General features: G+C 42.8%; 5 protein-coding genes and 1 long non-coding RNA gene across 8 annotated transcripts in view; 2 read left to right on the forward strand and 4 right to left on the reverse strand.

Moving 5' to 3' along the window:
- LOC115395214 (uncharacterized) overlaps nt 1-2,251 on the reverse strand; it is a 2,762-nt gene extending 511 nt beyond the window's left edge. The window contains exons 1-6 of one of the 2 annotated variants that reach the window (XM_030100645.1): nt 2,222-2,251; nt 1,952-2,011; nt 1,394-1,711; nt 428-481; nt 211-342; nt 1-118 (exon numbers count right to left, since the gene is read on the reverse strand). The exon at nt 1-118 is cut by the window's left edge and continues 511 nt beyond it. In XM_030100645.1, the coding sequence (XP_029956505.1) occupies nt 30-118; nt 211-342; nt 428-481; nt 1,394-1,711; nt 1,952-2,011; nt 2,222-2,240 (672 nt within the window). In that variant the 5' untranslated portion in view covers nt 2,241-2,251 and the 3' untranslated portion in view covers nt 1-29. Of the gene's footprint in view, nt 119-210; nt 343-427; nt 485-1,393; nt 1,712-1,951; nt 2,012-2,221 lie in introns of both variants that reach the window. The other variant, XM_030100644.1, reaches the window with a different exon arrangement.
- Nucleotides 2,252-23,273: 21,022 nt separating this feature from the next.
- LOC115395223 (uncharacterized) lies at nt 23,274-23,918 on the reverse strand. Its single transcript, XR_003932257.1, has 3 exons — nt 23,883-23,918; nt 23,611-23,670; nt 23,274-23,374 (listed from the first exon to the last, which is right to left on the reverse strand). It is a non-coding gene; the product is annotated as an uncharacterized LOC115395223 (long non-coding RNA).
- A 2,720-nt stretch (nt 23,919-26,638) lies between these two features.
- LOC115395195 (sodium-dependent phosphate transport protein 2A-like) lies at nt 26,639-35,963 on the reverse strand. Of its 2 annotated transcripts, none has more exons than XM_030100621.1 (11): nt 35,689-35,963; nt 30,589-30,867; nt 30,172-30,367; nt 29,864-29,965; nt 29,606-29,657; nt 29,160-29,327; nt 28,868-28,984; nt 28,480-28,604; nt 28,249-28,361; nt 27,880-28,163; nt 26,639-27,791 (listed from the first exon to the last, which is right to left on the reverse strand). In XM_030100621.1, the coding sequence occupies exons 2-11, from the start codon at nt 30,759-30,761 to the stop codon at nt 27,514-27,516; spliced, it is 1,608 nt and encodes a 535-aa protein (XP_029956481.1). In that variant the 5' UTR covers nt 30,762-30,867; nt 35,689-35,963; the 3' UTR covers nt 26,639-27,513. The 2 variants fall into 2 exon arrangements, with proteins under 2 accessions (XP_029956481.1, XP_029956480.1); XM_030100620.1 differs by lacking the exon at nt 35,689-35,963 and having other exon boundaries at nt 30,589-30,700; nt 30,775-31,987.
- Nucleotides 35,623-45,149, forward strand: LOC115395196 (solute carrier family 22 member 4-like). The gene is made up of 12 exons (XM_030100622.1): nt 35,623-35,994; nt 37,603-37,785; nt 38,995-39,098; nt 39,573-39,727; nt 39,844-40,015; nt 40,220-40,346; nt 41,635-41,735; nt 42,747-42,961; nt 43,442-43,624; nt 43,766-43,904; nt 44,586-44,631; nt 44,899-45,149. Exons 1-12 carry the CDS (start codon nt 35,677-35,679, stop codon nt 44,950-44,952), a joined length of 1,797 nt encoding a protein of 598 aa, XP_029956482.1. The 5' UTR covers nt 35,623-35,676; the 3' UTR covers nt 44,953-45,149.
- A 467-nt stretch (nt 45,150-45,616) lies between these two features.
- Nucleotides 45,617-50,521, forward strand: LOC115395201 (solute carrier family 22 member 5-like). Its single transcript, XM_030100631.1, has 11 exons — nt 45,617-45,823; nt 46,606-46,788; nt 46,875-46,978; nt 47,114-47,268; nt 47,356-47,527; nt 47,653-47,779; nt 48,311-48,411; nt 48,529-48,743; nt 49,297-49,479; nt 49,557-49,692; nt 49,976-50,521. Exons 1-11 carry the CDS (start codon nt 45,617-45,619, stop codon nt 50,043-50,045), a joined length of 1,653 nt encoding a protein of 550 aa, XP_029956491.1. The 3' UTR covers nt 50,046-50,521.
- Nucleotides 50,522-50,737: 216 nt separating this feature from the next.
- LOC115395207 (solute carrier family 22 member 5) lies at nt 50,738-60,487 on the reverse strand. The gene is made up of 10 exons (XM_030100638.1): nt 60,089-60,487; nt 59,710-59,813; nt 58,833-58,987; nt 58,553-58,724; nt 58,126-58,252; nt 56,674-56,771; nt 55,607-55,821; nt 55,301-55,483; nt 51,836-51,971; nt 50,738-50,961 (listed from the first exon to the last, which is right to left on the reverse strand). The coding sequence occupies exons 1-10, from the start codon at nt 60,479-60,481 to the stop codon at nt 50,880-50,882; spliced, it is 1,665 nt and encodes a 554-aa protein (XP_029956498.1). The 5' UTR covers nt 60,482-60,487; the 3' UTR covers nt 50,738-50,879.
- Between the last annotated feature and the right edge of the window lie 3,772 nt (nt 60,488-64,259).

Below are 64,259 nucleotides of genomic sequence, written 5' to 3' on the forward strand. Positions count from 1 at the left end.
TGAGGAAATAGACTTCGGAGGAAATAGAATCAATTCGTCTCTGGTTTGAACTCGGCTTGTTTCCTCTTGCGTTGGTAATCACTGACATTCCTGTAGATTACTTCAGTTTTGGAGTTTCCTGTGAAAGAGAACCAAAAAACTGCTCTTAGCTCCGAGAAGTCGAGGCTCTTTAACATACTTTGTGAAACAGGATTATATACTTATGCTTACTTCTGTTGATTGTAGGATGTCTTGGTTTCATCTGAAGTGTTGAAAGAGTAACTGTGAAAATCATAAGAAGAACGAGACTGACAGCGCTCACTATGATGACCACAGTCTGTCCAGGCAAGGTGGAACTGACATCTGCAGACACAAAGCATGCAATGGTCAGGTTCAAATCAATAATAACAACAAAAAAAGATTGTTATAAAAAATTGATGAAACAGACGTGGAACTGATGATCCGGGGGGTCCAGTAACTGAGGTTGGAGTTGAAGTCATTTCTGCTGTGGAAGGAAAAATACAATTTGAAAAATAAAAGTTTAAAGTCATGCATGTCTCCAATACCATTAATACACTGGTGGACAGAACTCTGTACTTTTTATCTCTTCACCTCGCTGTATTGTTTGTCAGCCTTTGTCACTTTAGAGATTACAGTTTTTTCATCTTTCAGTACATCAGATCATTCTGTGTGGGTATGTGTGTGTGTGTATATATATATATATATATATATATATATATATATATATATTTACACACACACACACACACACACACACACACACACACACACACACACACACACACACACACTGTGTTCTCACCCTTCGTAGGCCGTATCTTCTTCAAGCTCTGGCCCTCTTGAGAGTTTAAAAAATGTGTGGTACCAAACTAATAAAAGTCTGACAGTCTGGCTCAGACTTGCATTTTTAACCAACCTGACATGCATGTTATTGTTAAGGATTTGAAATAAAGCACATTGTTAAATTTTGCACAGAATAAATCAATAGTATATATCGCACACAAGAGAACAATATTTGAAAACTGCAGTGTGTCAATTTCTTAACAATGAAATAATGACTCAAATGAAATTCTCTCTTCTAAATATTATTTCATTAACAGCTTTAAAGGTGAAATGAAAGGTTAGCTTTAATTCCTATTTCAAGTATCCGATCAATTATCACAAAAATTCAGACTGATAAAAATTATTGACTATTTGTTCTATTGTTATTTAGTGCAAAACATGTAATGGAGACAAAATCATGTAATGACAGTTTTCTGTCATATTTTAGTTCTATTGGTAATAACCCTAATGTGTTTCTTTGTGAAATGTATAAAATACTGAGTAATACTATTCAGAATACAAGAAAAAAATGCTGCATTTGTTAGTTCATGGACAAATTAAAGATACATACCAGATATTTCCACTCTCATGGTGGTTTTCTTCAGTAACTTTCCTTCAGAATTGAATTCTTGCATCATGTAATTTCCAGAGTGATTTTTCCTGCTGTTGGTGAGACTGAATGTTCCCATGTCAATGATTTCAAACTCATAACCCTCTTGTGATTTCACTTCTCCAGAGAGCTCCCTTTTCAAGACCTGAAATTTGCCATCCTTTACTAGACGGATCTCAGACTGTGTCACATTTGACAGATGGAATATCAATGGCTGTCCTTCTTCTCCAAGACACAGATGAGATTCATTGGGTTCAGAGAAATTGCATTCAAAGGATCCTGTGAGAAAAAAATTCCAATATTACTGATGGAGCATCATAATAGAGAGAACCAAACAGACTGAAATCCACATCTACAGAAACATTTTCACCAGGTAGTCTCAAATGAATGTTATTAGAACATGTGAGAAAACTGTACATAGAAAGTTCAAACTTATTCAACATTCAAGTATTATTAAAATATACATTTTTTTAGTTTGTAAGTACCTTTTTCATATCCTTTAAAGAAAAAAAGAATTACCTTTTGTCAGAACCATTGTTGCCAGGCCCATCACAACCATACAGAGGGAAATCATTGTTTCTGTAACACATATTAACATGTGATCACATTTTAGAATCAATTCCGTGATTTTCACACAGTGCGTGACCAAATTTTCATGAAGTTACCAAACTGCATTTCATTGATATAAATATAAACTTGTTCAATGTATGGAAAAATCAAGAAGGTTCTAAGAATCTCTGTAAATTATGGGAAAGGTATTTGGCATTGCTCTGTTCAGTTGTCACTCACCACATCCACGGTGCTGCATGTCTGATCTGCTGTCTGACACCAAGCAGACTGATTTAGAGCCTGTTCTCCTTCTGGTGTTTCTGTTTTGAGAATCAAGCCACTGCTGTTCTCACGCCTCGCTGTTTCGTTGTTCATCTCACAGTCAAGTTTCCCAGGCTTCAGACCTTGTTCAGGTGTTTTCTTCATATGGACAATTTTTAAAGTTTATCTTTAATTTTTTTTTTTTTTTGTGGAAGAGCCTCTTCTTATTTTTCTTGGTGACAGTGTCAGTGCATGTTTTATACAATTAACTTAAACCATTTTCAACACTTTTTACAATAAATACCAAAGAGATATGGATATGGATAATCTCTTCATGTGAACAAAAATAGAGAGGTCGGATTGATAACCGTCGAATAACAAGACATGTCATGAGACAAGGCAAGGGAAATTCATTTCTTTAGCACTATTCAGACACAAGACAGTTCACAGTGCTTTACAAGGAAATACAGAAGACACCATAAAACAAAATGATTATATAACTATATGGATGAAAATACTGTATGGGAGACTATTAAAGATGAAGGTCTTGTCCATTGGAGGACAGTGATAAGAACTTATTCTAGCAGTGGTTCATGAGACTGAAAATTACTTTTCTAATAGTTTGAAATCAGCTCCACATGTGACACAATTTGTGTTTCTTGAAGTTTTTGAATTTAAAATTAGTGAATTATTTCCCCCTTCTTCAACTCATAATGACTTCAGAACACGTTTGTCATCTGTGGATGATCCGGGTGAGCAGGATGGATTGAATTTAAAGTCAGCACAGCCAACAATGAATGATTCTTTCAAAATCAGATAAATTAAATGCTGCTTTACAGGAAAGCATTTTTTTTACCGCTATCATGATTGTAAATATTTTTTTCGAGGATAAATGGAAAATATATATTTTCCCAACAAACAGGTGGCAGCTTGTGAAAATGTTGAGTGATCAGTAGCTCTGAGCTCTGCAGATATTAGAACACATATTTTCTGTCACACACTGTTCAATAACTGTGTCTATTTAAATGAACTGCACATTTGAGCGTCGACCACAAGTTGAATATTTTCTGCATCACCTCAGTTTCCCAACAGACAGCAAAACCTCTGCAAATAAAGTGTGTGTAGACTTACCACAGTTTCAGTTCTGTTTTCATTTTTTTTTTTACAGTACTTTATTCTAAAGTGAAGAAAAACATCATCTCATAGCCACTGTGACCAGACGGGAATATATTCTATTACTTCCAGGGAGGTGTCAAAGTATTTTGTGAAACAACCACACAGTGATTTTCATGCGTGGCACATCAGATCAGACGTTACATGACTTTACTTCTGATCTTTCTGCCTCTTGTTGCACCAACAAAGTTCATTGAGTTCATGAAGAGCAGCTTGTGAAAATCATTGTTAGGCCCGGCTTTAGCATTGACAGAGTCCTCTGGGAAGACTTCTGATAAGTCCTCCCTGGTTAATTATCACTCTGAGAAGGATAAAGTCTTTCAATTCTACTTTCCATTCAACTCAGTGACGAGAATTTACACTTGTAATTGTAAAAGTTGTCAGTTGTATGAGACGTGACAGTATCTGGTAACACGTTTGTTTTGAGCTGAAGTGAGCGGAGGGTAAGTTTAGCGTCTGGGAAGATGCGTAAGACGAAGACTTGAGTCACTCTCCCACACCTCACGTCTTCGTTTGCTCTCCGGCTATCTTAAGCTACCTGGTGTCTCCACCCTTGCTCTGAGATCTTGTAGGTTTCACTTCACTTCATCAAAGCTACACTGGGGTTGTTCTTAGTGATTTGGTTGATTCTCAAGTGAGATCAGCAGAAATCTCACAAACAGGAAGTCCTCCTGTGGAACATAATATAGAAAGCATCTTTCTGATGCATAGAGCATTGAGTAATTAACTTTCAGTGACGCTTGACTTTCCTGCACAGCAAAATCGAAAGTGTTATTTCAACTCCCATGGTGTTAAATTTAACACTTTTTCTGTGTTCATATAATTCTCACGGACTCTGAGTTATATTTACTCTTTTGAAAGTGTTAACATTTTAACTCCCTCCTCGTGTTAAATTTTTAGCACCCACAGTGTTATTTTATCACCAATAAAAGTGTCTTTTCTTACACCAAGTTTTGTTGTTTTGTAACACTTGGTGTGTAAATTTCTTAGATTTTCAGTGTAAATTTTTGACACTTCCAGTGTATTATTAACACTAAGAAGTGATGTATCTTTATACTCATGTGATGTATCTTTATACTCATCAAGTAAATCTGTGGTATTTTGTTTAACCTTTTTAAGGTGTGTTTGAATTGTCTAATTCTGTTTCGTTTGCAACATCATCCATCCATTTTCTATACCGCTTGTCCTTCTCAGGGTCGTGGGTGACTGGAGCCAATCCCAGCTGCTGTGGGCGAGGACGGGGTCACCCTGGACAGGTCGCCAGTCTGTTGGACGGCTAACTCATGGAGACGTACAACCATTCACACTCACACCGAGGGGTAATTTAGGGTGACCAATTAACCTGACAGGCATGTTTTTGGACCGTGGGAGGAAGTCAGAGAACCCAGAGGGAACAGACGTACGCAACATGCCAAGCCCACACAGAAAAGGCCCACGCTTCGGTTGGTAGTTGAACCCAGGACCCTCGTACTGTGAGGCAAGAGTGCTAACCACTGCACCACTTGAGCTTCATAGTCACACACTAACACCACACATTGTTATCCGGTAAATTTTTCTGGTGCTCCACTGTTATGGAACCAGGAGGAATCAAACACTTGTGCAATCCTGTCACTTACCTGTCCAATCAGAAAAGGAAAGGGCTAAAATAGCGCAACAACCAATGGAAAAAAGCATTGTTATCACGTGAGTCTGCTTGAGAGTGAGCAGCAGTGGGCAGGACTGTAGACATTTGACACCCTGAAACAGCTCCACCAGCAGAGCTTTATCAGCGCAGCAGGTGTAAAAACAACACCCAATTTAACACCCGGGAACTCGAAATGTTTTACACTGGAGAATTAACACTATAGAATTTGCTGTGTGCATGTGCAGTGCAGCAGGTGGCTCTCTACCTCCGGTGTGGGTGGTCGGATCCCCACGTCTGCCTGGCCATGTGCCAAAGTGTCCTTGAGCAAAACGCTGTACCTCAAGTTGCTCTCAATGAAATCTGAGCTCCATTTGTGGCTGCTCTTGCTCCCTCATGGTTTTTTGCCAGTGCATGGGTGACTTTCACTCTGGAGCTTTTTGAATGTGTTAAAGGAGCTAAAACATGTTTTCTATATTGCACCAGTTAACAAGCAGATGATGAAAATCAGGTGATGAAAGTGAAAAGTGCTTTATGTGAAATCCATTTACCTTTTTTTGAACCATTAAAGAAACGCGTTGCAACTAAACCATGACCGCAATTTTTCTGTTTGAAAGAGCTAATTTTAGTCTCACTCTCACCAAGTAGCGTTCTTGTGGAGCGACAAAACATCAGTCCTCTCATGTTTTTAGCTTCTTCATACAACTAAGAGCTGCAAGGACTGAAGTCAGTTCCATAATGCTCTAAGGCGTGACACAGCCTGCGTGGGTCACCGCTCCATCATCGGGCAAACACACAAAACCACACAGTCACATCCACCCATCTTCACATGGGGAACAGAGTCACAAACATGTTTTTGGATGGCGGGACCAAAACGCAAAATAATCCTGAGACATGAAGCTAATGTGAAGACGCATAAAGGAGTTTACAAAATACCTCAAAACATTTAGAAGTGTTTGTAGTTCCGTGCATGAGTTGCAGGACCTTGCAAACATGGTGCTTCAATTATTCGAAAAAATAAATAAATTTGCTCAACATTTTCCATAAACTTGTGGAAACATTATTGCTCATGTCTGAAAGATGTCGTGAACGCTTCTCAATTCTCCTGCACGACAGCGATGCATCTGCAAATGTCAGAATGTTAGAATTTCATCAGGTGAATGTTATGAATGATCTTGAGCAAGTGCCCTGCGATATACACAGGTCTGAATATTAAACCCAACCTCTGCAGGGAATATTTTTGACATCAATGCAAATTCAGTGTGATTCAAAGTTAAAACTGTAGATAGTTCAAGATATTATCTTGCTGTTAATGAGTCAAGGGCAGCTCTGCTATTATTGAGCAATAAACCCTTATGCAGCTCAATTTGAGCTGAAAATGGAAAATATTGCATTGAGCTTGTCATGTATAAACCTACGCTCTTACAGTCATATCGGTGTCTTAATTGAATTTTCTTATTTTACTTAACAAAACTATTGACCTTGTCCATCTTCATACTGTTGAGTGAAGACACAGGGCCTGTTTTTTGTTCACACTGTGGAAAAAAAATGTAACTGCTGTAGTTTCTGAACATGTATCTGATGTGGGCCTACATCACTGACAGGTGTCTGAAGGAAGGATCATGCATTAGAAAAACAAAACACGTTTCGAGCTTTAAAACAAATCTGCTAAATTGACAATATTATAATATACATGATTTTTTTTGTTAGTATTAAAAACTTTATCAATTTTATCAATGATTGTGAAACCTGAGCACATACATTTAGTGTAAATGGCTACATAGAAATTTGTAAATTTGCATTTAGGCTGAATTATAATTCACATTTATGGTACAATTTTCTATATAATACATGATATGGTACAAAAAGACTTTTTAATTGTGTGCAGACAAATTCTTGCATATGTACACATGACATGCACACATATATACATGTCTACACAACCTTGTTGGCATCTTGATTGAAACATGCTGCTTTTTATGTTGGCCTTTTTTTGGAGGGCTAGTTCAGAGTAGTCTGTGGCACCATCATGTGGTCAGTAATAGTCACTGCAGTTGGAGTTTTTGAAGCTCGATGAACACCCTCCAATTCTAGATTTAATCGAAATAAAATAAATTGGTCCAGTGAAACAGTTTCTTTCTTTTTTTTTTAAATTAACATAAAACTATACCCACATATACATTTACAAATGTTCATGAAGAAACTGTGACTGAAGTAGAGAATATGACTTTCACACTTTTATTGCAATCTGATATGTCATTGAAGGTTACCAGAATATTACAAAAAAACAAATAAACCAGTTTAAAATAGGAGCTCACCCACCTTGAAGGTGCATTAAGGAGTTTTTCAACTTTAAAAATACTTATTTTCCACCATAAATATGTTACAAATTTTTAATGATGTGTACAATGTGCCCTGACATATTCATTACAAGTCCCTCTAACAACGCTAAATTGTCACTTTAAAGTTGCAGTGCCGGTCCGGCACCAGAATTTTTTGGGGGAGAATTTGAGATAACCTTAAGTTTCGTTTTGTCCGCCATTACCCCACCAGATGCTTAGCGAGCAACAACTCAGCAGGATCTTCCAGAAAGTAAGAAAAGACCGGCTTCTAGCACTGCCACAACTCCAGCACAGACCCCACCATGCAAAAGAAACTTAAATTTTACTCCAGCGCTACTTAAAGAGCAAGGAAGGAGTTCCCCTCTTCCATGGATGCCTCTGTCCTGCAGCCTGCAGACAGATACTGTTGCCACAGGCAGTGTTTCACTAAGCTGCAGTTACACCCAAGGCCTGCAGGGGCCGTTGTTTCGCATACAATGTGAAAACTCCTTAATGCACCTTTAAGGTGGATTAAGCCATAATCCGCCGGTGTATTTCTTCCCGACTGAAGGCAGTGCTGAAAGCACTGAACGCTCTCTTCGAGTGTTTGAGTACTGAGTAGTTACTGGATGTAACTCCAGTTCTACGAGTAAATGCGTGCCCGCCTACGGGCACACACACACACGCCGGCCAGGGCAAAGCCACAGCGGCAGGTGGGAAACCCCTGGTCCGCGACCCACACACGGGAAGCGGCAGCCGGGCAAGAATCCAAGACGGCAAGAGGCAGAACTCCTGTTCCCGCTAAGCGCCGTCACAGTCAAAGCATCCGCAGGCGGGAAAGCCCTGATCCGCCACCCCATCTGGGACGCGGCGGACAGGCCAGAAGGACTGAAATGGTTAAACGACTGAACTACTGTTCTCGCTGAAACCCGACATGGCCACAGAGTCTGTGCACATATCCAACAGATATGAACGCACAAAAGTGGACGCAGAGGCCCAAGAGGCAGCCTGGCAGATGTCACCCACCGTGACACCCCTGCACCGGGCCGCAGAGGCAGCTACACGTCGTATGGAATGAGCATGAATCTCTGCTGGTGGCGGGAGATTCTGTGCCTCGTAGGCAGCTGCGATAGCGCCCCCCACCCAGTGGGCGAGACGCTGAGAGGTCAACGGGGCTCCACGCCCCCGGGCTCCAAACCTCACAAACAACTGGTCTGTGGTGCGAAAGCCAGCTGTGCGCTGGACATAAGATAGTAGATAGATAGATAGATAGATAGATAGATAGATAGATAGATAGATAGATAGATAGATAGATCTTTATTATCCTGTGAAGGGAAATTTGTTTCCACAGCCTTTCATGTCAGTTCAAGATGTTAGGGACACCATCACATACACCACAAGTAAGACAATAAGACAATTACAGAAACAGAGAATATACAACAAAGAACAACAAACAGTATTTAACATAGATTGGCAAGTAAGTCAGCGAGGTACCTTGTTCAGTACAGCAATAGCAGATGGAACAAAACTCTTGTTAAAACGGGCCTGTCTATATTTAAACCTACACTAAGGAACTTTTCAACCTTAATAAAACATTTTAATATCTTTTGTGATGATACTTCGACTTACAACTAGTTGAATGACCCCTCTGTCACGGGCTGAGGGCGTCAGTATTGCTTTCACTTGGACTGAGCAGCTGTGAGGAGGGTGGTAGGAACCCTGCACACTAACAAGCTCCAAATGTGCGAACTGCTTTACGGCATGCGTCACATCACGATATAACATTGTTTAGCCACCGTTAGATTCATTTAGATTCATTACCTCGTCGCTATCCGTCCTTCACACAGCCACTGGAAACAAATGTAGGCGAGTTTAGTCCGACAGCATGCCACCGGGAGCAGCAATTTACGACACCACGTGCTAGGCCTCATGGGAACTGTAGTATTCGGTCAGGCAAAACACTACCGCTTTTGTCCACTGGCGCCGCCAAAATCAACGAAAACTGAAAGTTCCTTAGTGTTGCTTTAAGAGTCCGATATCTGCGCCCGGAGGGGAGGAGCTGGAAGAAGCTATGAAGAGGGTGATCTGTGTCTGCAACTATTGATTTGGCAAGCCGGGCTATTGCTCTGTCATTCAGTTCTGAAATGTTTGGTGTGGGAGAGCAGATTATTTTAGATGCTGTGTGAGTGATTTTAAGGAGTTTGTTTCTATTGAAGACTGACAGCATAGTGTAAAAACAGGAAGAACAATACAACAGAATGGACTGAATGATACTCTTATACAGCAGCAGCAGAAGATGAGGAGCAACATGGAGAGCACTGAGTGTACGGAGAACATGAAGTCTTTGTTGTGAGCGTTTATGAATGTCCATGATGTGGTGCTCGAAGGTGAAGTTATTGTCCAGGGTGATTCCAAGATATTTAAATGTGTTCACCTGTTCTATAGCGTTGCCGTTGATGGAGATATGGTTCAGGCTGGGAGTGAGTGGATTAAAGACCATTTCCTTTGTTTTATCAGGGTTAATGTAAAGATGATTGTGCATGCACCATTGTGTGAAGTGGGTGACTGAGCTATGATAGGCAGTGATGGAGTGTTGATTATTGAGGAGAGCCAAGATTGCAGTGTCATCAGAGTATTTGTAGTATGTAGTGATAGGTGTGGGGCTTGTACAGTCATTAGTGTAGAGCGTGTAGAGAAAGGGACTGAGGACACAGCCCTGTGGGGCTCCAGTGTTGGTAATGGTGGTGTCAGATATGGCAGTTCCTATCCTCACAGCCTGTGGTCTGTTGCTCAAAAAACTATGGATCAAGTGGATGATTTGAGATGAGATGTTTAACTGTGTATCATCAGGTGGCGCTGTATGGTGTTAAAGGCTGAACTTAAATCCACAAAAAGAACTGCTGCAAAGTTGCGAGGTGTTTCCAGATGTTGAAGGAGGGAGTGGAGGAGACATGCCACAGCATCCTCCGTACCACGCTTGGCCTTATAAGCAAACTGATGTTTGTCCAGCTGAGTATTGACAGCTGGAAGGATGGTCTGTAGAATCAGTTTCTCATAACATTTACTCACTATAGGTGTGAGTGCAACAGGTCTATAGTGGTTGGGTTCTGAGGGCCGTGGTTTCTTTGTTAATGGAATGATTGTAGATGTTCTCCAGAGTGTGGGCCACCATGCAGTGTGATAAGACTCCTGCATCAAATCAAATCAAATGGAACTTTATTTGTAGCACTTTTCATGATAATAAAAACAACGCAAATTGCTGAACAGTAAAAAACAGTCATAAAAACAAAAGAATAAAAACTGCACCATCAATAAGTATACACCACATGCACACACACACACACACACACACACACACACACACACGCACGCACGCACGCACGCACGCACGCACACAAACAGACATACACCCAATTTTTGCCCATAGCAAGGCAGAGGAGACATGGCTTGGCACTAAGCATCATGAGAAAACACTACTAGTGGGGCCGTCCACGCCAGGAGAAGGCGAAGGTCATTAATACTGAGGCCCCAGCACTCGACCCCCGACCCCGTCAGACCAAGGGGACCCCTCACACCAAGGTGTGGAAACCCCCAGGCCTGCCAGGACCAGAGAACTTGAGCGCAGCGACCCCAGCAGAAGACCGGGACCAACTCCCGGTGTGAAGGACCCCCCTCAGGAAACACTGGAGTTAAGCAGCTAAAAACATAAAAAGACATGATACAAAGCTAATAAAAAAATAAGTGAGATAAGATTATAAAATAGAAAAGTAAAATAAATTAAAAGTACATAGTAAAAATAGAATGAATAAATAGGATATATTACAAATTAAAATGACCAAAAATAAAAATGATGGAGATAAAAACTATAAAAGGTCAATTAAAAGCCAGATTAAAAAGGTGTGTTTTTAACCTCCCTTTAAAACTATCAATGGTCTCTGCGGTCCTGAGTTTCTCCGGCAGGCTGTTCCACAGGCGTGGGCCGTAGTGGCTAAAAGCCGCCTCACCATGGGTTTTGGTTCTGGCTTTAGGAACACACAATAGGCCGCTGCCAGAGGACCTCAGGGCCCGCGAGGGTCGATAGGGTAAAAACAGATCAGCTAAATAAGAAGGCGCAAGGCAATTACGACATTTAAAAACTAATAAGAGAACTTTAAAATCGATCCTGAAGCGGACAGGGAGCCAATGCAGCGACTGTGAAACCGGTGTTTTACAGTCGCTTTACCGGTGCATGATGAAGAACAGAACAGGACACAGTTCCATGGCCTAAAGTCCCAGGGCCCTGACTCGGGACAGCAACCACAGCCGTGGGTCGTCCCCAGACGATCCAGGCAGGGAGCTAAGCGTTCTGATCCGGATCACTCTCGACCGGAAGTCCGAAGTGATCACCTTAGGATGAAAGGCCGGGTTAGGCCAGAGATGCACCAGTCCCCTATCATGGCTGAACACCATGCAGGACGGGTGGACCGATAACTCGCAGAGATCCCCAACTCTTTTGGCGGATGCTAGTGCTAACAAGATGGCAGCCTTGAAGGAGAGAAAGCGGTCCTCCGCTTGCTCCAAAGGCTCGAATGGGGGTCCCTTAAGACCCTCCAACACAACATGGAGGTCCCACGGGGAGACCACATGCCTGGTGGGTAACCGACATGCCCCGCACAGAAACTGCTTCACAAGCGGGTGGCTACGTGCAGAGAAGCGGGCGAAGCTGCCGTGGCCCACTGTGATGGCCGATGCGAACACCGCCAGGGTAGGTGCAGTGCGACCGCTGTCCAGCAGGGCCTGGAGGAACTCCAAAACTCCACCGATAGTGCAGGAGACTGGGTTCAAGCCCCTCTCCGAGCACCACGTCGTGAAAAGCTGCCACAGAGACCTGTATGACTTGACAGTAGAGGGGGCCCTGGCACTCTGGATGGTGGAAACCACCGATGGGGGGAGATCTAGTTCCACTAGTCTGGCCCGGGAGCCTCCGGCCCAGGAAGGGGTGGGATCGGAGGGCGCCCCCTGCCTGCAGCAGCGCGTCGGACCCATCGGGAATCCATCCAGGTGCAAACTACCACACCCTGCACCATGCAGCCTGCGCATGTGAAGAGGACCTAGCCGGACCACTGGGTGGGCCGCAGCCATCAAACCCAGAACGGTCCTGACCAAGCGGACCTCGACCAGAGGTGTGGACATCGCAGACCTCAGGGCCGAGAGAATGGAGGTTCGCCTCTCCTCGGAGAGGCGGGCTGTCATGAAGAGCGTGTCTCGCTCTAACCCCAGATAAGCCATGCGCCGAGCTGGGGTGAGCGCGCTCTTGTGTCGGTTCACCATGAACCTCAAGAGCTCGATGTGGTGCAGGACCTTGGTCGTGTGCAGCACAGCCTCCTGATAAGAGGACGCCAATATGAGCCAGTCGTCGATGTAGGTGAGGATCCTCTGACCGCGACGACGGAGGGGCTCGAACCGAAGGGGAGCTGGGTATATTGAAAATACCTGTCTCCCACGGCAAACCGGAGAAAGGTCCCGTGCCTCCTCAGAATGGGGATGTGGAAGTAGGCGTCAGTCAGGTCGACTGACGTCATCCAGTCCCCAGGTTGAATGCTCTCCAGGAGGTCTTTGACCGTCAGCATGTGGAACCTCCTGGTGGCTATGTGGATGTTGAGGACCTGCAGGTCCAGAATGGGTCTCACGCCTCCGCCATTCTTGGGGACCAAAAAGTAGGGGGAATAAAAACCCGAGTGCCCCTCCTCCACGCTGAGCTCCATAACCACGCCCCGGCGGAGGAGCGAGGACACTTCTGCTTCGAGAACGGCCGCCCCCGTAGGGCATGCCAGCCGTGTACGAAGGATCCCGTTGAAGAGGGGCAGACGACAGGCGAGCTGCAGAGCATAACCGGTTTTCAACGTTCTGAACAGCCAGGGAGAAAGCGGTCCCAACGTTGCACGCCACGTATGAGAACGCAGCGTGAGTGGCTGCAGCATGGCCCGGGGGGATGGCCCACCCGTCCTCCCGGCCTCGGGAGACAGGGGGCCCCCGATGAAAGGGCTGTGGAGGGGGCATCCCATGAATGAGCGCAGGCAGCCACCTCGGGGCCGTGGACAGGCGCTTTGATGGACCCGGATAGAGGCGGCGTGATCCCGGGTTTTCCTGGGACGCCGTCCTCGGAATTGAAGCTGGAGCTGGGGCGCTTAATGGTGGGAGCCCGGGGCGGCACGGCTCCTCCGCTCTGACGCCTCATTGCGCTAACACTAGCGGAGGCCGGCGGGAAAACGCCACTGGGAGCGGTATGAGTGAAGCAGGGAGTGGGGCGCCCTACGCCGGGGACGGGGCCGGTGAAGCCCCGCTGCTGTGGCACTTCACTGTGCTAGCACGAGCAGAAGCTGACCGAGGGAGACAGCGGGCAGCGCTATAGGTGCTGCCGAGGCCGAGGTGCCCCATGGCGGAGACCCGGGTCAGCACGGCTGCGCTGCTCTGACGCTTCGAGGTGCTCACCTGAGCCGAAGCCGGCGGAGAATGCAGTCTGGAGCGTTTGCAGGATGCCGGTAGAGCATAGGCGGCGTACCGCTTGGGAGGCGCACACGGAGGGAAAGCCCCGCATCCACAGCCGCAACTTGCCGGACGTGTGGAGGAAGAGCCGGTAACGGCGCGTGTGTCCGGGTTGGACTGTGCGCTTTCAACTCACCATTCTCAGCCGCTTTATCCCGGAGCGGGAGAAAGGAGGAAGAAAGGCCTCGCCGGGTTTGACACTTTTCAATTATGCAAACATGGGGGGAAGAAGGAACAGCTGCACTCAGGTAGCTGTAACGTGCCCGACGGCCTTTGCTTACACTTTCGACAGCTGAAGCTGGACGAGCGGCACTCCGCGGCTCAGGAACGTTGACCTGTCTCAGCTGGTCAGTGCCCCAGGAGGAGGGTCAATGAGAAGACGGCTGGGTCTGGCCAGACGCCGGAGAACTCCAGGGGGCTGGACGTCAATGCTCCTTGAGCATCATCGCTGTGGTGGCGGATCACGGCGGGGCTGCAGGTGTGGGACGAGCTGCTGGGAGCCTCGCGCCGCCGCCTCCAGGTGCTCGATGATGGCCTGGACATCTGGTCCGAAGAGGGAGGAGGTGGACAGGGGAAGTCCCAGGACTCCCCGCTGGTCTCGCTCTGAGAGTGAAGACAGGCCAAGCCACAGATGCCTCATGGTGAGCTAGCTGCGCATTGGCCATGATGCGGCCCCCATTGATGGTGATGGCTCTGCACAGCAGGAAGGTCATGTTGTTAGCTCGGGCGAACGTCTGGTTGCCGCTAGCATAACCACAATCCAGGAAGCTCGCCATGCACCTGTCTCTCTCAGACAGCAGCATGGGCTTGCCACCTGGCCAGGCAGAGGATTTGGGAAGAAGGCACAGTCTCACTGTTACGGCCCCCCTGGAGCCGTCTTGGGTCTGAGTGCTCTCCTGCTCTGCACCTCACCTCCCTTGTTGGAATCAGCCATGCCAGGTGGAGCCAATCAGCCAATCACCCGCAGCACAAGAAGCTGGAGCTGCTGCCTGTAGAGGGGAGAGTTGACCAGTGGGTCCTGGCCTCCTGCAGCAGCACGTCCTGAGCCAGCGTGTTTGTTCTTTTGCCATTGTGTTCTTTGGTTCTTTTTCCTTTGTTGGACTCCTCACCATTTTTGTTTGTAAATAAACCACTACCTTTTTGAGCACCTCAACACCCAGCTCTGCTGCCTCTCCTTTGCAACCTCCTTACCTGGAACTGACAACAGCCGATCGTGCCCTCGGCACGTAACACTCACAGAGTCCTCTATAACAGGCACTCGGGAGACCAGCGACCAGCCGTCCACGCAGGAATACTCATGGTAGCCTTTCACCAAGCCCTTGGCGGTGAGCGGTGTACTCCAGTCCTTCTGAGCATGTTCTCGAAATGACTTAACACCACAGTCCGGGACCGAGTCTGTGACTGGGTTGCTAGCCCGAGTGCAAAGTCGCGCTTAACCGGCTCCGGAGGCTGCGGTGGCAGCGCGAGGCCGGTGTGCTCGGCGGCAGATGTGAAGAGCCCCGCGAGGTGTTCAACAGGCTCGCGGGGGGGTCTTGGCGGCTGGCGCAGGAAACGGTGGAGGCGGAGTCATCGAGGCGTGCTGAGTTCCGTGACTCCGAAGCGCTGCTGCTGCTCAAGCTGCGGCTCAAGCTGCAGCTCAAGCTACCGCTGACCTCGTCCCACTCGTAGGCAACGGGCACGGTGGTGTCCTCTGCATCATCGGCACTGTCTCTGCGGGCGGGAACTGGAGGGGTGTCGCCCATGAAGGCTGCTCGCTGTTGAACCACTTCGGCCGGCAGAGCGAGGCAGGCCGGGCAGGAGGGCCGCTGGTGGTGATGCTGCTGGCCCAGGCAGATGAAGCAGCGCTCGTGAGAATCTCCCTTGATGAGCGGAGCACCCCAGGAGCAGCAGGTGAACGGCCCGACGCCCGTTGGCGGCTGGTCACGGGCCGGTGAATCCAGCTTGATCCGTAGACGGCGAAAAATCTTGATCCGGAGAGAAGGAATGGCTTCTAATGTCTCGTAGGATACTGAGGAAGAAGAGGGGGTTGTGGGCATCCCTTGGTAATATAGCCTTGGCAAGGGGCGTGGTGCTGCGCCATCACACGGCGGGGATTGGTGCGTCGAGCTTTGATTGTCTCAGTGGATTGGCTAGAAATAGAGGAGTGCCACTAGCGAAGCCCGTAGGCGGGCTTAGCACTTGCGAAGTAGAACAATGTCACTTGTGACACCTGGGCAGGGTTGGTAACGGTGACGGATCACATGTAACGGCTTTATATTATGTAGAGTACAAAATAAGAGTAACTGTCTTCCATTAGTTGCAGTTTCTAAACCTTGTTAAACCTTGCTGGTTCTGCAGCCATGTGTCTGCTGTGTAGATCGTCTGTTAAAGGTTAAAGGTTAAAAGTACTTTGTTAATCCCCAAAAGGGGAAATTCAGGTGTCCAGCAGCACATAGTGTAGCATACACATGATATGCATATGCATTACAAACACATGAGTAATCAGTAAAATGCCCCTTAACACAATTGGTTGGACGTGTAAATAACCTTCTGAACCTCTCTGTCCTTCAGCGCACTGAAAGGAGTCGTGCACTGTTGTGGTTGTTTTGCTGAGCAACCATCCAGCTTGTCCAACCGATTACCCTCTTTGAACGTCATGCAGTTTCCCCAGCACACCACAGTGAAAAACACAGCACCGGCCACAACTGATTGGTAGAAGTGTCCTGCGCCCTTTACCTGGATATTGCTTGGATATTACACTAGCGGGTGCCCTGACCCATCAGAGTCCTCCACCAGGAGGATTGTCATTCCACCTGGAGGTGGGGCACACTATTTGGGATCTCTCAGCAGGGCAGGGATCACCTCAGGAACCGACCCATTGTCCACTTGGCTTTTCCCTGAGGGAATTGCCAACCTATGGGCCAAGATGTGCTGGCGCATCCTTGGCCAGAGGGTCTCTGTGGAAAGAACCTCTTTGCGGTTTCCTCTGATCTGACGGACACCGCCAGAGAATACTTCAAGAGGGCCACATACTAGTCCAAAAAGGTTCATTGGTCTTCTAAGTCATAATCCAAAACAAAGGTTCATTTCAAAAGACCAGGGAGGTATTTTGTTATTTACCTGACAGTTTCGGCAGCTGTCAGCTGTCTTCTTCAGAGAGTCACGTGATGTTGTGGTGACGTATCTTGTCAGCTGATTTATACAGGTTTTGGCGCTATTCTCCCACTGGTGGAAGCGGGAGAACAGCGCCATCTGCAGTCCGACTTCTTGAGTACAGCATCCCAGGTGTGTGAAAGCAAAAAGGCCCCCTCATCCCGGTTCACTGTCTCGGGGGCACGTTTCCGAATTTCAATAGCCTCTTTTATCCATCGTCGGTGTTTGTTCTCTTCTGTCCCGATGACTCTCGCTCCATCCCAATCCATAATGTGATTTTCTCTCTTACAATGATCTGAAATGGCCGACTTGAGTTGTTCCTGTTCAGCTTTTCTTTTTGTTGCTCGTGTTAGTGCTGTTGTGGTTTCTTTTTCACATTCTGTCTTGTGTTCCTTTTTTCGTGTGCTGAAAGCCCTCCCTGTCTCTCCAATGTATGTTTTGTTACATAGCTTACATGGGATTTCGTAGATAATATTGCATTTTTGTTCTGGTTGTATTCTGTCTTTGGGGTGTACAAGTATTTGTCTGAGTTTCCTATATGGTTTTACTGGAGTATTGATGTTGTGTTTTTTCATTGCTCTTTGTACTTTCTCTGTGATGCCCCTGATGTATGGTAGGGTTACCATTGTGGTGTTCTCCGTCCTCTCTCTGTTGTTTTCTTTTGGCTTGGGTCTCTTTTTCTTCTCCTGAACCTGCCTTCTTCCTTTTTGTATTGCCCAGTTGGGGTATCCACATTGTTTGAGCGCTTGGATGATGTGTTGTTCTTCTTTTCTCCTGTCCTCCTCGTCTGTGATTATATTGGCCCGGTCAAACAGTGTTCTTATTACAGAGAGTTTGTGTGCTGTGGGGTGTTCCGATGTCCATAAGAGATATTGATCGGTGTGCGTTGGTTTCCTGTAAATGTTTATTTTAATGCTGCCGTCCTCTTTGTGGGAAATGTTAATATCCAGAAAATTTATTGCATGGTTCTCTTCTTCTTCATGTGTGAACTGTATTTTTCCGGTGGTGTCGATTGTGTTGAGATGTTTTGTTAATTCTTGTGTGTGTCCTTTTTTTATTTTCTCCAAGATGTCGTCCACATACCTCTTCCACATAGTAAGTCCACATTGAGCTGGTGCAGTGTTGATGGCCTTCTCCTCCAGATCTTCCATGAAAAAACCACTCATAATGGCTGAGAGGGGGTCCCCCATGGCGAAACCCTCTTTTTGTCTGTAAATGTTTTGTTTGTACTGGAAATATGTTGACGTGGAGACAAAATGTAAAAGCCGGGTTATGTCCTCTACTGTCAAATTGGTGCGTTTCTTGAGTGTTTTGTCTGTCCTGAGTCTGTTTTCCACTATGTGCAGGGTAACGTGTATGGGGGTCTTTGTGAAGAGGGATATGGCATCATGCGAGATTAGGATTTCATCTGGGTGTACTTGGATGTTCTTAAGTTCTTCTGCCAGTTCTCTTGAGTTTTTGCAATGTTGTTTCGATTGTCCAAGTAATGGTTTAATTAAATCCACCAGTGCTTTTGACAAGTTGTAGGTAACTGATCCTATGCTGTCAACTATGGGCCTCAGGGGGGCATCCTTTTTGTGGATTTTAGGTGTGCCATATATACGTGGAGTGATGTTGGCTGTTGGTATAAGGTGGTTGTATGTGTCTTTGTCTATTTTTTCCTCTGCTAACAGTGGTTTGAGTAGAGCTTTGAGAGCCTTCTTTTTTTCCTCTGTTGGATCCTTTCTCATTATTTCATAAGTATCTGTGTCTTTTAACATGTCCTCCATTTTCTGTTCGTAGCACTTTGTGTCCATGATGACCGTCGCTCTTCCCTTATCCGCTGGTATTACCTGGTAAAACCTGTATAAATCAGCTGACAAGATACGTCACCACAACATCACGTGACTCTCTGAAGAAGACAGCTGACAGCTGCCGAAACTGTCAGGTAAATAACAAAATACCTCCCTGGTCTTTTGAAATGAACCTTTGTTTTGGAGGGCCACATACTGTTGTGAGTCCCGTGATGCTGGGACTCTCTCGCAATGAACCGTGGTCCTGGTCCTCCCCTCAACAGGTGTGATCTACTGTCCCAGTACTTAAATTTAATCAAGAGTGAATTACATTGAGGGAAATGTGCATTCATTTATTAATGTGAATAAACCTGAACTAAATTGTGACAAGATGCACATGTTTTTTTTTATGGCTGTTGTTTTCTATCATCAACCTTTCAGAACAACATAGGACCTGTTAAAACCACAGCTCTTTCCTACTGTGGTGTCTCTGCTTCAGCTTCTGACCACTGTTCATCTCAAAAAAAAAAAAAAAAAAAAAAAAAAAAACCTCAGAGACAAAACAAGAAGACAAGAAGAGACAGTTGATTTTTTTTTTTTTTTTAGAAAGTGCTAAGCACCAGGCGTTATTTGAAATAAATGACCATATCGAACAGTTGAAATATGCTTTATTTCGACATCAGGCACGATATTTAGTTCTATTAATTTACACTATAGAATCACTAGGCTTACCCAAGACATTCATCACTCTCTTATGGTGCGTTCACACACCGCAAGCGTCGTGAGCGGCGCTTTTCTATGCAAAGTCTATGGTGGACGAGCGTCGTGGAGCGGTGGGCGGCGCATCAGGAGCGTCATGAGCGTAGCTTTTCGAGCGTTTCGAGCGTCGACGCCCACGACGCTCGTCCCAGGCGTCAGGAGCATCGTGAGCGTCGCTTTTTGAGAGTTGGGAAAACTGAACTTTCGACGCGCTGCCGCTGAGCGTCAACCAATCAGAGACGATCCCTCCAGTGCTACGTCACTACGAGTGATCCGAGCACCGATGCGGCCGGCCAGTGTTGCTAACTTGACGACTTTCTCGCTAAATCTGGCGACTTTCCAAAGCCTCTTGGCGACGTTTTTTTGTCAAAAGCAACTAGCGACAAATCTAGCAACCTTCTCTGGTGCTCTGGAGACGTGACAGGACGTCTCGTTGATGTCGTCAATGAGCAGCGGGTGCTGCGTGAGCCCCTCCCCCGTCCCAAAGCGCTCACAAGCGGTCAGTCTCAGCAGCGCTCCCTGCTGCAGTCAGAGCAGAGAGGAGCAGACCAGCCAATAGCGACTTTTCCGACGACGACGCGGTATAGCTTTATTTAACAAATAAAGCCAAGCCGCTCTCCTGATGCGATCCGCCATAGCTGGAAACAGAAATCAGCCTCCCGCGCGCCAATTAACTGACGTGCGTGGCGAGCTTTGTGACCACCCGGTGTCAAGCGTCGTGTTTGAAGCGTCACAAGCGTCAGCTTCGAGGCGTCCCAAGCGTCGACGACGCCCGTGATGCGTCCGGTGTGAACGCACCATTAGGGACAGACACAAGACATCCACAAACACATTTTGTGTAAGATCAATTTTTTAAGCAAAAAGACAATGAAAGCTTTCATGTTCTCAAGCAAACAAGAGCAGAACAAATTTTCCAGACGAAAGAGGACAAAATGTTCCATTTGCTTTTTTTTACCCAGCTTAGTTTCTATTAAAAACAGTAATAATGTAAATATTCACAAAAAAAAGTTATTGATCAGACAGTTGACAACCTGTCATAAAAGTCGGATTGTTCTGGAGAAGCAGGTGGAAAAACAGTGATATTTTTGATATTATACTGCATTATAAGCAAAATTATTGTTCTGATAGAAAAACCCATTTAAAGTTACAGTCTTTTCCAAAACTACTCAAACAAAAAAGTAAGTTGTTACTATAAAATTGAAATGGTTTAAACCTGGGAGGGATTTCAATTGTTTTACTTTTCCACAGTTCTTTTCAGAGTTGCATACAAGTCGTCTGTTATTTATTTATTTATTTATTTTTATATAGACTGAATATTTTATGATGCATAAAATGTGTGACGTGAGATTATTCAGCTTTGTTGTTGTTAGAAATGTTTAGAGTAAATCATTGTGCTTCATGTTCATTTAAATTCAAATGCATCAGAATCAAACATTGCTGATACAATTAGCCTACATGAAATACTTAAGTCTTTTTAAAATTACAAAAATAATGCAAATACAATAAACAGGACACAATGTTTCACAATTAAATCACAATTTGCAATTAATCTGTTTTATATCAAACTATGACCTTTATCCACATTTATCTTTCAGAACATGAGTAATTTGATCTGTCACATTTTGTACTGATAATGACTTCGGAGGAAATAGAATCAAGGTTGTTTCTACTCTGAGCTCGGCTTGTTTCCTCTTGCGTTGGAAATCACTCTGACTTCTGTGTAGGTTACTTCATCTTCAGAGTTTCCTATGAAAGAAAACCAAAAAACTGCTCTTAGCTCCTGGAAGCGGAAGCTCTTTAAAATACTTTGTGGAACAGGATTATATACTTATGCTTACTTGTGTTGACTGTAGGTTGTCTTGGTTTCATCTGAAGTCTTGAAAGAGTAAGTGTGAAAATCATAAGAACAACGAGACTGACAGCGCTCATGATGATGACCACAGTCTGGGTAGACAAGGTGGAACTGACATCTGCAGACACAAAGCATTCAATCGTCAGGCTGTTCAGATTTACAAAGATGCCCGTGTATGTGTAATGGATTAAACAGAGGGCCATGATGAATCGTAAAATTGTGTGTCATTTAATTTATTGAATAACTTTGATTGAAAAATGACCAAACTGTACATCAAAGGCTTCCTGTTTTGGAAATTGGCAGCGCAACATCAACTGTTTCTGCTCCACTTGCAGCTGCTAAATAACATAAGAGATTTTGTCACATGCTGTGTGCTCAAATACAGTGAAGGTATTTCAAACCCTATTCCAGTGTGAATGCCAGAGTAACAAATCAATAATAAAAGAAATGTAATAAAAATGGATGAAACAGACCCGGAATTGATGATCCAGGGGGTCCAGTAACTGAGGTTGTAGAGGAATTCATTTCTGTTGTAGAAGGTAAAAGTACAATTTGAAAAATAAAAGTTTAAAGCAAGTCTCCAATAATATCAATACATTGGTGCATTGGTAGACAGAACTTTGTACTTTTTATCTCGTGACCCTGTTGTATTACTGCTTGCCTGTCAGCTTTTGTCACTTTCACAAAATACAGATTTTTCATTTTTCAGCCTATATGAACTGTGTTCTCACCCTTTGTAGGCCATATCTCCGTCAAGGTAAGGGTCCTCTTGAGAGTTTAAAAAATGAGGATGATGTTAATGAAAGATTCAGAAATAATCAAGTTTTTTTGTCAAATTAAATTCCCAAATGTTCAGAAATCTGTACTTTTATCTCTTCACTTGGCTGTATTACATTTATTTGTCAGCTTTTGTCACTTTACAGATTACAGTTTTTTTTCATTCTTGAGTACCGGTACTTCAGATTAATATGTGTGTGTGTGTGTGTGTGTGTGTGTATATATATATACATACATATGTACATAACTGAACTGTGTTCTCACCCTTGGGTCCTCTTCAGAGTTTAAAAAATTAGGACGATGTTAATGAAGCCATTTATTATCAACATCCAAGTATTAGTTTAATTTAATAAAAGTGCTGCCAAACTAATAAAAGTCAGACAGGTTGGCTCAGACTTGAATTTTTAACCAACCTTACATGCATGTTAATTTGAAATATATCAGATTGTTAATTTTGCACTGAATAAATGAACAATATATATTGCACACAAGAGAACAATATTTGAAAACTGCAGTGTGTCAATTTCTCAATAATGAAATAATTATTCAAACCAAATTCTCCATTCAAAATGTTATTTCAATACCAGCTTTAAAGGTGAAATGAAAGGCTAAGTTTTAACTCCTATTTCAAGTGTCCGATCAGTTATTGTAAAAATTCAGACTGATACAAATGATAGAGTATTTGTTCTATTGTTATTTAGTGCAAAATATGTAATGGGGCCAAAATTATGTAATGACAGTTTTCTGTCTTATTTTAGTCCTGTGTTTAATAATCCAAATGTGTTTATTTGTCAAATGTATGAAATACTGAGTGATACCATTTGGAATACAAGAGACAAAATGGTGCTTTAGTTAGTTCATGGACAAATTAAAGATACATACCAGATATTTCTACTCTCATGGTGGTTTCCTTCAGAAACTTTCCTTCAGAGTTGAATTCTTGCATCATGTAATCTCCAGAGTGATTTTTCCTGCTGTTGGTGAGACTGAATGTTCCCATGTCAATGATTTCAAACTCATAATCCTCTTGTGATTCCACTTCTCCAGAGCGCTCCCTTTTCAAGACCCAGTATTTGCCATCCTTTATCAGGTGGATCTCAGACTGTTTCACATTTGACAGATGGAATATCAATGGTTGTCCTTCTTCTCCAAGACACAGATGAGATTCATTGGGTTCAGAGAAATTGCATTCAAAGGATCCTGTGAGTAAAAAATTCCAATATTACTGATGGAGCATCATAATAGAGAGAACCAAACAGATTGAAATCCACATCTACAGAAACATTTTCACCAGGTCGTCTCAAATGAATGTTATTAGAACATGTGAGAAAACTGTACATAGAAAGTTCAAACTTATTCAACTTTCAAGCATTATTAAAATGTACATTTTTTTAGTTTGTGAGTACCTTCTTCATATCTTTTAAAGAAAAAAATACCTTTTGTCAGAACCATTGTTGCCAGGCCCATCACAACCATACAGAGGGAAATCATTGTTTCTGTAACACATATTAACATGTGATCACATTTTAGAATCAATCCAGTGAGTTTCAGACAGCGTGTGACCAAATTTTCATGAAGTTACCAAACTGCATTTCATTGATATAAATATAAACTTGTTCAATGCATGGAAAAATCAAGAAGGTTCTAAGAATCTCTGTAAATTATTGTAAAGGTATTTGGAATTGTTCTCTTTACAGTTGTCACTCACCACATCCACGGTGCTGCATGTCTGATCTGCTGTCTGACACCAAGCAGACTGATTTAGAGCCTGTTCTCCTTCTGGTGTCTCAGTTTTGAGAATCAAGCCACTGCTGTTCTCACGCCTCGCTGTTTCGTTGTTCATCTCACAGTCAAGTTTTCCAGGCTTCAAACCTTGTTCAGGTGTTTTGCACAAGGACAATTTTAAAGTTTATCTTAATTTTTTTTTTTTTTTTTTTTTCATAAAGTTTGTGGAGGAGCCTCTTCTTAATTGTCTTGGTGACAGTGTCAGTGCGTGTTTGATTCAATTAACTTAAACCATTTTCAACACTTTAAACAATAAATACCAAAGAGATATGGATATGGATAATCTCTTCATGTTAACAAAAATAGAGAGGTCGGATCATAACCATCGAATAACAAGACATGTCATAAGACAAGACAAGGGAAATTCATTTCTCTGGCACTATTCAGACACAAGACAGTTCGCAGTGCTTTACAAGGAAATACAGAAGACACATTTAAATAAAATGATTATACACTCAACAAAAATATAAACAGAACACTTTTGTTTTTGCTCCCATTTTTCATGAGATGGACTCAAAGATCTAAAATTCATTCCAGATAAACAATATTACCATTTCTTTCAAATGTTGTTCACAAATCTGTCTAAATGTTTGATCGTGAGCACTTGTACTTTGCTGAGATAATCCATCCCACCTCACAGGTGTGCCACATCAAGATGCTCATCAGACACCATGATTAGTGCACAGGTGTGCCTTAGACTGTCCACAATAAAAGGCCACCCTGAAATGTGCTTTTTTTTTTTTTCTTTATTGGGGGTCTGGGGACTCAGAACCAGTCAGTATCTGGTGTGACCATCGTTTGCCTTATGCAGTGCAACACATCTTCTTCGCATAGAGTTTATCAGATTGTCAATTGTGGCCTGTGGAATTTTGGTCCACTCCTCTTCCAAGGCTGTGCGAAGTTGCTGGATATTAGTGGGAACTGGTACACGCTGTCGTATACGCCGGACAAGCACATCCCAAACACGCTCAAAGGGTGACATGTCCGGTGAGAAGACATGTCCATGCAAGAACTGGAACATTTTCAGCTTCCAAGAATTGTGTACAGGTCCTTGCAACATGGGACCGTGCATTAGCTTGCTGAAACATGAGGTGATGTGCGAAGATGTGTTGCACTGCATGAGGCAAATGGTGGTCACACCAGATACTGACTGGTTCTGAGTGCCCAGACCCCCAATAAAGCAAAAAAAAAAAAAAAGCACCTTTTATTGTGGACAGTCTGGGCACACCTGTGCACTAATCATGGTGTCTGATGAGCATCTTGATGTGGCATACCTGTGAGGTGGGATGGATTATGTCAGCAAAGTAGAAGTGCTCACTATCAAACATTTAGACAGATTTGTGAACAACATTTGAAAGAAATGGTAATATTGTTTATCTGGAATGAATTTTAGATCTTTGAGTCCATCTCATGAAAAATGGGAGCAAAAACAAAAGTGTTCTGTTTATATTTTTGTTGAGTGTATAACTATATGGACGGAAATACTGTATGGGAGACTATTAAAGACGGAGGTCTTGTCCATCGGAGGACAGTGACAAGAACTTATAGCAGTGGTTCATGAGACTGAAAATTATTTTGGTAACAGTTTGAAATCAGCTCCACATGTGACACAATTTGAGTTTGTTGAAGTTTTTGAATTTAAAATTAGTGAATTATTCCCCCCTTCTTCAACTCATAAACTTCAGAACACATTTCTCATCTGTAGATGATGCAGATGAACAGGATGGATTGAAATTAAAGTCAGCAAATGTTGCTTTATAGGAAAAAAAAAAAATTCTTTCGCTATCATGATTGGAAATATTGTTTTGAGGATAAATGGCAACTTTATATATTCCTTGTAAAAAGGTGGCAGCTTGTAAAAATGTTGAGTGATCAGTAGCTCTGATCTCTGCAGATATTATATAACATATTTTCTGTCACATACTGTTCAATTACTGTCTATTTTAAAGGTGCTGTAGGCAGGATTCCGCATCTCCGCCATCTTGCTTAGGGTTACCTTAGGGTTACCTAAGCAAGATGGCGATTTGACCCATCTAAGATGGCCATTTGAAACCCAGCACAGCCAATCCTGTCCTATTTTCTCTGACATCACGCCCTTACGCAAGTTAAGCCCCTCCCACAAGAACGTGCGACGAACGCCCCTCGACCAATCACGGTGAGAGCCTCATGAGCTCTTCTGATTGGTCAAAGATACCTGGAGCTGTCGAGATTCCTTTTCAGCTCAGAACAGAGACAGATGGAAACGCTGCGCCCTTGCGGTAGTGCAATTATGCTACACTCCTAAAGGATTATTAATGGATACTCTAACTTTTTTTTTTTTTTTTTTTTTTTTTTATTATTTGAGTAACATGATAAAATAAAAACAAATCAAAATCACATCAACAAACAAAAATACAATGGTGGTACTCAAAGGGAGCAGGTGGAAGTTCAAAGAACTTATAACAGTCCCACCCCCCCGTCCTGCACAATCAACAATCCAAAGTAGAAGAAAACAAAACAATTTGCACAAATAGCGTGCTCATTCAATTTAAGGATAGCAACAAAAAAACTGCTAACAATTTGCACAGCAGTGTACTCATTAAGTAAGTCTTTCTCAGGTGTTAGCCATTTAATTCTTCTGCATATTTCCGCATTCCAAAGAAAACACAGAAAAAAGCATTGACTAACAAAATCCTGCCTACAGCACCTTTAAATGAATTGCACATTTGAGCGTCGACTACAAATTGAATATTTTCTACATCACCTCAGTTTCCCAACAGACAGCAAATTCCTCTGCAAATAAAGTGTGTGTAGACTGACCACAGTTTCAGTTCTGTTTTCATTTTTTTTTTTTTTTTTTTACAGTACTTTATTCCAAAGTGAAGGAAAACATCATCTCATGGCCACTGTAACCAGATGGGAATATCTTCTATTACTTCCAGGGAGTTCTCAAAGTGTTTTGTGAAACAACCACACAGTGATTTTCATGCGTTTCACATCAGATCAGACGTGACATGACTTTACTTCTGATCTTTCTGCCTCTTGTTGCACTAACAAAGTTCATTGAGTTCATGAAGAGCAGCTTCTGAAAATCATTGTCAGGTCCGGCTTTAGCATTGACAGAGTCCTCTGGGAAGACTTCTGATAAGTCCTCCCTGGTTAATTATCACTCTGTGCAATGAGAACAATAAAGTCTTTCAATTCTACTTTCCATTCAACTCTGACGAGAATTTACAGTTGTAATTGTAAAAGTTGTCAGTAGTAGACGTGAAAATATCTGGTAACACGTTTGTTTTGAAGTGAAGTGAGCTGAGGGTAAGTGTAGCGTCTGGGAAGATGCGTAAGACTGCCACCACTCCGACGCGAGTCACTCTCCCACACCTCACGTCTTCGTCTGCTCTCCGGCTATTTTAAGCTGCTTGGTATCTCCACCCTTGCTCTGAGCTCTTGTGGGTTTCACTTTGCTTCATCAAAGCTGCACAGTTAAAACCAGCGAGCTTCCTGAGTGAATGCGCTTTCCAACACCTTTGAAGTTGTGCAGATAGTGGCGGTTTGTTTCTGGACGTCTCGCAGCGTTAAAACCGAGTGCTCTGCAGCCGAGGGCTTGTGTTTGCCTTTCCTGTAATGGACCACAGTGTCATTTCGTACATGTCGCTCTGTGAGGACACGGAGCTCGTTTTGCTTCCCTTGTGAACACAGCATCCAGCGCCGTTCAGTTCTACTTGATTCATATAATAGTTCTCCTGAGGATCTCTGCCTTCATCGTTCACCCTCCGTTTCTTCTTGACCTCGGGGTGAACAGTGACAACTTCCAGTGATGTTTCCAGGTTACGTGTTCTCTGAATATTTCTGCCTAGAAAAAAAAGGAAAGCGTCCAGTCATTTGATAGAAAATAAAACTACAAAGAATTGTAAAAAAAAACAACAAAAAAAAACAATCACCCCTCTGATGTCTGCAGCTCAGGGTCATCTTGGTGATCACATCATCCAGCGGCTGCAGAGAAGTCATCCATGCTGGAAGAAAGTCCCAGCTCTGAAGTGAACGCGGCAAACAGTGCGGTTTGTGCTCCTGCAGGAGGTTTACTGTCACAACAAATACAATCGCCGCAATGACTGGCGCTCCGATCCCAGCCATCACCTTCCAACCGGCCATGGAGAGAGCGAACACCAGGGACGGCAGGAGCAGGAAGCAGAGGAGAAGGTACAAGACTGCGAACCAGCGGTACCTGCATGCACGCAGTCCATGTGTGTTTCATTATTACTATTCTTTTCTGTTTTGTTTTTTTTTTAAATTATTTTCACTTGCTCTACCTGGCGGTGTGGCTCCCCAGAGCGCGGGCCATACGTATGGGTAAGCGGGTAGCTGGGATGGGATACCACAGCAGGATGCCAACAAGGTTAAAGAAGAAATGACACAAAGCAACCTGGGAAAAAAAACAAAGGAAATTCCAAATGGAAACTGATGCAGGTTCTTATTTTTTCCTTATGAGACAGTTCTAAAGTAACTGACAGAGGCTTTGATTTAGCTGTTTGCATGGATACCTGCGTGGCAGCAGCGAGTTTATCTCCTGGACTCGCCAACGCCGCCAGTGTAGCGGTCGTCGTGGTTCCCAGGTTGGAGCCCAAAGTTAAAGGGTAGGCTCTTTCAATACTGATCACACCGATACCTGAGGAGTGTGTCCACGGAAATACACACATTATGTTACTGTTAACTGGAGCTGAAGGAATGAACTCATGGGTGTTTCGTCTGAAAACGTCCTCCAGAGGAGCAAAAACACTGAGGCGGTAACTTATTGAGTCAAAGCGTGATTTACTATGAAAGGACTGTAAACATTTCCACATTCAGCTACATATTTTAGTCAGTCGTGACAAAATCCGACCAGCCAGTGTTGGAGAAACATCTTTTCCATCAGGCTGTGTTTGTGTTTACCGATGAGGGGAGTGATGGAGGACGTGAAGACGGAGCTGCTCTGAACCAAAAAAGTCATGCCTGCTCCCACTAACAGGGCCAGATAACCTGCTAACCAAGTGAAGGGGTGAGGGAAGTCTGCAGCACAGGAGGGAAGCACAGAGACATTTTAACAACGAGCTGAAATCAAAGGAAGAGAGTCACAAAGTAGGAACACCTCAGATAAAGCCTCTCCTTCTATCTGCACTTCTGCTCGTTTCATATTATTTTTGTAAAAAATAACATCCATCCGCATTCAGTTCTCTGATGCGACCTGTGTTTATGACTTTGTTGATCGCGCTGGCCACCTGGCCCTTCAGCAGGGAGTTGAGCACTTTGACCAGCAGGATGAGGCAGCTGCACAGGACCAGCAGGGAGCACGCCAGGAGGATCAGCCCGATGGCCAGGTCTGACAGAGAGCAGTTCACAAAGAGGTGTCCACCTGTGCAGGAGAGGAGCAGCATGCTGCCGTCACACTGTGGAGACGCAGACTGCATCACGGAAATGCAAAAATTATGCAGACGTGCATGAGGGAGAGAATTATAAAAACCTGTATTCATTGATAGGTATTTCAATTTTATGAACCTTAACATGCAATATCATGATGACTGAATTGAAACGTGATTAGAAATGAAGCTGACAGTAAAGGGAAGGTTTACGAATCTGAAATCAGAAAAAAAAAAAAACAGTAAAGAAATAAAACCTGTCAGGAAGTCATACATTTCTGAGTTTGTTCTGAAAGGTTGTGAGATAGCCAAGACGTTTCATTATCCTGTTAATAGGAACAAACAAAGAGTAATTAGGAGCACTGAGGACATTTTTAGATTTAATTTATGTCCATGTTTATCAGTGTATATAAACTCTTATGTTATACATAGCTGTATAACATTGACTGAACCTCATATGGTTCTAATATGATATGGACATTGATGCATAATTTAACCTGCATACAGAATCTGACATTAATTGATTGTGTACCTTTAATGGGAGTTCTGTGGCGGGACACCATCGCCTGACCAGACTCTGATTGCTGACGGTCTGGTCTCCCGTGGCGATGGCGGTGATGACCGACTGATCCAGCTGCACACAGACAGAAATCGTGACAGTGTCGAGATTAAGGTTTAGTCATTAGTTTCATGAGATTTAACTGTTTGTCACAACTATTCATTCAATCCAGCAGAGGGTGCTGTTTTTCTAATGCCTCTAATGTTGCTGCCTCTGCCATACTATGATTTCTGCATCCGTCTTTGTCAGCAAGAGAAACACACACGGCTGACACACACTACCTGGATGATCAGTGCAGTCAGCGGCTTGGTGATGACCTTGAGAAGTTCGGGGGCTTCTTCTCCACTGCTGAGCTGCAGAGTGTCGACGACGGCCTGCGAGAGGCGCCTCAGTAGGCCGCTGGCAGCTTCCAGAGGGAGGAGCACCAACACCGACAGCCAATTGAAACAGTCGTGGACGGTCGCTCCGGCGAATGCCCTGAAGGAGGAACGACAGAGAGGGGTTTTTAGATAAAAGTATATCATATAAACACACTCCTCAGCCAAAGGGAACAGTATGAACTGAGGGCTGAACTGTATCACACACACACACACACACACACACACACACACACACACACACACACACACACACACACACACACACACACACACACACACACACACACACACACACACACACACACACACACACTGTACCGTTTGAACTCCTCCCTCTCTCCGGCCTGCATCAGAGCAACAACGGTGTTAGTGACAGACGTTCCGATGTTGGATCCCATGATGATAGGAATAGCAGACTGCACCTCCAGCACTGGACAGACGTTCAACTCAGTATCGACCCGAAACGACAACGGTCTCAAACTGTTTAACATCACAGCAACTCACAACCAGAGGAAACCAGGCTGACTACGATGGAGGTGGAGGTGGAAGAGCTCTGGACCAACACCGTCACCAGTATTCCCACCACCAGCCCTGCCACTGGATTAGAAAACACAGCATTTTCCTGAAAGATATCACCAGTCACCCTCCCTGCAGGAGGACCAGAACAAGAGAGACGTTTGAACAGGAAGCTTGAAAATTCATTAAAAGTCTGAAGTGAAGCAATGAATTGTGTGTGCTTACCTCCAGCAAGCTGAAAGGCAGAGCTCAAAATGTCAAGCGAACACACAAAGAGGTACAGGAGCAGAAGGAGAAGGGGGATTTTGCCCAAAGTGAAGACGATTGTGCTCACTCGCTTTGTTCTGGAGGGGTTTTCCATAATAATGTCTTGGATGTCAGCATTACAGAGCAAAAATAACACAGGTCAGTATCTCGTGTAATGTTATAAGTATTCAGATGAACAGCAGCACAAATTCTAATTCTACTCAATAGGTGTTGGAGTTGAACTTGTAGCAGTAGTTTGCAGAATGTATTTTTGTGTTTTTTTTTTACTTACCTTAGGATTTGGTGTAATGGTGTCTCTGATTCAGAAAGTAGATGCTTTGAATGAAAAATGTTGCACAGGAAGCCAAAAAAGACAGGTTAAGGCAGAAGAAGAGAAAGAAGGACGAGCAGCATGGCGGAAGAGAAAAGGGAGGCGCTGCTGTGAAGTATTGATTAACTCAGTTGGCTAAAACTAAGCCGAAGCTCACCTCCTGGTTCTTCCCTTCTTCATGTCTCTGTCATCTACCGTAGTGTTTCATTCATTTTGTTTTCAACAAACAACAAATTGAACAAAATTAAAGTTCCTTGTTTTATAAACAGGTGTGAATATAAAGGATCTCAATACAACAGAAGAAAAGACCCAAACATTGAAACTTCAATATACAGTGAGTGGATATAAAAAGTCTACACACCCCTCTTGAAATGTGAGATTTTCGTGATGTAAAAAAATAACAGTAAGACAAATAATTTCACAACTTCTTCCACATTTAATGTGACCTATAACCTTTATAACACGATTGAAAAAACAAGCAGAAATCTTTTTGGGAGGTGAAGTAAAAATTAAAAACTGAGATAACGTGGTTGCATAAGTGTGTGCACACCCTATAACTGGAGATTCGGCAGTGTTCAGAATTAACCAATACATTCAACCTCAGGTAAAACTGGAGTCAGCACCCAACTGTCCCCAATTGAAGTGCCTCCGATCAACCCCAAATAAAGTTCCCCTCGTTTTGCACGTTCACGTGGAGGGGTAGGAGTATCCCAATTGTCATTATGACGTAGGGGTAGGGCCAAGGGGGAGGGCCAGTCACCCCTCCAAAAGGAGATTCTCGAGAGGCACACGTCAAACGGAGGGGTATGATCCAGTGGCGGCCGATGGCGAGGGGCGCTTGTTTTGTCAGCCTAGACCATGACTGGTGGGCGGGGTTAATTCACTTCCGCATTGGAGGAAGCGATCGTTTCCACACCCGCCCATTCCAGGTGCATTCCAAACACAGCAGATACACGATTATTTTCAATAAACTGGTTTCTTCAACACCGCCCGCCTGGAATGCGCGTGTGGGAAACGAGCGTCCCCCTCCAATGCGGAAATGAACTAACCCCGCCCGCAAGTCACGGTCAAGGCGAACAAAACAAGCGTACCTCGTCACCGCCACTGGATGACAGATTTCTCAGAAAGCCTTCCAAGATCGGCAAGATGGCGGCGTCCGCAACGAAAGAATTTCATAAATGTCAGTATTTTGTCAATTGATAAAGTTTTAAAATGAAAGAAAAACATTCTTCTTTGGCAAAAAATGGTCGCATCTGCCTACGTCATCGGCAGCGGCGACTACTGATGACGTACGCGATTGTCGGAGGGGTGTCCCTTTCGGCCCTACCCCTTAGCACTCCATTTCATAGGGGTAGGGCTAAGGGGGAGGGCTAAGGGGGAGGGCTAGAAAGAGAAATGGGATTGGGCCTAAGATGAAGGCTTTGGAACAGCCCAGCCAGAGTCCAGACCTCAGTCCCATCCAACATCTGTGGGCTGATCTGCAGAGGGCTGTGCAAAGGAGATGCCCTCGTAATCTGTCACATTTTGAGTGGTTTTGCAAAGAACAGTGGGCAAATATTGCCACATCAAGATGTGCCACAACGATAGGCTCCTACCCGAAAAGACCGAGTGCTGTAATACAAGCCAAAAGTGCTGCAACTAAGTGTTAGTTTAAGGGTGTGCATAGTTACGCAACCAGGATTTCAGTTTTGTATTTTATATTTTTCCCTTTTAAAGGTTTCATTTTTTTCTAAATTGCCTTGTAAAGGTTATAGGTCACAATAAAGGTGGAAAAAGTTATGAAATTATTTGTCTTGCTGTCATTTTTTTACATTGCGAAAATCTGGCATTTCAACAGGGGTGTGTAGACTTTTTATATCCACTGTAATTTAGATTTATGACAATATTTCAAACCTTTTCTATTTTACTCTTTCGAACTTTGGTCCAGAAGTTGTGAAAATCAAGAAAAAAGCAGTTCAGAATATGTGACTCAGATGTTTTTCCTATAGCTTTGAACACTTACTGAAATGTAAAAATACTGGAACATTTTCAGTTTGTATCAATGTCGAAATTAGTCTCAAAACAAGCAACTTACCAATGATATTCTTCTTGTGTTTTAGTGCATCTGTACATTTTGCTTTTAATTTTTTTTTCTACATATAAATGTGTTGTAACAAATTTCCCAGCATTCATCTGCAGCACAAACATCCAGTGCATCTGGCATGGAATGCATTTATGTAAAATCAAAACATGTGGAAATTAGCCCGCGGCAGATTCTTACCAGCTCAGAGAGATCACATAAGGCTGCAGTCATTAATTCAGACTATTTCCATATCCCGTTCTTAACGAAACTGACCAAACTGACTTCCTGATTCTCACTAAAAACTGACAGTGAGAATCCGGGAAGAGTGTCAAATACACACTCACACACCTCCTTCAAACAAAATGCATCATACTTTAAACAACAGATGTCCGTCCCAAAGCACAAGGTGTGATTGTCTGTTGGGAGGGGAGCGATAACGGTGTGCACCTGCCAAAAAATGCACATCTAATTGGATCGTATGACAGTTCAAAGCGCCTGTGTTGCTTGTGTCAACTTGTGGAAAAAAAAAAAAAAAAAAACAGAGAAGGAGTGCTGTGAACTGAAGTGACTTCTGGAGAAGGGACGGTAATACACTCTCCAAGTTGAGAAACCTTAAAGGAGAGAAGGCACTCACATTTTGAAGCATTTCAGTTGAAAATATGCTCACAAACTTCCTAAAGAATGGAAACATTGCAGCTTGTTGTCTCTGAAAATCAAACATTTCACCTCAGGAGACCTGAGTGAAACAGCTCATGATGTGAATTCAGTTTGAATAAAGAACGCTGCAGATTGACTGATTGCGTTGTTTGCTTCAGGTTTGTAACTTCCTGGATCATGGGAGTGCCCAAACAGCCCAAATTATCCTTTTAGTATTTTGGCTTCAACAGTTGTCAGAGATTACATGACATATTTTTTTGGCATTTTACCCTGAAGTGAATGCAAATAAATATATTTTATGCTAATTCAAAGCATCTGATAATGATTGACAATAATGTTTAAATGAGGAAAGAAATAAAACCGAAGACACACTTGTCTTTTTGTGTATTGTATATTAAAATAATTGATTTCTGTGGCCGTCGCGGTACTCATTACAATACTATGACCATAACACAACTTTGCCATGGCAGGAGATCACAAGAAAAATGTACAAATCCAGTGACTGGACAGGTTGGTGCACCGTACAGCATGACAGAAAGATGCAGCTGAGGTTTTAGTGAAACAGAGTGGCGTAGGATAATCTGGTGTAGGTGGAGTGAGTGAAGGCAGCATGGAGAGGAGATTTTATGATGGCTTTAAAACTTGCTGAAATCTGTTAGATGATCTCTCCTTCAACGTCTGATCGCAGACTTTTCTCACGCACAAAGGAAGTTCATTCACATGGAGTAAACTGTTGGTCCATCATGAACTGGTTATTACAGGTCAGTCCGAAACAGGAAGTTCCTGGTTTTAATGATAATACCCGAAGCGAAGAACAGTTGAGAGAGAAAAGTATATTGAAACGATACCTGTGAAGTATTCTGGGATGAAATTCTTATTTGTTCATGCTGATATTTTATATTCTGTTAAAAAAATATATGCATGCCATAATTGCTCAAAACTCATTATAATCCTAATATGTGGAGTTTGTATGAATTTGGGTCTTTAAAAGGTGAAAGTTTCCCACCTGTGAACCACCACCTTGACCTCCACCTATCTGACAATCACACAACTATACTGTATTACAACTAATTAAATCCTCATTCTTCTTTCGACCATGAGGACTGAGCTTCTCCCTTTAGATGAAGGGTTCCAAACATATGGTAAGAGGGCCAAAATCATTCAGTGGAGGCCACATGACGATGCTCCAAAGAGGATGAAAGACTGACAGAAAACATCTCCATTTTCAGAATTGGTTCAGGAATATGAGAACACATTTTACAGACTGTGCTCTTTCTTTACTGTTTTTATAAACGACGAGCAAAACTCTCTGAAAGTGGAAAGAATTCCCAGACACAGCATTTAAACTGATGCTTTACGTCCATGACACCACAGCTATTCAGACTTGAGTTAAAAGAGATCAGCTCGCATGTCTGGACAAGTTCCCAAATTCCATGAAAAAAAAAAAAATACTAGACAGATGTTTCTGAGATTTTTCATGCCAGGATTCAACTTGTTAAATCATGCCGGTTTTGTTAAAAGATCTCCAGTTCTCTAGAACGCACCGACTCCCATCTTGTCATAAAATAAAGTAAAAACGTGGCCTCTCGGCTGAATGCAATCTAACCTGTTTCTGAAAGACCTGTTCCCTGTTTGGGGCGGAGAACTCAAGAGGAAACAGACGCGTCCCAGCGGCAGAGAGACGGGAGCGAGCCGCGTCTCCACGATGCGGAGCTACGACGATGCGGTGGCCTTCCTGGGACGGTGGGGGCTTTTCCAGCAGGTGGTCTTCTTCATGCTCTGCGTAACCATCCTGCCCAACGGCTTCGGGGGCTTCATGCTGGTTCTCCTGACGGACGTCCCGGACCACAGCTGCCGGGTCCCGGACGGCAACCTGACGGAGGCCTGGAGAGGGAGCGTGATCCCGGTGCAGGTCAGGACCGCCGCCGCCGCGCGAGGGGAGCACGTGATTTCAGTGATAAGTCATTTTAGAGGTGTTAAGCTTTAAAAAAAAAAAAAGCAAATAAATAAATTAAAATAATAATTTAAAAAATATAATGCATTTCATATGCATTGTATCCACCAAGACCAAGGTACGCAGTCAAATACTGTTGAGATATAGTAAATAAATAAATAAATAAATAAATAAAAATAAAATTCAGGGGTTCGTAGCAGCACAATCTGCAAACACTCTTTAAAAAAAGTACATTAAACGGGTATTTTGTTTAAATTTGCTTTTTTTTTTTTCCAAACAGGACTTCCTCCTCTTCAAATACTGCCCAGGAGTTAACACTTGTTCCCCTGGGCATCTTTTCTAAAGTCTGAAGCGTGGAGACAGTGATTTAGAGTGAACAGGCAGATCTGAAGAGAACCAACAGGTTTATGTAGGTAATTAAAAAAAAGTTTTGTAACAGTTATATAATAAAAATCATTCGTGGCTTTTGTATTTATTGCATGCCATTAATTTTTTTTAACTATTTAAAATGCACTCAGTAATATAATATATCATACAAATAGCAGAGGCTTTGATCAATAAAAGAAAGCAGTTAAACTGTTTGTGCTATTGTGAGACACATAAAAACACCTTTCTCAGTAATTAGCAAACAAAATAATATTTTAGCATAGTAAGATCACAGAAGGAAAAGCACAAGTTGCCACTGACAGTTTATTGATAACAGGGTATCTTCAGCTTCTGATTACCTGGATTTTAATGAACATTTGTTATCAAGTATTTGGCAAGACTTACACCATGTGATCTACTTTTAAAATCATCAGCCTACTGAATAAGCCCAAAATAATAATAATAAAAAAATAATACAGATTTTGTGCTTTTAACAAAATAAAACAAAACAAAACAGAACAGATACCATAGTGGAATGTGTTTACATTATTGATTGTGCTTAATTCATCTGACAGCTATGGGCCATGCAGTCATTTTAATGCAACCATTAGAACTATTTGAGTAATGCAGAGTATTTCTCAGAACATTTACTTGGAATTGAGTTTGGTTTGTGATAACAATAGTTGTGGTACAATTTTTCAGTATTTTTTCCAAGTCTGACTTGTTTCTGTCTTTCTATGTTTTAATGAATAGCATAATTTGGAGTACATACTTGAAAAGATGATACTGCACATACTAAAACCTTAGCTCCATAGAGGTGACCAGTATACGAGTATGACTGCTTTAAGGCACTGTGACACTTTTCAGCTGTGTGGATTGTATATTTGCAGTGCAATAGTCTGAACAGGAATCACAGAGTTGGGATCGGAGATATTTGCATCTGAATAGTCAAATGGCTGCTTTGCACTTCTGTTTAGGCATGTCAGTGCACACATATATAGCCAGGAGCAGAAATGGGCGTTGTTAGGGTAGCTTCCATATTTCCCCTGAATTGTTTATTGCCTATATTTTAGTATGAAAGTGCTCAATCAAAACTACAAACAGCCACATTTTTGCAATATTGTTGCTGTGTCAACCCATTTCCTTACACTCTACTAAGTTTCTGAAATTCTAAGTGAATGTCACACACTTCATTTTCAGGTTGTGAATGGAAAAGAAGAGCTGAGTAAATGCACCAGATACAAGCTGGATGTGGTGCGAAACCTCTCGTCTCATGAATTGGTTCCTGGAGTTGATGTTGACCTGAGTGGTCTGGAGCTCGAGAGCTGTGTGGACGGGTGGAATTACAGCAAAGACGTCTACGAGTCCACTATTGTCACCGAGGTATGAAAGTGCTTCCGTCTTGCATTGTATTGTTTTGATGCTATATCAGCTGAATCATAAGCACATGGAGGAAAGTGCTTCTTATCAGATCTAATGACGTAGAAATTCATATTTGCATCATTGATTGTTTTTATGCTCTTTGAACTCCATCGTCTCACCGTTGGATCTGATATCTCCGACAGCTGAAGCGATCGACCTTTTACACTCCGTTCAGGCTGAACCTGTTCTTCCAGATTTGCGTTCAGACATTATATTCGCAGCCACAGGGGTATACAGTGTATAGGAGCAGCTGCTGCCTCTCTTATCTCACATATGGTGGAACATTATGCACTAATTCACTGCTTCGGCTGCTGTGCCTGTCAGGTAAGTTTATATAGCCTATAGCAAAAACTTACTTGCACTAAAACACGCCCTCATCCTAGTGCAAGCAATTCATTCAGCAGAAGCACTTTTATTTACGTCCAAATAATTCTGGGATTAGCTGTCATTTCTTTTTCCTGTCTCTCTCATGCCTGCCGACATTTATCTGGCTCGGACTCTTGCTGAGTCAATCCCCAAAGCTGCTCCTCAGTGCAACAAATACAGGTTGAACAGGCTGCCTCTGTCACAATGGAAGCTTAACTGAGAAATTAAAATATTAACTTGGTCTTTACTGTGCGTTCACAAAAAAAAAAAATCTTGTTTTGCTGCTGATTCACTTTGCTTTTCACCTTCATGTCTATAGCAGATTGAAATATAGATTAAAATATAATACTCCTGCATGCCACTCGTGTTTCATATGACTGAGACTGAAGATTTTTATAGTCTGACTTCCTGCAGCAGCACTGATGCCTTTATCAATCAACAAACCTCTTTTTGTCCTTATTTAGCTTCACAGAAGTGGGAACAGAATAAAGCAGTGGAGCTAAGCTGTAACATTTGGTGCTGCAGAGGAGAGAAAGCCAGTGTGATTAAAGACGCACATTTGAAATTACAACAACTGATGAAAGGAATGTGACAGTGTGGAAATGATTTTTGCAGGTTTTCAGATAAGATCAAACATAAACACCTAACATAGAAAAGCATGTGTTGAACAGGTAGTTGTTTATATTTCAAGGACAAACACGCAGATGCCAAATGGTGCAAAATCCACCAATTGAATGAAACATTGACATCCAGCAGTCCTGGACATGCTTCTTCATTGATCTGCTGGTAAATACATTCTTACAGTTCGACCTGGTGTGCGGTGAGCAGTGGAAGCAGCCCTTCACCACCATGGTTTTCTTCACTGGAGTCCTTACTGGATGTTTTTTCTCGGGGCAGCTGTCGGACAGGTACTGAAACTACAACAACATAAATCAAATCTGTGGCTGTACATTTGTAGTTTAGAAAGCTGCATTTTATCTTTCACAAGTGTTGAAATACAACAGAGATACAAAGTGTCTGTCCGCATAATGCTACAGTGTGTGAAGTTTAATACACAATATTATTTTATTTAGGATTAAATCTTGAATCTAAGTGTAGAGATTTGAATGTGGGTGTGTCAGGATGTCTCAAAGGGACCACTTAGAGGTCCTTTTTTTTTTTTTTTTTAATTCATACTGGTGATATTGACATCTGTAAATGTGCAGACATCAGATTTTTGTGATGAACCATGAAGAAATTTAACTTAATCAAGTTGCAGTCAGTAATTATGTTCTGAAAATATACTGAATTATATTTTATCATTACATGATTATTTGATGGTCATTTAGAATTCTGCTTACTGGTTGTTTTTTCTTTTTCTTTTTTTTTTGTTTTCTCCTTAGGTTTGGAAGGAAACCGATTCTATTTGCGACCATCGCAATGCAGACGCTTTTCACTTTTATGGAAATCTTCTCCCCCTCATGGATTGTATTCGTCATTCTCCTTTTCATCAACGGTTTGGGCCAGATGTCGAACTTTGTTTCGGCCCTGGTGCTTGGTATGTATGGAAATATTCAATAAATCCAACTACAAATGTGTTTTCATGTGTTTTGGTGCACAGGTGGCCAATCAGCCAGTTACCCGGTGTGACTCCTCTTGTATTTCTGTCTCCAGGTTCTGAGACTTTAACAGGCAACGTGCGCATCATTTATGCATCTATGGGCACAAATATGGCCTTTGCTGCCGGCTATATGATACTGCCGCTCATCGCTTACTTTTTAAGGGACTGGAAGTCCCTCCTGCTGGCTTTGTCTGTGCCCTGCCTGGCTTACATTCCGTTCTGGTGGTAGGTTTCAGTCATAACAATACCACTTGCTGATGGGATTTTATTACTGCTAATTAGATGTTCTTCACTCAAAGTTCATTTGACGTGCATGGTACTTATAATTTACCAATAAACTAAATCACAAAGGAGGCATTGAATTTACATTTTCTTCTAAAATTCTTCTAATCCAGTCTGAACTTCTATCATTGTGTGAAAATGCTCCAGGCTGATACCGGAGTCTCCTCGCTGGCTGCTTTCGCAAGGCAGAGTCGAGGAAGCCGAGGCCATTCTAAGAAATGCAGCAAAGTGGAACAAAGTTCAAGCGCCCGAGGTCATCTTTGAGGATTACCTTGTAAGTTAACTTTTACTGAAATTGTTGAAACTGACAGCAGACCTTCAGGTTCTCAAACCTCGAATGTTTTCACTGACAGTAAGACGGAGGCGCTGCTTTCCTAACTCCTCCATTCTGAGTGACGTGAGATCATGTAGAGATCCAGTTAGAGCTGCTTTAATTCCCAGTCAAACATGTCTGAACACTCGAGTCAAATCAATTATCTGAATGAATGGATCACCTCACTGGAGATTTACTCCAAACTCAGTCATAACCATGACTCGGCTAATATCATAGACCATCAGGACCCAAACGCTGCCAAATGAAGAAAACACAGTAGCCAGAGAAAATACACAGTTTGCACAGCAGACAAACAGAGACACTGAGACAAACTGAAAGCTTAAATACACACTGGGAGGCGGAGCTGCTGATTCAGGGGTAATCAGAGAGGGAACACACAGTCTCAACACACCAGAGAAAAACACACCAGACACGACATCCGTGTCAAGACGACGGACATGTTAAACAGAACTGGGCAGAAATCATGGAGACCAGACAAGAAACAATGTAAAAAGCATCACTTGTTGCCAGAAACACAGGGAATAGAAAGGAGACGGGAATAATACCAAATGAAGGCCCAAAAAAAGAAATATAAGACCAGTCCCGTTAAACTGCAGCCTCTACTTATGGTGCATTGCAGCTGTCCACAGATGGAAAAAATCTACTTGCTTTTTAGAGTTGAGACGCAAATGTTGTGTTTTGGCCATAATTACAAGTTTGCATTGAAAGAACTGAAGATAGCCAAGATTAATGTTTTTTTTTTGTTTGTTTTTTTTTGTGTTTTTTTCTGGGTGTGGCATGCAGCTATAAACAATTTTTTACTATTGTTTTTAAGCTTTGAGAAGTTCTTTTTGACTCGTAGACTCAGCTTTGTGTTTCCTATGAGTGTGAAGTTAGTGTCAAGAATGAAATACATCATAATGTAATATTTTATCATATTTATGCTCAGGGAGAGATCGCTCAACAGCTTTTCTTGGTGTAAAAAAAAAATATCATCAGAAACACTACGACCAAGTTTTTCCCAAAACGTGATGTTACATGTGTAAATAATCAGCTGATAGGCTGTTTGAATCCTTTTCTCTGTATCAGTGTTTTAAAAGAGTATGTGGGAACAGATGTAGAGTTGAAGATGTTTTAGAAAGCAGCTTATAGCAGTTTTAGCTGTATTTTTTTCCCGCTCTAAACTGTGATTTTCTTATAAATCCCGGCGCTGCAAAAAGAAAATGTGCAATGTGTGCGTGTCTTGCAGACCATCAAAACAGAGAAGCAAGACAAGAGAAATGAGAGTTTCTTTGTCCTGCTTAGGCACAGCAACATCAGAAACACAACGTTAATCCTCTGCTTGCTTTGGTGAGTGAAGAGTCAGACTCTTTAAACTGTCACTCGTAATCTTTGCATCACTATCAGTCACTGTTTTCGAGCGCTCACCACGCAGAAGCTTTAACATGAAGACGTGATGATCGATTTCATATAACATGATCCTTTGTTTCAACTGCAATGCAAATAACAAAGAGCTCAAAGATAAAAAAAAAAGAATCCCTCTAAATTTCAATACAGTGCACAAATTGCTGTTTCTCTTTTCTGATCTGCAGTAAATGGCAGTGTTGTATGGTATTATCAGCCATCGTCTGTAGTTCGACAGGAAGTGACAGTTAGTGGAGCACTGAAACAAGTTAATGTAACCTGTTTGTGAAGCACAGTGAAGTTGATGTTTCCCAGTTTTTGAGGATAACTGTTTTTGCTCCGAACATGAACAGAGGCAAGGCATTTCGAATGTGTGGTGGAGAGTGATGGATTTCTGAAGGTTCAAAAAGAACGAACTCTATCAGGAAAGAGGAACAACTGTGGTAAAACCAAGGAATAGCAAAAAAAAAAATCCAAAATCACAAGAAGAGTAACGTTTCTGTTATATAAAATTGTAACTTTTCTGCACCTGAGTCAAATTACAACAACTACTTTAAGTCATACTGGCCAAACAAATACTTTTAAAGCAATGGTTTGAAAATCTTTTCGATTTTAGAAAAGCTTTCACAAACCATTTCTTGCCGCTGCTTCAGTGTCACAATCCAAACAATGAAACCAGAATCTCAGAGATCCCAGCTTAGCAAGCATGTTGTAGGCTGATAGTCTCTCTGACAACTGATATCTTTGTGTGTTTACTGAGCCGCTCACGAGGAAATTTCTTGGGGATCATGTCGCTTGAAACAAAGTACTGTAGTGCTCTGTACACAGTGACAGACAATTTAAATACATGCTTATTAGTTGAAAAACAAGTTAAAGCCCCTGGAGACACTGGACTGGTTAAAAATAAGGCTGTTTGTTTCACCCGAGCTTTTCTGTCTGTGTTTTGGATTTCCGCAGGTTCACCACCTCTGTTGGCTACTACAGTCTGTCCTTCAACACGGCCCAGCTCCATGCAAACCCCTATCTCAGCTGCTTCATCTCTGCAGTGGTTGAGATTCCGGCGTACATTTCGAGCTGGTTGGTGCTGCAGTACCTTCCTAGACGAGTGTCCGCCATCAGCTGCTTGGTGTTTGGAGCAGTGCCGCTGTTCATCTTACTGCCTGTGCCAGAAGGTAAGCAAAAAAACAAACAAAAAAAAGACACGTTATTTGTTAATATTTACTTTGAGAATCAGTAGGAACATTGTGACCACTGAGAGGTTTTTAGAATTGAACATGTGAGTAGAAACAAATAGACACGGAAGAAAAGCTGCAGGTCTGCTGAGCCGTTTCAGCAAGTGTTAAAACTTAACAAAGTGGTGGACCAGTAACCGGGTTGATGATCACACAGAGATCTGTCAGAATATGAATGACTTGATTACAGTCGGTTATCTGCTGACCACATCCAAATGCGTCTGAACTGGAGGACAGTGGAGGGAAGCTGGTGGAGACGATGAATCATGTTTTCAGCTGTATTTCATAGAAAGTATGGTGGGGGCTAATCATGTAGGTTAAGGAATGGGTGCACAAAGCATTGTTGGAAAATACATACCTGTGCTCTGCTGAGTGCTTTGTTATTAATTGTTATTATTTTTTTAATGTATTGTCATTTAGATCTGCCAAATCTGATCCTTGCACTGGAGATGCTGAGTAAATTCTTCCTTACCTGTGGTTTCTCGCTGATGTTTGCCTATGCCTCGGAGCTGTTCCCCACAGTGATCAGGAACACAGCAACAGGAACATGTAACACCTGTGCCAGAATAGGATGCTGCGTTACCCCTTTTCTGTTAACTCTCAGTAAGTAAACTGGAAATAAATATCATTACTTATTTTAATTTTGTTCCTTTTTTTTTCCTGTTCCATTGAATGCATTGATTCAAGCGCATTGTAAATGCACCCTTACATTTGTCTTTAAGGTGCTTTCCTTTATGTTTTTAGGTAATCACTATAAGTACCTGCCCTATATCATTCTGGGGATTTTGAATATTTTATCTGCCATCGCAACGCTCTTCCTTCCGGACACTTTTAAAAAGCCACTGCCTGAGACCATTGAAGAAATGCAAATGCAAAGAGACAGGTAGGCTGCTTCAATCATGCTCAATGATAGTTTTTACCTTCTTTAGTACTGCCTGATTTTTACCGATTGATTTGTCATCCAAGTAACTGTGTGTCTTTATTTGCCCACTGGGGGTCGCACTTGTAGAGGTGATGAATTAAATGAAAATTTACTCCTAGAACTGTAAAAAAAGAGGCAACAGTGGTGGCAGCCAAGTGACCAGGGAGGCAGGATTTAAAGTGTTGTACCTCTGTTTTTTTTCAGTAAGACATATTTGGTTTATTTACAATAGTAACTGGGTGAAACAAGGGTGAGCAAAACGGACAGGAACTAAGCAAAACAAAACAAACTGAGTTGCATAAAGTAAGATTACTTGGACATTTTTGGACTTCTGGAAAATTAGACTCAATTAGATCTCTCTCTCAAACATGCATTGAATGAAAACTGTTGGAAATCCTTTGTACCTTCTTTCCCAAATGAGGTGAATCTTTGGATCACACTGCCCCCAAGTGGTCAAACATGTTTAAGACAGAAGAATGACTTTCATGAGTTGAGCTTTGACAGTAAATATCATGCATAAATATGTGCCTTCTTGTGAGTACAGCTAACCTTTTGACAGTGAAAGAACTAGTTATTAGTTATAGAATAATGACGGCTGACGGTGTGGTTTTTCACATAATTCTCTTCGCTTCTTTCTAACAGGATTTCATGTCCATGCATCACTCGAACAAATACCTCCTCGTCTAAGGTATGACTGTGTTCTCTGATTGTGCTGGTTGGAGCTGTGGAGGGAGGCGCTTACTGTGATGAATACACTCACACTTATGACACAGTTCTTCATGATTGTATGTTAAAAAAAAAAACCCATCAAAACTGAAAGTAAATGTCATAATGAAACCTGCAAACTTAAACTAAAACTCTGCCTCAAATGTGACCGTCTAATCTGTTTATGAATTCTACTCACCATTCAAAGCTGGAAAACTTGATGTTTATTTGTCTTTTGTCTGTTTGACAGGATGATCAGCCCACACATCAGTGGAAAAAGGTGGCCATGGCAGATAGTCCATAATGAGAGTCTGTTTTTTAGAGTGGGTGAGATGCTGAAAATGGTGTTAATGCTTCCTGTTTACAGTTCTTGCATAATGGATGAGGTATTCAGGTTGAGGCTTCTAATTTTTAAATTATTCTTTTGAAAAAAAAAAACACCACTGTTTACATTGGAAAGACCTCTTTTGGTCTGGCTGATCTATTTTCAATATTTATTTATACATTTCTGAACTGCCTTGTCTTGCACAGCTGAGTGTGGAGCGTTTGCTCAGGGGGAATGTTGTACGGTGTGTTTGGTATTCCGTTACGTCATGGTAAATGTGAGTGAAATAAATGCCTTTATTCACTGTTTTAAATCTGATTTGTTTTCTTTGAAAACTTCAACACACAACAACATTCATTACCTGGCAGGTGAATAAGTAAAAGTAAATGAAAATAAAGCTGCAGAGGTTGCATTTGTTCCACAACATCATAAGTCACTGGAGTGTGTCTAACTTTTTACGACTCTCTTTGACATGCTCCTCTAATCTCTAACTGGATAATAAACATATGAGCGCTGCTTTGGCCGTCACAACACTTCTGCTGACTTTGTTGAACCTCCTGTTTGCTACAGAGAGAAGGAAACTTTGTTAAGCAGTGTAACTTGTATCGAAATGGAAAAAGACAAGAAAGAAGAGTTGGAAACTATGCAGGATTATGAAGACAGCACGGCCTTCCTGGGTGCCTGGGGACGCTACCAGAAAGAGGTTTTCTTCCTGATCTGTGTCAGCATCTTGACCAATGGACTGGGGGTGTTTGCCGTGGTTTTTGTGGCAGACACCCCAGCTCACCACTGCCTGATTCCTGATGTGAACCTGACTGCTGATTGGTACAGAGCCGCCATCCCACTGGAGGTTTGTGATTGGAAAACATAACAGATTATAATCCACCTCAATCTATTTGTATCCATAGTTGTTCTGTATTTCTTGTTCTGGTCAAATTGATGCAATTTTGATGGTTGAATTCACATATTTCAAAAATCACTGGTTATTTATTGCTATATTCAAAGGTTTCATAAAACATTTCTACAGTATTTATTATCTTTGCATACATTTTAATTACATTCATCTACATATAATGTAGCTTAAAGTCGTTTGACTGTTCTTTTACTATTCAACTTCCTGTGCATTCATGTTTATTGTTGATTTATTTATCGAGTTTCCCCTTAATGACCCAAATTCCTCTTGATATTTTATATATCTTTGACTATTTTGAAAGTAGCACACAAGCATTTGATATGGCTTTATTTTAAAAAAATCATGAAGTAATGGGTTTTTTTTAATCAAATATAAACATAAATAAAAATAAACACATTTGTTGCACTTCCAAAGGTCCTCCTCTGTATTCTAACTCTCAGAACTTTAACCTAATCACCATGACTTGACTAATCCCAGGGAATACCGTAATTATTTTACAACCTTATCATGGTTGTGACAAGGATGCCATAGTGACAGTAAATGTTGAGTCCATAAACCGGAACTTGAGAGGAAAGAAAGAAAACAAATCTTAAATGAAACATGACATAAGCTTAAATATGTCAAAATCCTGCTCTCAGCTGGAACTGAATGAAGGAGAATTCCAGCTTATCTGCAGTTTAGGAGACGTTCCCTGAAGTTGGTGCTGTTGTGATCATAAGGTGGTGGATGGGAAGCAGGAGCTGAGCAGATGCAGCAGATACAGACTGGATGTGGTGAGAAATCTCTCTGCTCAGGGTTTCATTCCTGGCAGGGATGTCAACCTCACCGATCTGGAGAAGGAGAGCTGCGTCGACGGCTGGAGCTACAGCAAGGACATCTACCAGTCCACCCTGGTCTCTCAGGTGTGGGTCTTCATTTCAGTTTGATTTGATCGACCTGGGCAGGATTTGTAGCTCACAAATAACAAGTATGTGTGTGGATGTTCCAGTTTGACTTGGTTTGCGGTGACCAGTGGAAACAGCCTTTCACATCCACTGTCTTCTTCCTGGGAGTTTTATCAGGATGCTTTATATCCGGACCGATTTCAGACAGGTGAAGTTGACAGAAAGTGTATATTTTAATTGCTTTATATATTATCAGGGTTATTAGGTAATAGTCGGTACCTGATCTCTGTGCTTCTGCTCATTCTTGAACCGTTTGTCATTGTCATTCGACTTCTTGTCCTAGATTTGGAAGGAAGCCTGTTTTCTTCGTGACCATGGGAGTTCAAGCCATTTTCACTTTGGTTTCGATCTTTTCACCGAACTGGGTGGTCTTCTCCGTCCTCTATTTCCTCAATGGTTTAGGACAAATCTCCAACTACATATCTGCTTTTGTACTAGGTAAATGTGGGCATTTTGCATTTCACACACTGCAAGCAGGATTTTCTAAACTGTGTTTTTGAGGGACTTTTTTTTTATTCTGTGCAGGTACTGAGATCTTGACTGGAAAAGTGCGGGTCCTCTTCTCATCCATGGGCATATGTGTGAGCTACGCCATTGGCTACATGTTTCTGCCTCTCTTAGCTTACTTTTTAAACGACTGGAAATCTCTCATGTTGGTTTTGTCGATGCCTGGCCTGCTGTACCTGCCCTTGTGGTGGTAAGTGTGTTCAATGGCGCCAACATGAGTGAATACAAATTTCATTTTTAACAATGCATTTTGGAACTTCATTAATCAATCTCAGTTGCATGACCTCTTGTTCTGTTCTGCTCTGTTTGACGAAGGTTCGTCCCGGAGTCTCCTCGCTGGCTGCTCTCTCAGGGCAAGGTAGAGGAGGCAGAGGCCTTATTGAGAAAAGCTGCCAAGAAGAACAAAGTCGAAGCTCCGCCGGTCATCTTAGCCCATGTTCATGTGAGCTGCTTTCGAATTAAGCCATTCAGGAGAGATCCTGTCAGCAAAAGTGTGTCAGAAAGGGGCAATTTAGGGTCTCGAGTTAACCTCTCATGCATGTTTTTGGACTGTGGGAGGAAACTGGGAGTATCCGGAGGAAAACATGCAAACTCAAGACAGGATGGCCCAACTGGTATCTGAGTCTTAGATCAAACTGTTGATTTTTTTTAAATGCAAAATAAGCTATTTAAACTTTTATTTAGTCACTTAAATTGTAGTTGTACACAGTAAAACGTGTTTCTAAAAGTGGCATTGTAAATTAGATAGTGTAAATTTCCATAAGCATTAGCAAAGTTACATTCTTCATAAATTTGAAGTGTACCAAACTCCTACTTCCTGAAATTACAGTGATGTGAGTATTGAATTACCTTCAGATCTGCCGAGCACTAATTCAAGATCCATCTTTTGTGTAGCAGACAGTGAATGTTGCTTCAATCAGAGCTGCACAACATTATTGAAACGGAAACAACTTCTAACACCAAGGTAATATAGTTACAGGATGAAAATGCCCAATCTCAAGAACGTTACAACTTCTTCACCATTGTGATGGTTGCAGACATCCGAAACACAACAGTGATCCTGTGCCTGTTGTGGTGAGTATCCTTCCAGACCAGCTGAGAGCTCAGCCATCATGCTGCAGTGGGATGCAAATGAAGGACTAACCAGTAAATCCAAACCCGGTTGTCTAACGTCTTGATATTCTTTTCCAGGTTCACTATGAGCATCGGCTACTTTGGGCTGTCCCTCAACACATCGCAACTGCACACTGACCCATATATCAGCTGTTTCATCTCGGCGGCTGTAGAAGTTCCAGCATACATTACCAGCTGGGTAGCCCTGCGATACCTTCCTCGCCGGCTGTCCATAGTGTGTATACTGATTCTTGGAGGAGTGTCACTTTTCTGCATTCAACTGGTTCCTCAAAGTAAGACATAAACAATGAGAAAAAATAGTCTGTAGGTTCTCAATATCTACTGTAGCTTAATTCTTCAATGCTTTATCCAACATCCAACATGTCCACTGACTCGTCGAGCATTTGATGTTACATAAGTAGATTTATCAAGCTGCAGGAAAGCGAAAGTAAGAGAGTGGGCATGGCAGTGTGAGTGTGACTCACCCTGCCCTCCTTGTAAAAATATGTCACTGCAGGATTGCACACAGCTTGGAAGAACCCACATGCTAATGCTTGTGTTTAATTTGCTCAGAAAAAAAAATCACTTAAAGAACAGTAGTCTAATAAAAACTCCGAAGTTAACCAGCTGGTGCTCTTTCAGTCCAAGAGAACTGGTTGGTTGGTTATTTGCACAGTCAGTATTTTTTGCCTCTAGATAGCAACATGCTTCAAATGCACCTGACCATGAGTTATTTCTAGACCAGCAGGTCCATGCGGTTTAGAGCAGTCAATAAACAAGGCAATGGTGAAACACGGCCCTGCGTTCCTGCGTTCCTGCATCCTGTCTGTGCCCTCTCGCTTCCAGCCCTGTCGGGTCTGACCACCGCTCTGGAGATGGTGGGAAAATATGGCATCACCACCGGCACGTCCCTGATGTTTGTGTACACAGCTGAGCTTTACCCAACAGGCCTCAGGAACACGGCGACGGGGACGTGCACGGCCGTGTCTCGAGTTGGAAGCTGTGTTGCGCCGTTTTTACTGCAGCTGAGTGAGTGCACCGAGCAATAACAACAAGATGATTTCCCTCTCCACTTCATGACAAGTTTTCTCCGCTGGCCTGTGCAGGTATATACTCAAAGTACCTGCCTCAGATGACACTGGGGAGTCTGGCCTTCGTGTCTGTTTTTGCCACTATATTCCTCCCTGAGAGTTTTGGAAAGCCTCTTCCTCAGACCATCCAGCAGATGCAGAAGAGAGGAAGGTGAGACAGTCGGAGCAGCTTTTTGATAAGTTTGGTTCATCTAACAGCCTTCCAGCTGGGAACTCTCTTCACTAACAAGTGAAGTACTTTTCAAATCTGCAGAAAAATGATGAACAAAATTGTCATCACATAGCTGACATTGGATCTACTGAGTTTTATGTTATAACCATAATCATCATGATTAGAAAGTCTGTGTACTGAAATAATTCATCTTCAGTTGTTTCATTTTTTCTTGCTGCAGAATAAAGCAAATATTATTTTTGTCTCTTGTGTCTCCCAACAGCATTAGGTGTCCGTTCATGAAGAGGAAAGCTTACTCAAAGTCTTCGGTGATATCTGAAAGTCCACTGTGATTGTCTGGAATCAGTAATAGTGCTTTGTTTCAATGTTTTTTTTTTTTGTGTGTGTGGTTTGTATTCAGAGCTTTTGCTTTAGATTCAAACCTTACAGGAAAACCATTGTACCATGTGGTTTATTGGAACTAATGCTGCACTTGAGAATTTGAAGTAATTTATGCTGCTAGATGAATTACAGCATTGACGCACTTAAATATGAAACGTTTACTCATTCATTCGTTTAATTTATTTACGAAAGTATGTAACTCCAAAGAGGATCTGCTGCTTCGTTTGTTATATTAATATAATTGGCTCTGTAAAGTATTCTTGAGTGTTGTGAAAAGCACTGTTTGAATAAAATGCACTATACTTATTATTTAAGATACTACCAGTTAAATGAACTGAATCAAAACTGCAGTGGATTCATCAAAAACACCTTTAATTAAATATTTTTTCTCAACTTTCACACATGAAATGCTTATTACCGAGCACATTACAAATCAGTGTACAAAATTCATTTCACTATTTTTAAAATGGCAGTCGTACCACAAACATTTCAACAGGGGTACTGTGTTTTTGATTGTCACCAATGTTGAGCATTTCATGTGTATCAGTGCACAAAACATACAATTACTGTATTCAGAGTAATTATGGTGGTGATGAGCAAATTTCAGTTGATGTGGCAGTAAAAAAAAAAAAATCTGTAGTAAACAAATTAATAGCTTCTTTTTACAACAGAAATCACACTGTTCTATATATCTGGTGAGGACATAACAAATATTTTGTTATTTTCCGAACAGTAACAGAAATGTGGACATAGACATTTGTCCCTTATTGGTAAAAAAAACATTTTTAGCTGTGCCGCTTGAGTACGAGATCCCTTTTTTCCACAGAATCTTCATTTTCTTCAGTGCCTTCAGTCTTCTGACAACAACTAAAGAGAAATAACACAGTAATATGGTGTTTATTAACATGAGTACTGCATCATCTTCTCTGAGGACAGAACATTTTTTAATTCGTCTTAAGGAATTTTCTTTTCACTGCATAATAACTGAGGTGATGCCTGAACAGACTTGTTTGAATTTTTTTGGTTTGCATGAGTGGCTGCCTACATTGTTTGTGGCACTCCTTTTCATGCATCAGATAAAAGGAATCTGGATTTGCAGCCTCCTGCAGAAGAATCTGCCAAATCTAAAGTTCAGGTTACTGTGACTTTTCAGAAACGGAGCGGCCCAATAGATGCTCACCAGCGATGAATAATTTCATTCCGATAAGCACTTGTGCTTTGTTACTTTCAAATGTTAAAAACATTACACCCACGTCTAGGAATCTATCTCATATTCATTTTATGGTTTGATCTAAAGTGGGCGGGGCCAGTAAAATGACGGCATAATAACTTTTGAACAACTTCAACATTTTTTGTTAGTTTTAGTGAAAATATAACATTAGATACAGAAAACCTTCTGAAAATATTTGATGCACACATTAATTAATGAAACCTATTGCATAAAAAAAAAAATGCAGTCTGAAATCCTCTGTTGCTGTGATTCTCATTAATGTTTGCAAAAGGTTTCATGCCCAGCAGGATCCGGTTGCGGTGTGGTTCTGCTCCATCGGCTATAAGTTTGAAAACACACAGCGTCCTGAAGTTACAGATTAAGCAAAGTTAAAGGCAAAGCTGCTCATGTTTATGTATGTGACACAGCCGAAAGACAAACACTAATCTCTAGATTGTGATTCCTGATGTTTAAAACTGTATAATGAAGCTGGTTGTGAGGGACGTTAATGACAGGGAGGTGCAGTCTTACCCCGGGAAGCGCTGCATGTGACTGATGGTGTCAGGCAGAGGCATTCCAAAGCTCTCGGGCAGCAGGAGACTCAGCAACCCTGATCCCACCGTCAGACTTCCCATGAGGATGTAAGGCAGTGAAACAGAATAGCTTCCTGTGGCAACACATCACAGAGAGTGAAAAACAAGCCCCGTCTCCACTGGTGCCAAAGAGCTGCTCAAAACCAAAAGACCAGCAGTTTAGAGTTGAAGGATGAACTGCTTAATCTTGTGCATTCCCTGGTTTAAATTCAGTTCACTAAATCTTTGAGGATTTTAACAGAGGGATTTCGGACTTCAGAAGGCCGTTGAATCTGTTCTGATTGCTAATCGAGCTGACTTTTATGTTTTTGAATGAGTGGCTGTCTGCTCTGGTTCTCTCTGAGAACATAAAAGAAAGGCAGGTTCGATCAACCGGAAAGTCCAAACTGCCTGTAGGAGTGACTGTGAATGTTTAAGTGTGACAGCAGAGCTGCTCCTTCTGAATCCACTCTTATAGGCTCAGGTGTTCAGCTGGAGAATCCAGATAGATACCTGCAAAAAGACTACTTTTATGAGAAAAGATGGAATAAATAATGCTGTAATTGCATGACTACGTGGAAGAAGGAGACGAGACATGTCAAAGCAACAGAACTGTTGCTATGGCGTCTGGCACCAAAACCTGCAAAAGAAGCACCAAACAGAGCCAACCAGATGTGCAATCTGACAAAAACACAAGTCTGCACCTTTGCAGAGAACTCCTCAGGAGTCAGATTTATATTTTGACACAAAATACTAGAAATTGTGGCATTATTCTAGATATGAATGATTTAGAGTAGCCAATAAAAACATCTAAGTATGAGTTTATCTGTCACGATGTGAGGTGGAAGGACCCATGCGCAGGCAGCCAGGTGGAGTTCAAACAGTTCTTCATTGCGGGTACAGGAACGGGAACGCAGGGATACAGGAACGCAGGACCCAGGAAGGCAGGACTCAGGAAGGCAGGACTCAGGAAGGCTGAGCTGGGCAGACATGCAGGGACACGGAAGCAGATAGACCCACAAGGAGCCGACAGGACACACCAGGAGAGCCAGACTTCAATAGGTGGAGGACACAGGTGCCACACACTAGGGCGGTAACGAGGCAGGAGAACATGAGGGCAGGTGACTTGACAGGAGAACAAGAGGGCAGACAAACACAAAACAGGGCCCGAGCGCCCCCACGTGGCTGCAGGGGCACAGGGCGTGACAGTACCCCCGTCCTAATGTGCGCCTCCTCGCGCACAATGAGGCAACCCTCCCGGGCAGAGGAGGGGGCAGACGGGACGGGACAGAAACCAAACTCAGACGGGGGCAGAAACCAGACTTAAGCTAGGTTTACACTTGCACGATTCTGTGGCACGGATTGCCACAAATCGAGTTGCAAACTACTTGTACGGTGGCGTGACGTGTGCGTAAGTGGGCGTAAACCCGTCGTGACTGCGTGCCATGTCGGGACGAGAATTTTGAAATATTCAAAATTTTGGTCACGACAAAATATCGTGAACGGGCCGTGAACTGTGCGCCCACTGTCCGTGAACTCCTCGTGAACGCGTCGGGACAATGCAGGAGGATGCGTGCTAGTCGTGGCCACCGGCGAGTACCCGGAAAAGGGCCCCATGCGGGGGATTTTCAACACACTGTCGTTGCAGCATTAAGTGTAGCGCCTTTTAATTTGTCATTGAAATTGACTGATGTCAGCCATCCGTCGGGGCCCCCTTCAGCTCGGGGCCCTAGGCAGCGCCTTTTCTGCTGCTCTTCAACACAGAGCAGCTGTCAGGTACAGGCATCTTCTCTTCTCCGCAATGTGTCATAGTGTCTCTGGCATTCAGCATGTTGTCTGTTCCACAGCAAATCCAAAAATGACCCGGGGTTGGGGAAGCCCCCTTTTTATATGACGTGCGTAATTGCGCGCGCAACTATGTCGTGCCAATGCAGGAAGCTCGTAACCTATGCGTGAATGCGTCGCAAATGTGTCGTGCCAGTTCGCGACACTGATGGGCGCATTCGTGAACTGGTCGTGAACTGTGCGAGAAGTACTCGTTAACAGTGCCGGAGCCTGCCGGTTCGTGGCCCCAGATTGGCACACCTTGCCACGACAACATCGTGGCAAAAAGTCGTGGAAGTGTAAACCTAGCTTTAGACGGGGACGGAGGGACGGGACGGAACTGCACCAAGCAGCGAACAGGAACAGGAACAGGGCTGCATGCCAGCAGCAACAGGAATGGGAACAGAACTCCTCCCTCCTCAAAGGCCGTGCAGGAGTGGAGAAGTGGGGGAAAACGGTCACCAGATGATCCGGGGGTGAGCTTCGCTGGCGGCGGCCAGAGGCAGACGATCCGGGGACGAGCTTCGCCGGCACACGATCCGGGGGGTGAGCTTCTTTCACCGGGGCGAGCAGCTGTGCGGCGAGGAGCGGGCAGGCTGCACACCAGGAGCTCGGGGGCGTCGTCACACACAGGGAGCTCCAGGAAGTAGTCGCACCTGGGGAGCTCTGGGACCCACCTGGTCCCTGCTCCTCCTCTCCCGGATGGCTTTGGGGAGGGAGGAGATCCATCTCTTTCTGTTCGGGAGCCTTTTGAGTTTGTGTATCCCTGAGAGACTTGTGTTTCTGGATCCTGATGAGAGACTTGTGTTTTTGCACCCCTGCTGAGAATTTAAGTTTTTGGAGCATCCGAGAGACTTGCGTTTTGTTTTCTGTCCTGCCTGTCTCTGACCCGTCCTGCCTTTCCCTACCTGTCCCGGCTGCTAAAAGTGCAGCACCCGTTCCTGTTCCGTGCTGGCTGCTAGGAGCGCAGCACACCCCGTTCCTGTTCCATGCTGACTGCTAGGAGCGTAGCACACCTCGTTCCTGTTCCATGCTGGCTGCTAGGAGCGTAGCACACCTCGTTCCTGTTCCATCTGTTCCCCATCTGCTCCCGAGTCCTGCATCTGATTTTCCCCATCTGCTCCCAAGTCCTGCGTCCGATGTTCCCTGTCTGCTCCTGAGTCTGCTCCCCCCACCCCCTTCGCCTGGAATGGTTGCCCCATGGTGCACCAGGAGGCGCACATTGGGAGGGGGGTACTGTCACACCCTGTGGGGGTGCTCTGGGCTGGTTTTGGTTTTGTTTTCTCATTTTTGCATGCCCTGTCTCTCCTGCTTGTCTGTTCCTCATGTTCTCCTGCCTGTTCTCCGCCTCGTTAGTGCCCTAATGTGCCTCACCTATGTCTACCCTATTTAAGCCTGCTTCCCTCACTCGTCTTTGTTGATGCGCTGTGGGTTGTCCGTGTGCTCTGTGTCCCTGCCTGTACAAGCTCAACTCTGCCTGGCTGCCTGCGCGTGGGTCCTTCCATCCTGCATCCTATCAAAACTGACAATGCAGCTGATAACAACTGTGCGGCTCATTAAGATAACGGTCAGCCTCAGATAGAAGATTTTGAATTCTTACTCAAGTAAATGAAGAAAGGCGCAATGATGCTGCCTATTCTGGCGGCCATGGAGCAGGCGCCCACAGCTGTGTTCCTCAGGACAGTTGGGTAGAGCTCCGCTGAGTAGGCGTACACGATGGCGTATGCCGTCGTCACCGCGAACTTGCCCGTCATCTCGAGGGCGATGGGCAGAGACACCAGGTCTGCAGGGACATAAAGACTGGACCATCAACTCACAGAAAAACTGTCCTCGCTGGCTAAACAGGTCGCATATGAAATTAGAGAGATCTTTTAAAGAGTTAAGAGGAAAAGTCACGTGATCTAACCTGCTGGAAGGAGCTGTATGAGCAGGAGAAGTGATCCTCCCAATAAAAAGGTTGAGCAGAGGCTCAGCCGCCTGGACCACCAGCGAAACAACACCCACGACAAAAAGTAGGCTGGCATCTCCACCAAAGCCGACAGGAAGCAGTTGAAGTACTTGTTTCCATGGAGGTTTGCTGTGTTCAGGGAGAGACCAAAGTAGGCAATGGCGACGGTATTCCTGTGGGAAGAAATTTGTTTTAAGCACAAACAACAAGAGCTGAGACGTGTTTTGAATCACAGAGCTCAGAAATGTCATGAGCAGAAGTTATGCTGGTATGTTCTTGGATTGTATCATTGTTTATTGTCCAGGGAGCATGTGATTTATTCACCAAGCTGTTCTCACACTCTCTGATTTAAAAAAATCTTTGAGGGGGCAAACAGGGAGCAAGCACAATTCGATCTATCCATCAGCTAAAGCCACTTCATACCATCTGGGATTGCTCAGACGTTGGACCCAAATGGAGCCAACCTGGTCAATGTGTAGCAGGCAACCCTGGACAGACCTTCCATTGGAGTCACTTATTAAACCTAACAAGAGTGATTCTGCAGCATGTGAGGAAGCCACATTACATGAATTAACTGCCCACACGTGTACAAGAAAAACATTTAAGTCCAAAAAGAAGGAAAGACACCAACATCTGCAAGGTTCAAACAAATATCCGCTGAAGACGATGGAAAAGTCAATCAGATACATTAAAATAAATCCTCAACATTTAGAAAAAAAACTCCAGGAGACTTTCAATGTAAAACACAAGAAAAAAAACTTCACACACCTGCTATTTTGACCTTCTGATCACAGAACATTGCATACTGTGCAGTTACATAAAATCAGATTTTGATCTCACTTCCAAGCTTCACAGCAGCCGACAGGTCATTATTTGTTGTTAGTGAAATGAACTGACATGTGGTCAAGATGATGCATGAACAGGGTGAAGGGCTGTGTGTGTGTGTGTGTGTGTGTGTGTGTGTGTGTGCGCATGTAGGGTCACTGTACTGAATGTGCAGGTCACACGGGACCAGTGGGACTCACCAGACGAGCCACAGTGTGACAGAGACCCAGCGGATGTTCCAGGAACGGAGGAGGTCGCAGATGTTGTGAGCCTTCTTCTTCTGAGTCTGAAGTTCTTTCTGTGGGCGACAGAGCGTGTGGAAAAACAAACACTCAGCGAGCCGGACCCGTCCGTTTGGAATTAATGTCATTAGAGAGAGGCGTGTGAATGCACGGCCACATGCTGCGTGAACACATGCATGGCAATGTGTTCACGCAGTTCATCACCGGAACCAAGGGTCACAAATTAAAGTGGGTAAAAGTTCAAAGGCACATGATAAAATTATAAAATTCCAGTTACTATAATAATGCTTTCATTAAACCGGTAATATTTGCAGAACTGCAACACTTCAGGAATAAGTTGAAAAAGAATTTTAAACTGAACAACCAATATTTTTTTTGTTCAAAATTTCTGTTGCATAAATACAAATTGAACTCTGCAACTTCTGCAAAATCTTCAGACAAATTAACTAATTAAAAGATTTATGTGTCTGAATCAATAATCTGTTAATCAGCGATACTGATTTGAGATCTCTGATGAGGTTCTGCTGCTTTTAAGGCAGAAAGTACAAGACGGCAAGGTCCTGCGTGTGGCAATTTAGTTTCTGGAGCAAAGGTCAAATGTTAAAGGTCATGTGACACGCATGTGCAGAGAGACACGGTTACAGTTAATTAAAAATATTAGCTTCCCAAAGTGACATGACAGCTTCATCACAGCACAACACAAACCAAAATCATACCTATCAAGAATATTCATGAATGTCCAAGACTTCTTATTTACTGAAGAAGTTGAAATGATGAATATTCACCACAAGCTTGTTGTTTAGATATTTTATGTTGCTTGGCAATGACTTTGGAAAGCTGTTCAGATTCAGATTGCTTTATTGCCATTTGGCAAAACCTCAAAGAGGCACTGCAAGCGAAATGACAATGCGAGGTTAGCAATAAAACAAAACACACAATTCAAAAAGAACTGGAGATAAAATGTGATAAAATACTTGTGCGGTACTGCACAGTAATCTGAGTACAATAACAGAAAATACAACAAAGAAGAATGTAATGTTAATTTCACCACAGTGGAGTTCACCTGGGAACTCAAGGCTTTTTCTTTAATCATGCTTCTGCAAAGCGGGAGGGAAAGAAGGAAATATGCTGCATAAATCTGGACACTGCTGGAATCCAGATTAAAGCTGATTCATGTGGAGAATAGAAAAAAAGTTAATTATTACTCTGAGCTGTGACACCTGAAGGTCTGCCTTCATTCACCCCATCTGGTCTGAGGAGTTAAATTAATCAACAGATAACCATAAGACTAGAATGGGTAACACATTAAAGTATTACAGAAACATAGTGTTTATTGAGGGAAATTGATCATTGAGCCTTTTGACTGCTTCACAATTATAAAATACCACCTAAAAGGAGAAACATTCTCACCAGCAAAGGACTAAAGATGACCGCTGGAGGCTCAGTTTTGTTCATCTTAGCAGCTGCTCTGACTATGGCCACAGCCTCATCCAGTCTCCCCTGGGAGAGCAGCCAGCGGGGAGACTCTGGGATGAACCTGTCCCGGGAGGAGGGGGGGAACAAAGGAAGACAGGAGCAAGAGACAGTTTACTTTTCCAAACGCTTCTCAGATCTTTTCAAATAAGACTACATATAGACCAGTAGATGTTGCAGTAACATTTGAATTTAAATGCACACATGGCCATAAATCATGTATTTAACTTTCCTCTGATTCCAAAAAGCAAAAAGAATTCACTCTTTTTGTAGAGTATGGATAAACATATCATCCATTTGACAACCCCAGGCGATGTCAATCAAAAAGAAAAGCATCCACACAGACAAACATACACCTACCCACCACCAGAAAGGAATGTAGAGGAAGCCCGGCAGGGCGAGGCACAGGAGCAGCATCCTCCAGTCTCGGACGAAATAAGCAGCCAGCGGCAGCAGCATGTAGCCCAGGCCGAAGAACATACACACCCCACTGGTGGAGAAAACTGTCCGCACACGTGGGCTCAATATCTCAGCTCCTTTCGCACACAAAGAGAGATGACGCAAATCACACCTTCAGCTTGCTGCTTATCAAAATAGGCAGTTGAATGAATGTTGAGCAGGTGAGTCAAAGCGGCCAGACGTACCTAATACAAAGGCAGCCACATAATTAGAAACTTGTCCCATCCCGACGATGAAGTAGAGGGCGCAGAACACGGTCCAGGACGGGGAGAAGACCTGAATGAGTGTGAATACTGTCTGGACTCCCATGAAGACGAACAACACGATTTTTCTTCCATACCTGAAATAAGAAAAAAAAAAAAGAGGACATAATTGAACTGAATAGAAGAGAAATACTTTACTAATCCCTGAGGTAAACTTTGTTCGAATATATAAGTATCCGACATTGTTAACTTTCACCAAGAATATCTCAATCATCACTGCTCTCTCAGCAAACACAAACTGAGCGACTAGAAGAACAAACATAACAGCATTACTTTATCAAACTGCCGTCAATGTATAGGCAATAGAGAGGTTTGATATCTTGAAGGTGTTGTTTGTGGCAGTCTTCCCCTGAGTTATATGAGCAGTGACTTCATGTAAGTATATGGCAATGCGTGGAACTGCTGCTATAAGTGGTTATATGTCTGTTTGAAGTGATACTACTCATAAACACAAGTCATCGCAATTCAATTGCTGTGCAAGGTCCCAGACAATCATTGCATCCTTATGATACATGTCAACATTTGTTTGATCTAATATAACATCTAAGAAAAAAATTGCAATAGAAGCAAATGGAGTGATTGATGGTCGGAATGTGCTGACCATCAATTTGCTTTCAAGAAAAAAACAAAAACAAAGGGTTGAAGGTTAAAGAATATGGACATGCTGACAACCATGGTAGTTGAAGTGATAAGCTACAACATGTAGTGACTCTTTTTTTCGTGGAAACCTGTATAAATGGTGAATGTCTTGTTCCTAAAAAAAAACAAAAAAAAAAAACAAAACAAGCAGCAGCACGACCTGTCAGACAACTGTCCAGAAAGGAAGGAGCCGGTGAGAACCCCACTGAAGTAGAGGGAAGATGTGAGTGGCGTCTTCCAGCTGTCATCACACACCAGGTCCCACTGTACCAAACACACACACACACATACACGAATAAGAGTTACACTGCTCTTTTGTTGGTGTTTTCAGGGATTTGTGAGGAAGATGAAACACTAATCTTCAGCTTAAGGTCCTGAATTGAAAAATAACAATGTGAAATGTCACCTAAAAAAAAAAATGTTTTTATGCAAATTTATATGAGCTTATTGAAGAAAAAAAAAACTCTAAACAGACAGTTAAATAGAAATAAATTGCATTCTAGCTCCAGTCTTTTTTTAACTACAGGAAACCTTCCAACCTCAGTCACGATGGTGGAGATGTAGCTGCTCCGGTCGTACTCCCACCCATCCAGGCAGCCCTCCGTGGGCACGACGGACAGGTTCACGTCCACGCCGGGCAGCAAGCCTCTCTCCGAGAACTCCAGCACGTCCCGGAGCCGGTACCGGGAGCACCTGCTGGGCACGAGCGCGTCTCCGAGCGCCTCCAGCGGCGCGCTGCTGTTCGCCCACGCGGCGCTCAGGTTGAGGTGCGCCGGGATGGCGCATCGGTGCAGCGGCGTGTCCGCGAGGAACACGACGCTCAGCGCCGCGAGGCCGTTGTGCACGGTGGTGAGGCAGACGAGGAAGAAGATCTGCTGCTGGAAGCGTCCCCACTCGCCCAGGAAGCTGGTCGCATCTTCGTAGTCAGTCATGTTTTTTTGGTTGCCAGCGCGGATGGATGACTTTGAAGTGGGCATTTCTTCAGCGGGGAGTTTTTGTCTCAGCAACAAAACCTGCCCACCACACGCCGCCCGCACTATTAAATTATGCCAGTGATTCACTAATTATTCTCCCTGTTGGCTTGAGGTTTAAATCACCCTGTACCTCTCCAAATCACTCAGGCTTCCATTATAATTTCTCAGAATATTATTCTCTCTTCAAAATTGCATTTTTTTGTTTTGTTTTGTTTTTTTACTTTTTGGTAGTTGTGTTCTCAAGAATTCAAAAGTCAGAACACATAATATATAATTACTGGATTATAATAAGCCATATTTTTATCTGATGGGTCTGATGGGTTCAAAATGTAAAACACTGATATTTCTGGTTGCATCTGACCTTTGAGATGACAGGTGACCCCCTCCCCACCCCAAAAAATACCTTCCCCTTTGGTGTAACCCCCCCATGCATAAGTTCTCCTATCAACCCCCTTAAATTTGCCCTTGAGAAATGTACTTGAACCCCTGAATGAGAAGTTAATGCAGTCTTTAAAGCACGTGCTGGACAGTTCTGCACAGGATCTACATGAGTATCATTAACAACACAGTCCACTCAGGAGCAAGACTCCTGGTTAATGTGAAATCTTTATCCACCAGCCCATAATGAAATGTGCTGAAGCTCCAGGTGGTGGCGCTTGAATATTTTTTTTCTGTCACAGTGTCTGCACTGAACATCATGGAGAGAGTGCAGCATGCACACTTTTTTCCCAGCGTGCACACGTTTTTTCCCTCGTCACTGCAAGTAAGTGCTTAAACAACGTGATGGACTGCTGAATTGAAAAATGAACTGCATGAGTGAAGTTGAATGAACATTCCCAAGTTGTTTTTTCTTACTTTATGCTCATTACCTAAGAGAAATCTGCACTCTGGACCCTTTTATCTCCACAGAGAGCATTGTTAACAATTATCTATGTTCTGAGGTGAGAGGGCGAAGGACTGCAAGCTTTAGTTATGAGAGCAACTTTAAACTCAATCATTGTCTAAAGCAGAAAAAAACATGCAAATTTACCATCTTAGTTCTATTTCAGTTAATATGCTACATTCGAAATTGTTTGACAAGTAAAAATTTGATATGAGATATTGAAGGTTATCTATTTTTCATTTTCATTGTGTGTGTGTGTGTGTGTGCGTGTGTGTGTGTGTGTGTGTGTGTGTGTGTGGGTGGGGGGTGTGTGTTTGAGGGGGATTATATGAACACACCTTAATCATGTCAGTGTGACCTGGTGATCTGACCACTTGAGAATAACTTAGAGATTATACTTGATCTAAGTTACAGGGTACAGTGTGGCCATAAAACAGAGCAAAACAGCTTCTATCGTTGCCGACTAAATCTGTGTGATTCCATTTCCAAACGACAGGCATGACAAGCTTTTATAATTTTTTATACTATAGCAATTGAAAGGTAGTTAAAGAGAGAAGGTCACATCGCTTTATTTACCCCTGAACAAAGATCAATGGAAGCTGTGTTGTCAGGAGTGCTGCTGGTTCTCACCTCATCAACACACTTCAAAGCACGTTGTTAGGTTGTAGCTGTTCATGCTTCTGGCCGACAGGACCAAGGGCCTCCCACATGTGTTTCAGTGTAACCTTATACCGACAGCATCAAAGAAATCTCAGTGTTGTAGGTGTGTGTGTGACTGTGACCATCAGCCCGAGAGCCCTCAAAGGGTAACAACAGACACCGAGCCGTTGTTTCAACTAAAAGAATACAGAATTGCTGAGACCTAAGACCTCCCATGACGTCTGCACCAAAGTAAAAATTTGAATGTATCAAGGGAAAGGTCAAAGTTGTCTGAAAGTTATACAAACGTACACTCAAGTTATTCAAAGATAACCTGAAAAACAGTTATGAAGCATCTCTGAATTCCCACTTCTATTCAATAATAAATGTCATAAATATGATCATCATTTAATGGTATAATTAAAAAAAAGAAAAAAGTATGATTGAAGACAAGATATGGAACAAATCGAGATTCCTCCAAAACGCTGAAGCCTTTCATGAGATTTTTCATCTATGTGTATTCTTTATCTGGTGTGTATATTTAGCGCGGATTGTGTAAACTACGATTTCTCACTGTCAATAAAGCTGGCTTAATGATTGCACAGACCACTTTCCATCGACAGTGCTACACACACACGCACACACACACACACACACACACACAATACAAAGGAGAAACCTAAAAATACACAATTTCTTTCATATTGTACTCCTTCAATAATAAAGAGCACGAGTTTTATAATAGAGTAAAGTATTTTTAAAACTATTTTTTATTCTAATGAAAACACAAGACTACGTGAATAGGATGTAGAACGTTTTCAATAAATCTTGAATCTGTTTTATGAGATATGAGTAAAAAAGTAAAATTAAAGATGTCAAATGTGTTTTTTTCAGTGAATGTAAAGTCCATTTAACTGTAAAATCGGGATATATAGACAAAATGTCTTGCAATTTGTTCCAAATTTTAGATGCAGTTTTATGAAAGCTGAAGATTCTATCATTACTGTACTATTAACTAATTAGCGAGTTAACAGCATAATCCACTTCTGATAAATCTAATTTCAATGACTCACATTAAGCATGGGATACTGTGACAGGATCCTAATATAGTTTTTACTCTACAACTGAAGATATTTGGATGCTTTTAGCACAGGGTGATCCAAGGTGAAGGTGCACTAAAGGCCGCTGCTCTGGATTCAAACACAGGATGTTCTTACTGTGGTGAGAGTGCTAACCACTACGCCACTAACAAAGGGTTTAGCAAAGCTATGAGTGGAGAGAGACTCACAATGTTGCAGCCAATGAGTGTTGTGTTGGTAAATGTTCATTCTTGACTGCTATGAATTGTATTTAAGTGCAAAGTTTGCACTGTTGTTAAGTTGTTATTGACAAGAACAAACTCCAATTTGTGCCTGAGATTTTGGCTCACAGAGGATTTTACATGTGCACCTAATGAAGAGGCCACCGTTTTCCACACATTGCATGTGAAGTCTTATTTTTAAATTGCTGGCCTTGCACTTTTTTTTTTTTTTTTGGAAGCAAATTCATTTGAGGTATCCAAATAAAACTGGATTCCAGTCCAGCCCTGGCTATTTGCTTTTGATTAGGAATTGCAGCAGCAGCGGTTGCTGCAGGACCTGGTTTCTGCCTGCTCATGTTGACATGATTGCACGGCAGAGAAAAATCTATTGTTAGATCAGGTAATGTCCACGTCAATATCGGTCCAGAAAAGGGCGATAAGCGAATTTGCTTACTCGTCAAAGTGTTGAACCGTTAGACATTTTGGTGGTGTCTCCTCATAGAGTAACACTGGTTCAGAAGACTGTTAGATTTTCTGCTGTACTTTCCATTAGCTTGCCTCTACAGTATGGCTTTAAAATAGTCCAGTGTGGGTCTTAAGGCTACTTAACAACATTTAGAGTGCAGGCACGTGGACTTCTTTGGAGTATTTAAAAGTGAGGAATGTTGTTTAGAGAAAATACCCACAGCGGTGCGGGGGCAGGGAGGCCAGATTGGTCAGAAGGTTTTGATTATTTACCTTTCTGTAATTCAAATCAGACTACTGAAAGAGAGAGAAACCTCTCATTTTTTTAGAAGATAAACTTGTCAACTTCTACAGGAAGGAAACGTGGCCTTACAGTGTTCTTTTCTTTTTTTTCTTTTTTACATAAGGATGTGAAATTGTGCTCTGGAAATAAGGAATAAAACTCCTTC

The sequence above is a fragment of the Salarias fasciatus genome, chromosome 10 (genome assembly GCF_902148845.1).
Source record: "Salarias fasciatus chromosome 10, fSalaFa1.1, whole genome shotgun sequence".
Lineage (NCBI taxonomy): Eukaryota > Metazoa > Chordata > Actinopteri > Blenniiformes > Blenniidae > Salarias > Salarias fasciatus.

Bases quoted from the DNA above. Each gene is read 5' to 3' on its own strand.
- LOC115395195 (XM_030100620.1), bottom strand. From the start codon at position 31,147: ATGGAAAACCCCTCCAGAACAAAGCGAGTGAGCACAATCGTCTTCACT. The intron at 30,368-30,588 runs GTACAGTGTGTG...TTCCTCCTTCAG, and splicing joins GAGAGGGAGGAGTTCAAACG to GGCATTCGCCGGAGCGACCG. The intron at 29,658-29,863 runs GTACACAATCAA...TCCTATTAACAG, and splicing joins CCACAGAACTCCCATTAAAG to GATAATGAAACGTCTTGGCT.
- LOC115395196 (XM_030100622.1), top strand. From the start codon at position 35,677: ATGCAATCTAACCTGTTTCTGAAAGACCTGTTCCCTGTTTGGGGCGGA. The intron at 35,995-37,602 runs GTCAGGACCGCC...CTTCATTTTCAG, and splicing joins GGAGCGTGATCCCGGTGCAG to GTTGTGAATGGAAAAGAAGA. The intron at 41,736-42,746 runs GTGAGTGAAGAG...GGATTTCCGCAG, and splicing joins TTAATCCTCTGCTTGCTTTG to GTTCACCACCTCTGTTGGCT.
- LOC115395201 (XM_030100631.1), top strand. From the start codon at position 45,617: ATGCAGGATTATGAAGACAGCACGGCCTTCCTGGGTGCCTGGGGACGC. The intron at 47,269-47,355 runs GTAAATGTGGGC...TATTCTGTGCAG, and splicing joins CATATCTGCTTTTGTACTAG to GTACTGAGATCTTGACTGGA. The intron at 48,744-49,296 runs GTAAGACATAAA...TCTCGCTTCCAG, and splicing joins CATTCAACTGGTTCCTCAAA to CCCTGTCGGGTCTGACCACC.
- LOC115395207 (XM_030100638.1), bottom strand. From the start codon at position 60,481: ATGACTGACTACGAAGATGCGACCAGCTTCCTGGGCGAGTGGGGACGC. The intron at 58,253-58,552 runs GTGGGTAGGTGT...CTCCCGGGACAG, and splicing joins CTCTACATTCCTTTCTGGTG to GTTCATCCCAGAGTCTCCCC. The intron at 50,962-51,835 runs GTAAGACTGCAC...ATTTCTCTTTAG, and splicing joins CACATGCAGCGCTTCCCGGG to TTGTTGTCAGAAGACTGAAG.